This window comes from Mirounga angustirostris, unplaced genomic scaffold (genome assembly GCF_029215605.1).
Source record: "Mirounga angustirostris isolate CCGP_5_RB_7025 unplaced genomic scaffold, mMirAng1.0.hap1 SCAF_8, whole genome shotgun sequence".
Taxonomy (NCBI): Eukaryota; Metazoa; Chordata; class Mammalia; order Carnivora; family Phocidae; genus Mirounga; species Mirounga angustirostris.
This window is the reverse complement of record NW_026991716.1, coordinates 28488405-28556459: the sequence shown is the minus strand read 5'-3', so window position 1 is coordinate 28556459 and position 68055 is coordinate 28488405. Positions and strand designations below refer to the sequence as shown.

The window sequence follows — 68055 nt, the reverse complement described above, 5'->3', positions numbered from 1 at the left end:
TGGGGCTTGATCTCACTACCTGAGATCACTACCTGAAATCAAGAGTTGCTGGCTTACCTGATTGAGCCACCCATGCACCCCAGTAAATTTTTAAACCAGTTTTTTTTCCCACTATGATAAATATAGCCCACATTCACAAAATTATCCTTGGGATACTCAGTAATTTTTGAGACTGTATAAATAACCCTTCTAACAAAATGTTTGAGAATCACTGACTCACACAGCTCCTGGGCCACGACTCAGGGAGACAGTGTGACAAAGAGCGCGCCGTGCAGTAGGTGAGGGGTCGGGGCAAAGTCCCAGGTCCCTGCGCCTGCCTCTCAGGGTCTCAGGCCCCAGGACGGTGTCTGGGGAATGGAAGCCCAGTGCCGGGGAGTCCCCATCTCCCCTTGTTCTCCGTCTCACAAACTCTTTCAGGTCCTCCTGCCTGGATACTCATGAGGCAGCCCCGTTTCGCATTCCCATTGGGGGCGGGGGTCTGGAGAAGCCAATCAGCGGCACCTCGGTTCCGGGTTCTAAAGTTCTCACCTGACCTGTGGGAATGCAGCTACACCTCAGACCCTGAGGGTCTGGGCTATGGGGTCCCGAACCCTCGTCCTGCTGCTGTCGGCGGCCCTGGCCGTGACCGAGACCTGGGCGCGTGAGTGCGGCGGCGGGAGGAAAGGGCCTCTGCGGGGCGGGAGCGAGGGGACCGCGGGGCGGGGACGCGGGACCCCCGGGGAAGGCGCCTCTCCGCCGCCCCCGCCCCAGCCCCCCAGCCGCCCCCGGCCCCGCCACGGCCTGTGCTCCCCCGCCCCTCCCCGCCTCCGCCCTGCTCTCCCGCCCTCGGTGCCCCTCCCCTGCCCGCCCGGCCGCCTCCCCCTGGGCCCCGGCCCCGCGCCGGGACGAGGGTCGCGCGGGGTCTCAGCCCCTCCGCGCCCGCAGGCTCCCACTCCATGAGGTATTTCCACACCTCCGTGTCCCGGCCCGGCCGCGGGGAGCCCCGCTTCGTCATCGTCGGCTACGTGGACGACACGCAGTTCGTGCGGTTCGACAGCGACGCGGCGAGTCCGAGGATGGAGCCGCGGGCGCCGTGGATGGAGCAGGAGGGGCCGGAGTACTGGGACCTGGAGACGCGGATCGCCAAGAACAACGCACAGAGTTTCCGAGGGAGCCTGAACGTCCTGCGGGGCTACTACAACCAGAGCGAGGCCGGTGAGCGACGCGGGCCCGGGTCCCGGTCACGACCCCCATCCCCACGGACCTGCTGGGGTCGCTGGTTCCGAGCGCCATCCTGAGGCTGCGGGACCCACCGGTCCCCCGATCCAGGAAGAGCCAGCGGACGCTTGAGCAGTTCTACTTTCTGTTTGGATTTCATCTCTTTCTTGTCCGGGAAGGGACCATGGGGGGGCGGAGGGGACTGAAGGCGGCGGTGGGGCTGCGGGGCGTGGCTGACCGCGGGGCCGGGGCCAGGGTCTCACACCATCCAGGTGATGTACGGCTGTGACGTGGGGTCCGACGGGAACCTCCTCCGCGGGTACAGGCAGGACGCCTACGACGGCGCGGATTACATCGCCCTGAACGAGGACCTGCGCTCCTGGACCGCGGCGGACACGGCGGCGCAGATCACCCGGCGCAAGTGGGAGGCGGCCGGTGAGGCAGAGCGCTTGAGGAACTACCTGGAGGGCACCTGCGTGGAGTGGCTCGGCAGGTACCTGGAGAACGGGAAGGAGACACTGCAGCGCGCAGGTACCAGGGGCCGCGGGGCCTCCCCGATCTCCCCTCCGCTGGGGCTGGCTTCCCATCAGGAAGGGAAAATGGACTCGGTGTCAGAACACCGCCCTCCCACGGGTGAGGACACGGAGATCGCCCGGGTGTTCCTGTTCCTACTAGAGAGGGCCTCGCCCAGAGGGCCGCTTCTCGCTAAGGGGCAGTGGGGGAACCCAGTCTCTCCCGGGAGGCAGGTGGAAATTCCCTTTGACCGTGGCAGCCACCTTGGGAACCATGACTTTCCCTCTCAAGGTCTTTCCATTTGAGAACGTCTTTGGAGATCTGACTCCTGGATTTCTGAGGATTGACTATCCACTGCATTCACACCACTAGTGTGTTCCCTTTCTTAGACCTACACTCTACTAACCTGGGCACTCTCCCTGATACTAGAATTTCCAAGGATTAGGAGATCCCAAAGGCTAGATTGGTGACTGGGTATTGTACTCCCTCCATTTAAACCAATGGCCCAGTCCACCTCAGGATGGTCACGTAAGTGCTGTTTCAGTGGCCCATAAGGGTAAAGCAAAGTGTGGATTTTCTGATTCTTCCTCAGAACCCCCCAACACACAAGTGACCGCCACCCCATCTCTGAACATGATGTGCTGGGCCCTGGGCTTCTACCCTGCAGAGATCACCCTGACCTGGCACCACAATGGGGAGGACTTGACCCAGGACACAGAGCTTGTAGAGACCAGGCGTGCAGGGGATGGGACCTTCCAGAAGTGGGAGGCTGTGGTGGTGCCTTCTGGACAGGAGCAGAGATACATGTGCCATGTGCAGCATGGGGGGCTGCCCGAGCCCATTACACTGAGAAGGGGTAAGGAGGGGTTTGGGGTGGAGCCTCTTCTCAGGGAAAGCAGAAGGCCTTCTGGAGAATTTCAGCAGGGTCAGGACTCTTGCCAGAGCTTTGGGCCCCTCACCCTCCCTTCCCTTTCCAGAGCCGCCTCCTCAGCCCACCATCCCCAGCACCTGGATCATTGCTGGTGTGGTTCTCCTTGCGGTCACTGTGGCCATGACTGGAGCTGTGATCTGGAGAAAGAAGCGCTCAGGTAGGGAGTGGAGTGGGGAGATCTGAGTTTTCTTGTCCCTCTGGGGGGTTTCCTAGGTAAGAGATTGTCCTGTCTTGTTACTGGGAAGTACCATCCTCATGCATGGACTTGCCCACTCTGGAGCTGATTACTAACGCTCACTGTGTAGCAAACACTTGTGAAAATGAAGGACAGATTTTCATCTTGATAATTCTGGTGATGGTCACCTGATTCCCAGCAGTCACAGGACAGAGAGGAAGGTCCCTGCTAAGGACAGACCTCCAGCAAGTCAGGTGGTCCAGTGACCCCATACCTCGTTCATCATGTTTCCTGATCCTGTCCTGAGTCTTCAGTCACAATTCTGCAAACTTCATTTCAGACCAGGACTGCGAGCTTCCTCTAGGATCTCATGGCCCAGCTCTGTCCCGGCCTCTGACATGATATTTTTTCCCCACAGGAGGAAAAGAACCAGGCTACTCTCATGCTGCAGGTAAGTTTGGAGGGAGTGATCCCTGAGACCCTGAGATAGTGTAGACAGAACCCGACGGGGAGCTCACCCACCCCATAGCTCCTCCTCTAGTCTCCTCTCCTGTGGGCTCTGACCACGTCCTGTTTGTTTTCCCCTAGGCGATGACAGCGCCCAGGGCCCTGATGTGTCTCTCACGGCTCCTAAAGGTGAGACCCCAGAGACCCTGAACTGGTCAGGGGTTGGGGCATTAGGGACACTTTGAACATCTGGAGAGCAGTTGAGAATGTCAGCACTTATGTGACTGACCTCAATTTGTACATGATTTTTTTTTTCACAGTGTCAGACCAGTTGCCTCATGGGACTGAGCAATGCAAGATTTGTTCACACTCCCACTTGGTGACATCAACAACCCCTGACTTCTCTTTCTGCAAAAGGTGTCAGAATGTATTTGTGTTCCTATGAGCATAATATGAGGATGTGGGGAGACTGGCCCACCATGACCACCTGCCCACCATGACCTCTCCCCATACTGACCTGTGTTGTCTTCACTGATGTGCTTTCCTGTTCCAGCAGAGGCAGGGTTGGACCATCTTTATTTCATGTTGGGCTAAGTACTAATGAATTACTTCCCTATTGAATGAGAATCCAGATAGGAATTTGTGTTTCCTAATTTTTGGCATGTGGGGCTGATGAGGTAATAAAAAGGGAGATTTGTAAAGTTGACACAGCAAATAAATGGAAGCACTGAGAATCTTCCAGAATCAGCGTATTTGCTCTGCTGAGTGTGTTGCAGGTGGGGCAGAAGGCTGTGAGGAGCCGAGCGGGGACAGGACCTGTGGGCAGTTGGTGCTCAGTGCATCATGGGCATGGTGTGCTCACCCCTCAGCTGGGTCATCTCTCTGCTCCGTGTCCTTGCCTCTTCTGTGGAAACTTGTCTTACGAGGACCTGTGATCACAGGGATTTGGACATCACCTGTCACCAAGACCTTATGCAGGAAGAGCTTCCTGTGACTGGGTCAGTCTATGCTCAGGCCTCGGTTGGGGTATAGCCCCCATTTTTGGGTGTTTGTTTCATTGTTCCTCTAGAGCATCAGGCCTGTTCTTGCTCTTGTGTACGAGTTCTTATCCATTCTCCCTGGGTGACCCCGTCGGTTACAGCAGCGGGTGTCCTTTGGGCCGTGGTTCCCACAGGCCTAGGTTGTCCCCTGCACACACGAGTTCTGTGGTATGGAGGGATGAACTTTCAGATTCATCCATGTCTTCCCCTCTCTCTAGAGCTGCTTTCTAGATAATTCTTTAGATTCTGGAGGTAGAGAGAGGAGGAATCAGAGTTTCTCACCCTTATTAAACTTCAGTTAGTTTCTGTCTTCCCTGCTGCTCTGTCCTCTCTCCCCGCCCTTACTTCATTGATCTTAGTGCCGGCTCCGATCCAAGTTCTTGGATTTATAAAGCAGAGTCTAACGTAGATTTCTATGTGTTTGGAGAAAAGGCCCCAAAAAGCCTCAGTACAGTGTTTCTGAAGAGAGAACTCTGTGTGCTGTGTGTGCAGGAGACATGGTGTGGGGGAGGGGGGACTGAGCAGAGAGAGAGAGGGGAGGGCAGCCCTGTGAGAAGAGAGAGGCAGCCCGGTTGGCGAGGTGGGCGCATGGGGGGCGGGGGGGAGCTGCCATGGATCAGCTGAGCCTGAGGCGCATCTAGAAGAGGGAGGTCCTCTAGCTGCTCATTCATTCACCTGATAATTGTCATGTGCCACATACAGGACACGCTATGTTTACGTCTGGGACAGCTCAGTGAGACTAAGAAGAGGGAAAACATGCGGCTCTTGTGGAGATTAGTTGTAGTGTAAGGGGCAGCCTGCACTTGACCCTCGGGCAATGCGGGGATGGGGGCAGTGACCCCCGCGTGCAGTCAGAAATCCAAGTACGGCTTTTGACTCCCTCAAAACATAAGAACTAACAGCCTCCTGGTGACTGGAAGCCTTACTGATAACATGAACTGTCGCTTCACACATTTGTATGTTACATGTACTATATACTGTGTTCTTACAATGAATGAAGGTAGACAAAATAGTAGAAATCATAAGGAAGAGAAAGTGCGTGGACAGTACTTACTGTAGAAAAGTCCGCATCCAGGTGCACACGCCCCGTGCAAACCAGTGTCATGCAGAGGTGAACTGTGTACTGTGTAAGCGCAGTAATAAGGGAAGTGTTTACATGGAAGTTGGCAGGAGCTTTGAGGAAGGTGACCCAGAGCACCGTGCTGGGACGGGGACCATGGCTCCGTTACTCCAGGGATCAGGCAGCCTCACTGTGAAGGTGACCTCTGAGAGGTTTGAAGGTCATGAAGGAATTGTGTCAGAGGAGGTCTGGGGGGGGAGCTCTTTCCAGGCAGGGAACCCCCAGGGCACACGCACTAGGACAGGAGCACGTCCTGTGTTCACGGAAGGGTGAGGAGGCCACTGGGGCTGGAGCAGAGAGCCGGTGACGTGAGGTCGGATGTCAGCCTCGTCACGGAGGCCTGAGGGTATTAGAAGGGTTTTGAGTTTTCTCTGAGGGAGGCGTGGAGTTAAAGGAATGAACAGATCGATGCGATTGACTTTCTTGAGCAGCATCTGTTTGCCTCTGTGCAGAATCAGGAGGTGCAGGGAGAGCGACCAGTAGGGAACCTGTAGGAAACCCATGCCGTATCCCAGGAGGGGGATGTGGGCTGTACGTCTGGGGTGTGAGGAGGGAAGATAGTAGGAAGTGATTGGGTGCTGGAGATATTTAAAGATGGACTTTGCAGCATTTCCTAATGGATTCATTCTGGGTGGTGAGAAGGAGGAACCAAGGAGGGCATTCAATATTTCAGAGTGCAAGTAGAGATGTGGAAGTGCCTTCTGTGGAAATGGGGAAGACTCTGGAAGTAAGACATTTGGGGAAGCAGCATCACAGGCATCCAGTGTAAGAATGTGGAATCTGGGATGTCTATTAGAAACCTAAGTGAAGTTGGCAGTTGGATACAGAGTGCAGGGTAGGAGAAATATCTAGGTTGGAGAAATAGATTAGGGAGGTGACACCATATAAATGATGTTTAGAGCCTTCACCAGAGATGAGGTCACCAAGGGGGTGAGGGCCATAGAAGAGAAAGGAACAGGACCAAACCCTGCACTCCTCAGGGCTAAGCAAGCTGGTCAGAGTGCACACCCAGAGTGTACTGCACAGTCTGGTTCTGCGTCTAGAAGGCACATAGACCAGGGAGGCCCACCCTTCAGTGTGCACAGGAATTGCTTGGACTATGAAGATCTAGACAGTCTGGAGCAGAGCATGAGATTCTGGGTTGATAACAAGGTTGGTGCTGATGCTGCTGGTCTTCGGATCCCACACTGAGTAGCAAGCACATGAAGCAGGATCCCCACATGGCCGTGCATCATCCTCTCCTGTAGGGCTTATTAAGTAAGTGATTCCTGGGCCCACGCCCAACATTCTAAGCTGGTGGGTCTGGGAGAGGCCTGAGTATTTGGTAACAAACCCAAAGCAATCCTGGGGCTCATCCAGATAGGGAAGCACTGAAGTCATTGATGAGAGCACTCACTGTGGGAAGGGGGCTTACAGGCATATTTAAATGTTTTGGGGGGCATCTGGGTGGTTCAGTCAGTTGGGCATCTGACTCTTGGTTTTGGCTCAGTTCATGATCTCATTCATAGTCATGAGATCAAGCCCCAAGTCGGGCTCCGAACACAGCACAGAGTCTTGAAATGTTCTCCCTCTCCCTCTACCCTTCCCCCCCACTCTCTCTCTCAAATAAATAAATAAAATATTTTAATGGATTTTTTTGTAGGAAGAAAAATACAAGACATGCTGGGAGAAACATATTTTCTCTCCCATGGGGCACAGCCAGGTGGCAGATTGAGGAAGTTGCCAGCTCAACATAAAATCTGAGTTATTGAGAGTATAAATATTAAAGGTTCCCACCACACAAAAATAAATGGTAACTATGTGACATGATGCAGGTGTTAGTTAATGCTCTGATTTTAATGATTTTGCAGTATAGAAATGTATCAACCCGCCGGCTGTACACTAAATTCACACAATGATGTATGTCAGTTATATCTCTATAAACCTGGTAAAAAATGTCTGAATTCTTGCTCTTTGGAACTCTCCCCCTCTCAAATAAATAAATAAAATCTTTTAAAAATAAATTAATTAATAATTAAAATAAAATAAAATATTAAAAGAAAATGTGGGGCGCCTGGGTGGCTCAGTCATTAAGTGTCTGCCTTCAGCTCAGGTCATGATCTTGGGGTCCTGAGATCAAGCCCCACATTGGGCTCCCTGCTCCATGGGAAGCCTGCTTCTCCCTCTCCCACTCCCCCTACTTGTGTTCCCTCTTTAGCTATGTCTCTCTGTCAAATAAATAAAATCTTTAAAAAAAAAACCCGCCAGGGTGCATGGGTGGCTCAGTCGGTTGGGCATCTGCCTTCAGCTCAGGTCATGGTGCTGGGGTCCTGGGATCCAGCTCCCCATCGGGCTGCCTGCTCAGTGAGGAGCCTGCTTCTCCCTCTCCCTCTGCTGTTTCCCCTGCTTGTGCTCTCTCTCCCAAGTAAATAAATTAAATCTTTTAAAAAAAATAAGTAAGTAAAAATTAAAAAATTTAAAAAAGAAAATGTAGGAAAATGCACCTCTTAAAAATAACTATGAAATCTAGTGATAAATCATTAAATATTTAAAATATTACCATATAAAATATTCACTTAATAAAAAGTAATCAGTAAAGGAGGAGTGAGCAGAAGCATGGAAAACAAAAAACAAGAAGTATAATGGCATCATAAATCCACCTGCATCAATATTAACGTTACATGTAAATGGTTTAAATAAGTCATTCAAAGGCAGATTGTTGGCCTGAAAACCAAACAAGATCTAACTATGCTGTCTGCAGTAGACACATTTGAGATTCAACTACAAATAGATTAAAATTAAAGGGATGGGGTGTGCCTGGGTAGCTCAGTTGGTTAAGCATCTGCTTTCAGCTCAGGTCATGATCCCAGGGTCCTAGGATCAAGCCCTGCATCTGCTCCCTGCTCAGCAAGGAGCCTGCTTCTCCCTCTTCCTCTGTCCCTTCCCCCTCTGCTCCCCCACTTGTGCTCTCAGCCTCTCAAATAAGTAAATTAAATCTTTAAAGAAAAAATTAAAAGGATAGAAAAATTTATCTCAGGCAAACAACCATAAGAAAGCTGGAGTGAGGAGCGCCTGGATCGTGCAGTTGGTTAAGCACCTGACTCTTGGTTTCGGCTCAGGTTGTGATCTCAGGGTTGTGAGATCAAGCCCCACTTCAGGCTCCACGCTCAACACAGAGTCTGCTTAAGACTCTCTCTCCCTGGGCGCCTGGGTGGCTCAGTTGGTTAAACGACTGCCTTCAGCTCAGGTCATGATCCCAGAGTCCTGGGATCGAGTCCCACGTCGGGCTCCTGGATCAGCGGGGAGCCTGCTTCTCCCTCTGACCCTATCCCCTCTCATGCTGTTTCTCTCTCTCTCTCTCTCAAATAAATAAATAAATAAAATCTTAAAAAAAAAAAAAGACTCTCTCTCCCTCTCCCTCTGCCCCTCCCCACTCTCTCTCACAAATAAATAAATCTTAAAAAAAAAAAAAGAAGAAGAAAGCTGGGGTGGATACACTCATTAGACAAAAGGAGCTTTAGAAATGCTAGTAAAGGGGCGCCTGGGTGGCTCAGCTGTTAAGCGTCTGCCTTCGGCTCAGGTCATGATCCCAGGGTCCTGGGATCAAGCCCGGTATCAGGCTGTCTGCTCGGCAGGAAGCCTGCTTCTCCCTCTCCCACTCCCCCTGCTTGTGTTCCTGCTCTCGCTAACTCTCTCTGTCAAATAAATAAAATCTTAAAAAAAAGAAAAAAGAAAAAAGAAATGCTGGTAAAGATAAACAGTGTCATTTTATAATGAGGAAAGGATCAAATCATCAGAAAGATGAAACAGTTATAAACTTAAATTCACCTAATGACTCAGCACCAAATACATGAAAGCAAAATTGACAGAAATTGGGAGAGAAATAGACAATACGACAATAATAGTCAGGAACTGCAATATATCACTTTCAATAATGAATAGAACAACTATGCAGAGATCAATAAACATAAAGAAGACTTGAACCATACTATAAACCAACAGTAGAAATCTGACATTTATAGAACACTCCACCCATCAATAGAATATACATTCTTTTCAAATGCACATGGAGCTTTCTTGAGGATAAACCATATGCTAGGCCATAAAACAAACCTCCATGAATTTTAAAGGGTAAAAATAATACAAAATATGTTCTCTTATCATAGTGGCATGATACTAGAAATCAATAACTGGAAGAAATTTGGAAAACTCACAAATACACAGAATTTAACAACACACTTCTACATAATCAAAGGGTCAAAGAGATATCAAAATGGAAATCAGAAAATACTTTCAGATAAACAAAAATGAAGACAGAGCTCACCAAAACCTAGAGGGTGCTACTAAAGCAGTGTTGAGAGGCAAATATATAGCTGTAAATGCCTATATTAAAACAGAAACATCTCAGGGGCGCCTGGGCTCAGTCGATAAGTGTCTGACTCTTGATTTTGGCTCAGGTCATGATCTCAAGGTTGCAAGATCATGCGTTGGGCTCAGTGCCGATCACGGAGCCTGCTTAAGATTCTCCCTTTCCCTCTGCCCCTCCTCCCCCTGCTTGCATGCATCCACACGCATGTGTGTGCACTCTCCCTCACTCTCTCTAAAAAAAAGAAAAGAAATATCTCAAATTGGGGCACCTGGGTGGCTCAGATGGTTAAGCGTCTACCTTCTGCTCAGGTCATGATCTCAGGGTCCTGGGATCGAGCCCTGCGTCAGGCTCCCTGCTCAGCGGGAAGCCTGCTTCTCCCTCTCCCTCTACTGCTCCCCCTGCCTATACTCTCTCACTCTCTCTGTCGAATAAATAAAATCTTTAAACAAACAACAACAAAAAAGAAATATCTCAAACCAATTACCTTAACTTCTACATTAAGTCAAAGAAAAAAGAGGAGCAAACTAAACCAAAAGCAAACAAAAAGGAAAAAGTAAAGAGTGGAAATTAATGAAATAGAGAAAAGAATAAAATAACAATATATAAAGCTAAATCACATGCAATCCTTTGAAAGAGCAACAAAACTGACAAATCTTCAACTAGACTCACACACACACACAAAAAAAAACAGAAAGAGAGAAAAGATTCAAATTACTAGGATCAGCCATGAAAGAGGGGATATTATAACTGACCATATAGAAATAAAGAGAATTTATGAGATTATGATGAACAATTATATGCCAAAATATTAACTTACTTAGATAAAATAAACAAATTCATAGACACAAACTACTCAAGCTGACTCAGAAGAAAAAGACAATTTGAATATATCTATAGCAAGGTAGAAGATTGAGTCAATTGTCAAAAACTATTCAGCAAAAATACCCAGAAGTGGAATTACCAGGAGTTCTATTTTAATTTTTTGAGGAACCTCCATACTGTTTTCCATAGTGGCTGCACCAATTTACATTCCCACTAATAATGCATGAGGGTTCCCTCGTCTCCAAATCATCGCCAACCTTTGTTATCTCTTGTCCTTTTTTTTTTAAAGCAAACTCTACACCCAACATGGGGCTCAAAGTTACAACCCCAAGATCAAGGGTGGCATGCTCTACCCACTGAGCCAGCCGGGTGCTGCTCATCTCTTTTTGGTACTAACTATTCTGACTGGTATGAGGTGACATCTCAAAGTGGTTTTGATTTGCATTTTAATGGTAAGGAAATGTGAACACAAATAGTAAGTGTAACGTGCATGCATGCTTAGTGGACATATATGTAGACCATCAGCTCTGACCAAGAGTCCCAAAACCTCATAAAAGAGACAACGTGTGAGCTGCATTTGAGGTGTGAGTAGAAACCCAAAGGACACCCAGCACAAGTGAACATGGCTCAGAATCCAGGACATGAATCCTGGGCCAGGCCTGGATTCAGACTAAGCTGACTGAGGTGCCAGGTGCTTCCTGGTTAAGAAAGTGTCCTGGGGCGCCTGGGTGGCTCAGTTGGTTAAGCGACTGCCTTCGGCTCAGGTCATGATCCCGGAGTCCTGGGATTGAGTCCCACATCGGGGTCCCGGCTCAGCAGGGAGCCTGCTTCTCCCTCTGACCCTCTCCCCTCTCATACTGTTTCTCTCTCTCTCAAATAAAGAAATAAATAAAATCTTAAAAAAATAATAAATGAAAGAAAGAAAGTGTCCTGACTTCTGACTATTCAGAAGTCACAGCTACTATATGTTGGAACTTGAGAGAGGGAAGCCTGAATTTTTCTGAAAAGCAAAATCCTGCTGGAGGACTTGTTTAAAAGCGGAGCATTGGGCCCTCACCCCTGGAGTTTCTCATTCTGTAGGTCCTGGGTAGGGCCTGAAATTTGCATTTCTCACAGGTTCCCAGGTGTTGCCAGTGCAGCTTGTCCCAGGTCCACACTTTGAGAACCATTGCCCTAAGCCAGTCTGGTTTGGTTTCTAAGTATCAGAAGAGGTCTGGAAAAGGACTATGAGGCAGAGGTGTAGGATAAACTAAACCATACCTGGCACCTCCTTGAACCCTGCTCCCACCACAGTGATCCAGTGTCAATTGCCGTGGGTTCCAGGAATGGCAGACACCCAGGTAGGGACCGGATGTGGAGGTCTGAAGGTGATCCAGAAGCAGTGCTTTACACACAGCACTGGGGCTACCTGACTCCACAGACTGGCTCCTGCCCCCTCAGGCCTGTCCCACCCCTCACAACATTGACCTCCAGGCCTTGCTCTACTCTACCTCAGCTGTTGGGACCTAGGATGCGACCGGAGATACACTGAGCACACTTTCTGATCCAAAGATAGGGTAACATAGCCTGACAATTATTTTTTTTTTCTTTTTCATAGCCTGACAATTATAAGCCAACTAACAGGGATAACAGAATGGGCTAATAATGATGGTCCTGATACTTGGCAAATGGCTTCAATAAGATGTCCTAGACTAGAACCACCAAAGTGATTTATTTTTGAATCATTGGGACTTTGAACCCACATGGACACTAGAGGGCGTCCTGAGATTTATAAAGCTATAGGATTTTGTCTAACCACCAAGAAAGTCTTGTAGATTGGGTTTTCCCGCTTAAACCAAGATTTGGTCGATTTCCTTGGTCAAACAAATGGCTTTTATTAAGTAGTCATGCCCCTATTTTACCTTTTAATGAATGAAAGATAAATATATGAAGAAATATAAGGCATTTTTTTAGATAATGTCTAAATTTTAATTTATTTTTTTATTATTAACATATAATGTATTATTTGTTTCAGGGGCACAGGTCTGTGATTCATCAGTCTTACACAATACACAGCACTCCCCACAACACATATCTTCCCCAATGTTCATCACCCAGCCAGCCACCCCATCGTTCCCACCCCCCACCACTCCAGCAACTCTCAGTTTGTTTCCTGAGATTAAGAGTCTCTTATGGTTTGTCTCCCTCTCTGGTTTCATCTTGTTTCATTTTTTCCTCTTTTCCCCTATGGTCCTTTGCCTTGTTTCTCAAATTCCACATATCAGTGAGATCATATGATAATTGTCTTTCTCTGATTCTTATTTCACTTAGCATAATACCCTCCAGTTCCATCCACGTCGTTGCAAATGACAAGATTTCATTTTCTCATGCCTGCATAATATTCCATCGTATATATACCACATCTTCTTTATCCATTCATCTGTTGATGGACATTTAGGCTCTTTCCATAGTTTGGCTATTGTGGACATTGCTGTGATAAACATTGGGGTGCAGGTGCCCCTTCGGATCACTACGTTTGTATCTTTGGGGTAAATACCCAGTAGTGTAATTGTTGGGTCATATGGTAGCTCTATTTTCAACTTTTTGAGGAACCTCCATACTGTTTTCCAGAGTGGTTGCACCAGCTTGCAGTCCCATCAACAGTGTAAGTGGGTCCCCCTTTCTCTGCATTCTCACCAACATTTGTCATTTCTTGACTTGTTAATTTTAGCCATTCTGACTGGTGTGAGGTGGTATCTCATCGAGGTTTTGATTTGTATTTCCCTGATGACAAGTGATGTTGAGCATTTTTTTCATGTGTCTGTTGGCCATTTGGATGTCTTCTTTGCATAAATGTCTGTTCATGTCTTCTGCCCATTTCTTGATTGGGTTATTTGTTCCTTGGCTGTTGAGTTTGATAAGTTCTTTACAGATTTTGGTTACCAGCTCTTTATCTGATAGTCATTTGTAAAAATCTTCTACCATTCTGTCGGACTTTGAACTCACACTAGAGGGCATCCTGAGATTTAGAAAGCTACAAGGATCGTCTCTAACCACCAAACAAGTCTTGTAGATTGGGCTTTCCAGCTTAAACCAAGATTTGGTCGATTTCCTTGACCAAACAAATTGCATTTGTTGAGTAATTATGCCCTTATTTTACCTTTTAATGAATTAAAGACAAATATATAAAGAAAGATAAGGCATTTAAAAAGAAAATAACATGCTGAGTTAAAATAATAGTAAATATCCTTGTTCAAGGACTGATATAATTTTCAGACAATTTTTTGTCTTAATGAAGGTAAAGGAATTATTCCTGTCATATTTTTTTTCAGTTTTTTATTTTGGGTTTTTCAATTTCATTTGTTTTGTCTCCTTTGGAATTGTTATTTGTTTTATGTTTTTTGTTTTTATTTTTGTTTTATGTTTTGATTTAGTTCAAAATTGAAAAGCTTCAAAAAGAGAAGAAGTCTCTCTCTCAACCCTGTCCCATCCCTAACAGGCAACAACTGATATTAGTACCTTGCTTATTTTTCCAAAGACATGTTATGCCTATGCAAGCAAACACTAATAAATATAATAATGTCTAATATATATATTTTCCCTTTTACACAAATTTTGACCATATGCTTTCCTACACCTTGCTTTTTTACACTTAACCATGTACCATGGATACCCTCCCATAAGGATGTATTAAGAGCTTCCTGTGTTTTTTTATTTTTTATTTTAAAGATTTATTTATTTATTAGAGAGAGAGAGCAGAGGGGAGGGCAGAGGGGGAAGGAGAGAGAAACTCAAGCAGACTGCCTGCTGAGCACGCAGCCTTACCAGGGGCTGGATCTCAGGACCATCAGACCCGAGCCAAAACCAAGAGTTGGATGCCAAACTGAATCAACCACCCAGGTGCCTTGTGTCTTTTTATTTTTTAATGGTACTCCATTGTATAGATACATGATGCTTCTTTTTTTTTAAGATTTTACTTATTTATTTGACAGAGAGAAAGAGAGAGAGCACAAGCAGGGGGAGCAGCAGAAGGAGAAGCAGGCTCCCCGCTGAGCAGGGAGCCCAATGTGGGGCTAGATCCCAGGACCCTGGGATCATGACTTGAGCCCAAGGCAGACGCTTCACCAACTGAGCCACCAGGCTCCCCAATAAACAATGTTTCTTAACCAGTTCCTACAGATAGATTATGTTTTTTTGTTTTTAACATAGCTGCTGCAGTATATAATTTTGAATACAGTCTTCTTGCAGGTATGCAAGTATATTTTTGGCCACATTCCTAGAAGTGGGACTGCTGGATGTATACTTTTTTTTTTTAAGATTTATTTATTTATTTAAGAGAAAGAGCACTCTCGCGTAGGTGCGTTGGGGGAGGGGGAAGGGGCAGACGAAGAGAATCTTCAAGCAGACTCCCAGCTGAGGGTGGGATCCCTTGCCCCATGAAATTACAACCTGAGCGAAACCAAGAGTCCAACTGAGCCACTCAGGCTCCCCTATTTATTTATTTTTTTTAACGATTTTATTTATTTATTTGAAAGAGAGAGGAGCAAACTTACGACCCTGAGATCAAGAGGTGCCCGATCCACTGACAGCCAGCCAGGCACCCCTGGGTGTATACATTTTTTTTTTAAATAAAGTCTTTTAAATTTTTTTATTTTTTAAAAGATTTTATTTACTTATTTGACAGAGAGAGAGACACACAGAGAGAGAGACACACAGAGAGAGAGAGGGAGCACAAGCAGGGGGAGCGGCAGAAGGAGAAGCAGGCTTCTCCTGGGATCATGACCTGAGCCGAAGGCAGATGCTCAACGACTGAGCCACCCAGGTGCCCCTACATTTTTTAATTTGGACAGAAATTGCCATATTGCCCTTCAGAAAAACATGACCAGTTTGCAATTCCATCTGCAATATATCTGAGTCCCTGTTTGGGTATGCTATTTTTTAAACTATGAAAATATGTAGATACGTGTTTGAGGTTATTTGTGTGTAGATGATATTTGAAATCCTGGGACTAGATGAAACTAGAGTGATTAAGAAGGTAGTAAAAACAGAGCAAGCAGCCCAGATACAATTCTTAAACATGCCAGTATTTAGAGGAAAGCGAGTCAGCAAAGGGAGTCAAAGAAAACTAGAACTGTATAATGGCACATAGGCTTTAAGGTGGGGGTGGGGGTGGTGGGGGGTGGGGGCAGGACTCTAAAATCATAAAATCACTTCAGAGAACAATTTAGCATCATGTGGTGGAGATGTGCAGTAATTCCAATCCTACAAACATATCTTAGGGGAATTCACACAAGGAACCAAAGAGAGAAGCCCCAAAACATTCATTATAGAAAAAAACTAAAGGTCAGTGGAGGGGATAAGCTGTAGCATATTCATACCATGGATCCCTTCTCGCAATGAAAATAAATGAACTGGGGCGCCTGGGTGGCTCAGTTGGTTAAGCGACTGCCTTCGGCTCAGGTCATGATCCTGGAGTCCCTGGATCGAGTCCCGCATCGGGCTCCCTGCTCGGCAGGGAGTCTGCTTCTGCCTCTGACCCTCCCCCCTCTCATGTGCTCTCTGTCTCCCTCATTCTCTCTGTCTCAAATAAATAAATAAAATCTTTAAAAAAAAAAAAAAGAAAAGAAATGAACTATTTGTATAAACATGGATTCATCTCATATGTAATGTTAACTGAAAAAGCAAGCTACAGAATGATACATTCAGAGAGAAACAATTTATACAAAGTCTTAAAACATGCCAAATAAAGGGATTCTTTAAAAAGTCTTGGTAAAGAGGTGTCTGGCTGGCTCAGTGGGTAGAGCATGCAACTCTTGATTTCAGAGTCATAAGTTTGAGCACCAAAATGGGCATAGAGTTTATTTTATTTTTATTTATTTATTTATTTATTTATTTATTTTTAAGATTTTATTTATTTATTTATTTGAGAGAGCACATGAGAGGGGGAGGGCCAGAGGGAGAAGCAGACTACCCGCCAAGCAGGGAGCCCGATGCGGGACTCGATCCCAGGACTCCAGGATCATGACCTGAGCTGAAGGCAGTCGCTTAACCGACTGAGCCACACAGGCGCCCTTTATTTTTATTTTTTAAAGATTTTATTTATGGGGCTCCTGGGTGGCTCAGTTAGTTAAACGTCTGCCTTCGGCTCTGGTCATGATCCCGGGGTCCTGGGATGGAGCCCCACGTTGGGCTCCTTGCTCAGCAGGGAGCCTGCTTCTCCCTCTGCCTGCCACTCTCGCTCGCTCACTCTCTTTCTGACAAATAAATAAACAAATTAAATCTTTAAAAATAATAATAATAAACAAAATCTTTATTTTTTTATTTTATTTTATTATTTTTTAAAGATTTTATTCATTTGACAGAGAGAGACACAGCGAGAGAGGGAACACAAGCAGGGGGAGTGGGAGAGGGAGAAGCAGGCCCCCCGCCGAGCAGGGAGCCCCATGCGGCCCGATCCCAGAACCCTGAGATCATGACCTGAGCCGAAGGCAGATGCTTAATGACTGAGCCACCCAGGCGCCCTGGGCCATGATTTTTAATAATGTGTGGAAAAATCAGTAGTTTTTGCTTTCCCGAAGAATTTTTTTTTTTTAAGTTCTTTGTTAGAAGGTTTGCAATACATGTGTGACAAAGGATTTGGACGTGGAGTATATAAACAACTTCTATACTTTGACAATGAAAAAACAAAAGCAACAACAACAACAAACATGAGTAAAAGACTTAAACAGACACTTTACAAAGAAAGATACATGAATTGTCAATGGTCAGTATTAATATGAAAAACTTTTCAACATCAGTAGTCATTAGGGGAAAATGCAGAGTAAAACCACAATGAGAAACCAGTATGCATCCATTAGAATGGCTAAAAGTAAAAGGATTAATAAACTATAAAAGTTTGTAAAGATATGGAACGACCTGAACTCTCATCCATTGCCTATATATAGGAATATAAAACAATTGGGGCACCTGGCTGGCTCACTTAGTAGGACATGTGACGTTTGATCTCTGGGTCATGAGTTCAAGCCCCATGTTGGGTGTGGAGATTACTTTTTAAAAAACACAAAGGAATATAAAACAATTACTTTGGAAATCAAGTTTGTATCTTTTTTTTTTTAAGATTTTATTTATTTATTCGACAGAGAGACACAGCGAGAGAGAGAACACAAGCAAGGGGAGTGGGAGCGGGAGAAGCAGGCTTCCCGCTGAGCAGGGAGCCTGATGCGGGGCTCGACCCCAGGACCCTGGGACCATGACCTGAGCTGAAGGCAGACGCTTAACGACTGAGCCACCCAGGCGCCCCAAGTTTGTATCTTTTTAAAAAAGATTTTATTTATGGGGCGCCTGGGTGGCTCAGTCGGTTAAGCATCTACCTTCTGCTCGGGTCATGGTCCTGGAGTCCAGGATTGAGCCCCATATCAGGCTCCCTGCTCAGCGGAGAGCCTGCTTCTCCCTCTCCTTCTGCCCCTCTCCCTGCTTGTGCTCTCTATCTCTCTCTCACGCTTTCTCTCTCTCAAATAAATAAATCAAATCTTAAAAAAAAAGAAAGGCTATAAAAGATTTTATTTATTTAGTGACAGAGAGAGCGCGCAAGCGGGAGGAGGGGCAGAGGGAGAGGGAGAGAGAGAATCTTAAGCAGACTCCCCGCTGAGTGCTGAGGCCCTCTCCGGGCTCGAATCCCTGACCCTGAGATCCTGACCTGAGCCAGAATCAAGAGTCAGACGCTTAACCAGCTAAGCCACCCAGGTACCCCAGTGTTGTATCTTGTAATAAAGTCAAACAACAAGGACTCTATGACTAGCATTTATGTTCTTAAGTATTTACTCAAGAGAAATGAAGATACATGTCCATAAAAATGGTGTACAAGAATGTTCATAGTTCTTTATTTGTAATAGCCCCAAACTGGGAAAACTCCAAATGTCCAAGATTTGTTGTACAATCTGCAATGGAAACCTATCCAGCAAAAAAAAAAAAAAAAGAACTGCTGATATGTGCAACAACATGGATGGATCACATAGATACTATGTGAAATGCAAAAAGCCAGACACAAAGAAGGCTATGCTCTATGAGTGCATTTGTATGATGTTTTTATTTTTTTAATTTTAATTTTTTAAAGAAAATGCCGTGGTTTTTTAAAAAGATTTTATTTATTTATTAGACAGAGACAGAGATAGCGAGAGCAGGAACACAAGCAGGGGGAGTGGAAGAGGGAGAAGCAGGCTTCCCGCTGAGCAGGGAGCCCGATGTGGGGCTCGATCCCAGGACCCTGGGATCATGACCTGAGCTGAAGGCAGCCGCTTAATGACTGAGCCACCCAGGCGCCCTGTATGATGTTTTTAAACAGGCAAAACTACTCTATGCTGATAGTCGTCAGATCAGTGGGTGCTTGGTTGGAGAAGGGAAGCTGAATAAAAGGGGGCAAAGGGAACTTCGTAGGGTGAAGGAAACGTTTTATATTTTGATACAGGTGTGGGTGACATGGCTGTATGTATTTGTTCAACTTCATTGATAGATTCACTAAAAATCTGTTCATTTCACCATGAGTATAATACATCAATTTAAAAATTTATAATAATTTTTTAACGTTAATAATAAAAATGAGCTAATTGGAGACAAGATGTATGAAAACATCTATTGCAGCATTGTAAAGGCAAAAACTGGAAAACCCCAAACGTCCATCATTAAAGGGCCAGTTGAGTAATTAAGAATGCAATGGGATTCTCAATTTTTGTGGTTTTTTAATCTCTTTCAGAATGTAAACTTTTATTGTTGTGTACCTTTTAAAATATTTATCTCTTGGGCGCCTGGGTGGTTCAGTTGGTTGGGCGGCTGCCTTCGGTTCGGGTCATGATCCTGGAGTCTGGGGATCGAGTCTCGTGTCAGGCTCCCTGCTCGGCGGGGAGTCTGCTTCTCCCTCTGACCCTCCCCCCTCTCATGTGCTCTCTCTCTTTCTCGCTCTCTCAAATAAATGAATAAAAATCTTAAAAAAAATAAAATAAAATATTTATCTCTTTTCAACTGCAGATTCTTTGAAGGTAGGGACCACCCCATTTTTGCTAGTTTATTTATTTTTTTTTTTAAAGATTTTATTTATTTATTTGACAGAGACAGAGACAGCGAGAGTGGGAACACAAGAAGGGGGAGTGGGAGAGGGAGAAGCAGGCTTCCTGCTGAGCCAGGAGCCCGATGTGGGACTCGATCCCAGGACCCTGGGATCATGACCCGAGCCGAAGGCAGTCGCTTAACCAACTGAGCCACCCAGGCGCCCCCATTTTTGCTAGTTTAAAAATCAAATATTCTGCATTGTTATTCCTATAAACACGTAAATCATTTCTTTTTAAGCTTCAGGGCTCTCTTTGGACCCCACCCCACTCCCTTTCGATCTATCATATACCATCTATATGGGGCTGAAATCCCACAGAGAGTGAGGAGGCTGCACAAACAGCTTTTTCAGGGTGGACTCATAACTGGTAACATGAAACCCCTGCCAAATATCCAAATTAGGCCAGAAAAAAGAGAAGCAGAAAGAGCTCAGTATGATCTCTGGTATTTCCACATTTTAAGAGAAAAGAGAAAATGTACCAAACAACCACAGGATGACAATAAAAGATCAGATATATCTGCAAGTCAACATTTGGTGATTTGTAGGATTTCAGGAAAGAAAGAGATGAATGTGGCCAGAAGAGCCATTAAGAGTTTGGAGGAGCAGAGGAAGGAACTGATGTAGCTGGCTTCTTTGTAGCATATACTCTTGGTCAGGAACTTTATTTATTTATTTATTTTTAAGATTTTATTTATTTACTTGTCAAAGAGAGAGAGAGACAGCACAAACAAGGGGAGCAGCAGAGGGAGAGGGAGAAGCAGACTCCCCGCTGAGTAGGGAGCCCTGTACGGGGTTTGATCCCAGGACCTTGAGATCATGACCTGAGCCCAAGGCAGCCACTTAACCGACTGAGCCACCCAGGCATCCCAATGCCAGGACTTTATATTAATATCTCTTTGAATCTTCACAAGTTTCATGTGAAGAGGAACCTTCCATTTTAGAGATCTCTGAAAGTCAAAGGTTTAACCATTCTACAAAATCACCAGGAGCAAATCTGAATTGATACCCAGGACTCCTGCCTCCAAACCTGCCTTGTTTCCATTATCCCACCCCAGTACTCCTAAAAAGGGGAAACTTTTGAATAGGTCATGAGACTGGGGATAAAGCACAAGCTGATCTGCACTAAAACCACAGAGAAGTTTCCTCTCCGTATCCCCAAGCCCTCCTCAAAGGATTGAAATCATCTCCTCTGATCCACCCGGTACCCCTTCCTCTCCCTCTCCCTTCATAATGGCTGGAGGAATAGGGAAAGAAGGAAGAAGAAATTGCTTTTGCCTTCCTTGGACCCTCCCCCTCCTGGGATCTCCTTTCTACCATCTACCTTTCCCCACACCAGCCCATTCACGCCACAATCAAGTGCCCATTGTGTGCCAAGAATTGTGCTTGCCTCTAGGGATAATAAAATGAATAAGACAGTGCCTGCTCTTAAGGAGTTTGGCGTCTAAGAGAGGACCAAAGACACTAGACTAGATTGTAATAATCTCCTTCTGTGTTAACATTTGGTATCACCCCTACAATGGAGGGAGGGCAGAGGTAATGCAGGGAAGGGGACCTGGATAGAGCTGACACATCAGGTATAATAGGTCTGGAATGCTCTTTAAAAAAAAAAAAAAAAAAAGATTTTATTTAAGAGAGAGAAAAAGAGAGAACAAGTGGTGGGGAGGGGCAGAGGGAGAGAGAAGGAAGCAGACTCCCTGCTGAGCAGGAAGCCCGATGCGGAACTCGATCCCAGGACCCGGAGATCGTGACCTGAGCTGAAGGCAGGCCCTTAATTGACTGAGCCACCCACGCGCCCCGGTCTAGAACTCTCTTTACTGGAATTCAAGTCTAGACACAGGTAAATAATGCCCTTCTGACTAAATTCCTTTCAGTCTTCCTGAGAGATGGGTAAGCTCATTCCCAGAACAAGGAAGACAGGTGGAGTGAAGAGACTAGTCCCCAAGGACATAGGCTCAGGACACTTGGGTTCTACTGGTCACCACTGCCTACCCAGCTTTTACCTAGGTCCAGCCTTCTTCCAAACCTCTCATAGCCCTTGACTTCATTCCACGAGGCTCACCACAGAGATCATGGCCACAGCGAGCCTCAGAGCCAGACTGTTGAGAAATGAAGTAACACTCATCCTGGCTGAATTAATCTCCGTGAGGCAGAGATAAACTTGGCCTTTCAGTCCCCTTTACAGTTTTAATTACAAATCCCAAAGGCCTGCAGACCTATGAAAGTTCACTCAACTGATCAGCTGCAATATTTACAGCTGACAAAGATACAGGGAAAGGGGCATTCTTAAGAATGGAAACTGTGGAGACTGGAAACTGCTTCCATGGTTTGTGAATAGAATCTGAAAATATAAATGAAAACACCTACCCCCACCCCCCAACCCAGCAATCCACAGTGGGGAATATCACCTATATAAAGAATTTGAGGTTACAAATATGTAAGGATCTTTTTTATTGTTGTTCTTGTTTTTTGTTTGTTTTTTGTAAGGATGTTTTTAAATTGGGTTTTTTTTTTTTGAAGATTTTATTTATTTATTTATTTATTTATTTATTTATTTTTAAAGATTTTATTTATTTATTTGACAGAGAGACAGCAAGAGAGGGAACACAAGCAGGGGGAGTGGGAGAGGGAGAAGCAGGCTCCCTGCTGAGCAGGGAGCCCGATGCAGGGCTCAATCTCAGGACCCTGGGATCATGACCTGAGCCGAAGGCAGATAGATGCTTAATGACTGAGCCACCCAGGTGCCCCAAGATTTTATTTATTTTTTTTAAGATTATTTATTTATTTATTTGACAGAAAGAATCACAAGCAGGGGGAGCAGCAGGTGGAGGGAGAGGGAAAAGCAGTGGGGACACTGAAGGAGCCCAACAACACAGGGCTCAATCCCAGGATCCTGAGATCATGACCTGAGCCAAAGGCAGATGCTTAACCAACTGAGCCCCCCAGGCGCCTGTGAAGATTTTATTTTTAAGTAATCTCTATACCCAATGTAGGGCTCATACTCACAACCCTGAGATCAGGAGTGGCATGCTCTACCTAACCAGCCAGGTGCCCCTGTAAGGATGTTTATTGTAACATTATTTGTAGTGTTGAAATTGAAATGGAAATAAACCAAATGTCCATCAAGAGTGAAAACACTGGGGGCGCCTGGGTGGCTCAGTCATTAAGCATCTGCCTTCGGCTCAGGTCATGATCCCAGGGTCCTGGGATCGAGCCCCACATCGGGCTCCCTGCTCCGCGGGAAGCCTGCTTCTCCCTCTCCCACCCCCCTGCTTGTGTTCCCTCTCTCACTGTGTCTCCTTCTGTCAAATAAATAAATAAAATCTTAAAAAAAAAAAAAGAGTGAAAACACTGGATAAATGGTGACATGTCCATACTATGGACTATTATGCTGTTATTAAAAAGGTGATTAACCTATGTATACAAAGAGATGTCTGTAAGTTTATCAGTATTATGAGTTGTATTATCCTATCTTTGCAAGAGCACAAAGTAAAAGCCTCAGATATGTGGATATCTGCTTGTATCATCAGAGAAATATGTGGAGGGGTACACAGCTGTTAATGTGATTACCTCCTGGTAGTGGAAAACAGTGCATTTGTTAACTTTTCTTTCATTAAGTTTTGGATTGTTCCACTATAATGACAAGCATGCACTACTTTTGTAATTTGAATTTTATGCTCTATACATCAAAACCTTCTTGGTGATGGTTGCACAACAATGTGAATATACTCAATGCCACTTAAGTGTACTTCATGTATACTTAAGTGGTTAAAATGGGGGGCGCCTGGCTGACTCAGACCATGTGGCTCTTGATTCAGGCCCCACCTTGAGTGTGGAGATTAGGTAGATACATAAACTTTTAAAAATGGTTAAAATTGGAGGTGGTGGTGCCTGGATGCTTTGAAGCATCAGACTCAATCTCAGCTTAGGTCTTGATCTCAGAGTCATGGGTTCAGGGCCCACATTGGGCTCCATGCTGGGCGTGGAGCCTACTTTAAAAAAAATGGTTAAAAATGGTAAATTTTTATGTTTTGTGTATTTTACCACAATTTAAAAAACAAAACCAGAAACACTTCTGATGTATCTATCTCCAAATGATCCTGTGACTGAGAATGAAAGTTGGGGCTGGTCAGAGGCTAGGAAATCAGAAGTGAAAGTGAAATTTTTAAAAACATGATATTTAATTGGTGAGGAGGAATCCGAACAATAAAACCCTCATAACCCAACAGGGACCGAGGCGGTTAAATCCAGAATTGCAAAGGAGAGGTGGGCCAAAGCACGTCTCCCCACCTGCGGAGCACAGAATCCCGCCTCTGACAGGATTTTGTTCAATGGGATACAAGGGAAGGCGAAGGTCTCCCTCTCGGGCAGATACCACCCAATGGAAGCCTTCTGGGTGGTGCTCCTGTGGCCGCGTCCGGGCAGGTCTAAAGTGCTCGAGCCTCGAGCTCGGCCTCTGGGGCCCAGGGCGCCAAGGACTGGGGGGCTGCGGCACCCCTGGGCCCTGTGTTCCCTGCTTCAGCCTGCTACTGTGCTTGTTGGGGGCGGCTCGATGCGGAGGCCAGGCCAGTGAGCCGGGAGGCCCAGCGTGAGGGGCCCTGTTCAGCCTTCCAAGCCTGCTGACCGCCAGCCCCCCTAACGCCCAGCCCCGCAGCCGGAGGCTTAACCTCCTGGGAAACTGAGGCCGAGTGGTTCACTCCCACTGACAGTGCCTCACTTGGGCGCTGAGTTGTGAGGAGGCTCATTTTGTAGACCCCTCCCCTTCACCCCAACCACACCCTCCCCCAAACTGGGGCCTTTAAGAGGCCCTTTGGGACCACTTCCTGGAGCCCCCCCCAGAGAGGGCTGGGGAGATGAAGTTTGGCCAAGTCTGAGAGACAATAACGCCTGGCACAGGGGGTAGGGTTTCCTCTGAAACTAACTGCGGCGCATAAACAGATTACCCCGAATCCTCTCCCCCACATTTGAACCTTATACTTAACCCCTACACTTAGCCCTACGGCATGGCAGGAGATGAAGAGAAAAGATGAATTTTATATCAAATTGATTTTTGCAACCCCCACTTACTGATTACTTCCTGCTGGGCATGAGGGATGCAAAGAGGAATAAGGTCTGGTGTTAAAGGGTGTCAGTCTGGTGAAAACTAGCGAGCAGATTAGTGGAATATAGACATAGATGCTCTCACGGCCGAACGTGTAGGGTCTGGAGGCTTCCCGGAGGAGGAGTGAATTCCACCTGTGGAGGCGCAGAAAGGCTTGAGAGGAGGCGGCTGACATTGACTGTTGGAGATGAGCAGGGTCTCTAGTCAACAAACTAAGGGGAGCGGGGGTAGAGCACTGTAGGCAACTGGACAACCAGAGTGGGGTTCGGGGAACCACAGGTAGATGGAAAACCTGACTGGGGGTGGGAGGACACAGGGGGCACGAGCTGAATCAGATGGATTGTTAAAGCGCTCACTCTAGTCATTGCTGTCTGGGCACTTAATAAACTCTTGAATCTCAGCCATGTAGCTTTAGGTCTTATTTTCCTGGGTTACAGGTGAGAGACGCAAGCTTGGAAGTTAGGTTATTTCCTAAATGCACACTGTTGGTATGTTAGTGAGTGAGGAATATCAATCCAGGACTTTCTGACTACCAATCCTAGGCATTTCCCAGTTCCCCCCAGGAGTCAGGCCAAGAAATTGTGTTTTTGAAGGCAGTGGGGGAGGGTCTCAATGCAGGATCTCAGGCAAGGCAGTAAAATGAATAGACTTGTATTGACAAAACAGCTGCTAGAGGAGAGATGGTTGGAGCTTCAAGAGAAGTCCAGAGATGAATGGGTTTCTCCAGGCGGTACTTGTAAAATGCCCAAAGGGTAGGAGGGCTTGAGGAAGTGATTCAGAAAACCTGATGTCACTGCTGAAGCCAGTCAGGGAGACTTGAGGAGAGGAGTCAGCTCCCGAGCGGCAGAGTGACAAGAGAAAGAGAAATCCAGGGTCATAAGCTTAGATTAGGGCTGCAAGGAGTTGGTGGATTTAGCAATTAGGAAGTGACTGGTGACCTTAGCCATATCATGCTGAGGTGGAGGCAAAAGCAAGATTTGATGAGATATGTATTCACTAAGTGGAAAAAAAGTTTAGAGTAGAATCTTATTTTTTTTTGTTTAAAAAAGCGGGTTACTATATTCATGAACAGTAACCTGGAAGAACATTCACCAAACTGACAACAGTGGTTGTCTTTTTTTTTTTTTTTAAGATTTTTATTTATTTATTTGACAGAGAGAGAGAGACAGCGAGAGAGGGAACACAAGCAGGGGGAGTGGGAGAGGGAGAAGCAGGCTCCCTGCGGAGCAGGGAGCCCGATGCGGAGCTCGATTCCAGGACCCCGGGATCATGACCTGAGCCAAAGGCAGACGCTTAACGACTGAGCCACCCAGGCGCCCCAACAACAGTGGTTGTCTTGGGAGGAAGGGTGTTGGAGGGCCTATTACTTTCTTCATGATATTGAGATAGTTGATGTTACTTTTTTATCAGAAAAAAATCAATCAATTAAAATATTTTGTGAACTAAAAGCAAGTGGAGGCTAGGGAAGTAGAGAAGGACAATTTATTCTGGAAGCTTCTTGGGAAAAGAAAGAGTAAGTCAAAAGGCAGATATTTCTGAAAAAGGAGCCAATGATAGCAGCTACGTTTGATTAAAAATATTTTAAAATATTTTACTAGGTGCTTTTTGAGGGGGTGGGGAGTATTATCTCAAATCGTCTAAGGCATTCTTTCCTCATTTTTACACACGAGGAAAGTAAAGTTTGGTGAGTTAAAACCTTGTCCAAGGCAGTACATCTCCTAAGAATTATCAATGGGGTGCTTGTTAAAAATAGATTCTTGGTCTTCCTCCAAATCTCCTGAGTCAGGCTCTGGAGAGGAAAAGCCTGGAAAACAAATAACCTAGGTGATTCTTAGGCTCTGGCAAGCTTGGGGAGCACTGCACTGTACCCTTCCACCTCTCTCAAGAGTGGGCATCAGGGGGCGCCTGGGTGGCTCAGTCGTTAAGCGTCTGCCTTCGGCTCGGGTCATGATCCCAGAGTCCTGGGATTGAGCCCCACATCGGGCTCCCTGCTCTGCGGAGGCCTGCTTCTCCCTCTCCTACTCCCCCTGCTTGTGTTCCCTCTCTCACTGTGTCTCTCTCTGTCAAATAAATAAATAAAATCTTAAAAAAAAAAAAAAAAAAAGAGTGGGCATCAGGAGAGTCTTTCCCTGCTGGATGGAAGGGCATAACCAAGAGATCAAAGGGAGGTCAAGGAGTTAACTTTGAACAAGAAAAGGGATGGCCCCTTAAGGAAGTACAGCCACGGAGGAGTGTGGAGGGGTGTATATCATGGATTAGCTACTGACCTCTGAGTCAGAGAGCTCATCTCTGAAATAAAGGGCTGCTGCAGGGGCGCCTGGGTGGCTCAGTCGTTAAGCGTCTGCCTTCGGCTCAGGTCATGATCCCAGGGTCCTGGGATCGAGCCCCGCATCGGGCTCCCTGCTCCGCGGGGAGCCCGCTTCTCCCTCTCCCCCTCCCCCTGCTTGTGTTCCTGCTCTCGCTATCTCTCTGTCAAATAAATAAATAAAATCTTAAAAAATATATAAAATAAAATAAAGGGCTGCTGCAGCATAGTAGATGGTTTGAGGCCAGGGTAAGGTTTAATGTGGCTTGTGGAGGGAGCGGAAGGAGGAATGAACCTTCCCTTGACAGTGGACAGTCTCAGGAAGACTCTGGAACAGGGAACAGCAACAGGACTACTGAGATGCTCAAAAATTCCTGTTGCAAGATGGTCCAGTGAAGGCAGGGAGTAGTTGGTGATGAGGGTAGAGAAGTCAGCCTTTGAGGGGCCTTGTTGAGCCTGTTAAGGAGCTTGGAAGTCATCCTGAGGACAAAAGGGAATCCTTGAAGGAGCAGCAGAGTGGTATGCAGTAAGATATGTGTTTCCAGATAGATCACTGATTGTATCAGGAGGACATTTTAAATGGTTAAGACTGGAGACAGGGGGGGAGAAAAAAGACTGGAGAGAGGGAGACCAACTGGAAAGCCTCTGGTTACAATCCAAACAAGCCATGCTATGGGTTGGTTTGATGGGAATAGAGAAGAATGTCCAGATTCAAGAAATAGGAAGAGAAAAACAGGCAAGGCTTGGTAATTATTTGAAATTGGGAGGTGTTGAGGGAGGCAGCAATCTAGAATAAGTACCCATGTAAAGTACACTTGCTGATTGTTTGGGAACACCCAGTTCTGCTATAGGAGACAGGAAAACAAATGGGATGGATGGAATTTATCAGAAGTGATGCATGAGGATAAGTAAATTAGTAATCTGTGAGACACGTTAGAATATATTTGTGTTAAGTGAGATAGAAAGGGAGGGAAGGCCAGGGCCCCTGGGTGGCTCAGTTGGTTAAGCATCTGCCTTCGGCTCAGGTCATGATCTTGGGGTCCTGGGATCAAGCCCCTGCATCAGGCTCTGTGCTCAGTGGGGAACCTCTTTTCTCCTTCTCCCTCTCCTTCTGCCCCTTCCCCTGATCATGCTCTCTCTCTCAAATAAATAAATAAAATCTAAAAGAAAGAAAGAGAGAGTGAAAGAATGGGAGAGAAGGCCAAGCAGGTACTTATGATATTCATGATACCCGAAATATGTGAGACCTCTGAGGCATTTGATATTCAGGAGGCCTCAGTTTGACAGGACAGATGCACATCGAATAACCTAGAATTCAGGCTGTATAATCCTTCCCAGCCAACTTGTAGCCCATTTCTTTCCCCTTACTGCTCAGTGTGTGTTCTACGTTTATCCAATACACCATGTGAGTCAAGCATCTTGATGTGGTCTGTGAGCCTTTTTTTTTTTTTGAAGTTTATTTTATTTTTAGTAATCTCTACACCCAATGTGGGCCTCAAACTCATGACTTCATGCTCTACTGACAGCCCACCAGGTGCCCTGGTCTGTGAGCCTTTTTATTCTGTGACCTCTGGGATAGCCTCTTGGTACTGCACCAGCAGTGTCCCATGGCATCAAGGGAATTCCCCACACCACAACCCAGCTCTGACTCGAGTAAGTGGGTAGATTGGATGGTGATGCCACCTACCAGGATGTTCTTTGGTGAGGGCTAAGGATATACTCAGTTTAGATGTGTTGAGTTTGAGGCAATGTAGGACTTTAGGTCAAGATGGCCAACAGGTGGTTGGATATACTGATGTGAAGTGCAGGGACTTAGATATCGGTAGTCATTACTATTTAAAGCGATGAGCTTGGATGAGATCCCACGGAGAAACAAGTTTTTCCAGCATAACTCCTTGGGGCGCCTGGGTGGCTCAGTTGGTTAAGCATTTGCCTTCAGCTCAGGTCATGATCCTGAGGTCCTGGGATCGAGCCCCACATTGGGCTCCCCACTCAGCGGGAAGCCTGCTTTTCCCTCTGCCTTTGCCTGCCGCTCCCCGTGCTTGTGCTCTCTCTGTCAAATAAATAAATAAATACAATATTTTTTTTTTCTTTTTAAGGGTTTTCCTTCCCACTGTTCACTCCCCATTCCCTTTATCCCCTCTTTTGGTGCCCTAAAAATAGTCATAAAGCCTCACCTTTTCACGGGAACCTTGTGGGGCCATCTCCATGTCAATGCCTGTGAGAGATAAACCCTTCCCACCATTTCTTTTCAGTGATGTACTCTCTGCGATAGAACTTCATTGCTCCTTCCCAGCTCAGCCCTGGGCAAGCCTCTTAGGAATTCCCAAGCTACTTAGATGACCAGCCTTTCTTATGGTGCTGCAAGGAGAGCATGTGGGCAGAACCCCCGGCTTCTAGGTCTCAGGCCAGGGTCCTGGGGCTTGGGAGAAGTTGATTCTCAGACTGAAGGTCAGAGCCCAGCACCTTGTCATCATCCCAAGGAACACAATGAAGCAGAACAACTAGAACAAAGGTGACTGGGGGGCAAGGGTGGGGTGGTGGTGGTGGGGTGGGGAGGGGGCGGTTGTGGTGGAAGACTCAGTACAGTTCTAAAGATACGGAGCCATGCATTCATTATCGTTCAACTATTGAATCAGTTCAGGCACTGAAAAAAATATGCCAGGCACTCTAGATACAGTACCCTTCACTGAGATTTGATATTATCTCCTCCTTCCGTCTGAGGGATCATATCCCTGACTCCAAACCCTTAAATGCCCAGTGGTGCCAATAAGACTGGATATTAGGCGTTGAGTATTGGCAAATGTAGGACACAAGTGTAACCCCGGCCCTTACCCCAGCCAAGGAATAGCGCTAGAGAATCCCCCATTGCCTCTGGGCTCCCAACCCTTCTCTTCGGGTGAAAAAAAAAAAAAAATTCAACTTTTTCAAATCCAAAGTCTGGGAAATAACTGGCCTTTTTCTTTCTTTCTTTCTTTCTTTCTTTTTTTTTTTTTAAGATTTTTATTTATTCATTTGAGACACAGAGATACAGAGAGAGAGAGAGCATGAGCAGTGGGAGAGGCAGAGGGAGAGGAAGAAACAGACTCCCCGCTGAGCCAGGAGCCCGATGTGGGGTTCGATCCCAGGACCCTGGGATCATGACCTGAGCTGAAGGCAGACGCTTAACCATCTGAGCCACCCAGGCGCCCCTAACTGGCCTTTTTCTGACAGTCACCTCCCTACCCCCACCAGTAGTTTATAGGAACCCTGGAGACCGGTCAGGGTCCAAAGTGAAGTACACTTCTAACTTATATCTTCTTTTCTTTTTTTCATCTAGCAAACATCTGAGGGTCTACTAAGTGCTGTTCATTGTGCATCACCAATATAAAACATTACAGTAGCAGCTGCTAGTTCTTGAATTCTTATTGGCGGGTTTTACATGAACACTGGCATGCATCTCTCATTGGATCTTCACTTGTAAGGTAAGGACTATTATTATCTCCAATTCATGCATGAGGGAGAAGCTATGTCTTGGAGAATGAGCGAAGGTTAATCAGTTGGAGAAGGGAATTCCAGGCATTTTGGGAAGTGGTGGGAGTGGAGGTGGAGAAAAGCCACTGTTTTGCTCTCCTGTAACTTTGGAGTTCAGGAACTTTGGCATTTCAGAGTCACACATCCTCTAGACAATGGTCGTTTGTGAGTTGCTAGGGAACTAGAGCAGCTGAGAACACTGGCCAGGACTTCCTTCTCAGCGCGGTGGAGTTCTTCCACTCCAGCAAAAGCAAGCCGGGGAACAAGCAGAACTGCATGTGGGGAGAAGGGAAAAGAGCAACCCTTCCTGACCCAGAGCTGCATCTACTCTCTCCAGAAGTACCTGGAAGCTGGGGCGGGGCCCTGGCCTGGGATAGAAGTGATAGGTGTGGACTGATCAGTGTCAGGGGAAGAGGGGGAGGGGGAAGACGGGGAGAGCAGGCCTCTCAGCCAACCATGACTTCATTACTTCCATCAGATTACCTGTGCCCTTTGTGAGCATAGTTCTATTGCTGAGCGGCCTAGCCATTTTGCTTGCCTTCTCTCGTTTGTACTTGGTGAACCCTTTCTCCACTTGCTCTTCAAGTTCTGATGCAGCGCTTAGCACCTACAAGCACTCAGGATAGGGCATGACCTGGTATGGATGCATGACAGTTGGGCAAGACCAGGGACAGCAAGTTCCCTGGTCCAGGTCTTTTGGTCTCCTTTGCCACAGCTCCTCCCTGTCCCACTAGTGTGTGTGACTCTCCATAAAACCCCTGGAAGGTAGCCCATCCCAAAATGTGGGGCCCTTGGCTTCTGTCCTTCAGTAGTATTCCAGCTAACCTGGCTGAGGGACAGGCCGCCTCTGAACCCTGAATCCTGGGGACCTCAAGCCACCTGATCCCCAGGGGATGGGACTGCTTGCAGCCAGCAGTCCACTGAGATGCCCTTTGACAGGAGCAGAGGCCCCCCTGTCTTGGGGAGTACCAGGCCAATGCTGGGGGGTCTCGGCAGGACCTCAGATGAGCAGCCAGGGTGGCCCAGGGAAAGGTGGAAGAGGGGGGAGTCCAGCTGGTCTGTCAGGGGCCCACATGCCCTCACCTTTCAGAACCTCCTTGTTCTTTTTTTTTTAAAGATTTTATTTATTTATTTGACAGAGAGAGACAGTGAGAGCAGGAATACAAGCAGGGGGAGTGGGAGAGGGAGAAGCAGACCTCCCGCTGAGCAGGGAGCCCGACGTGGGGCTCGATCCCAGGACCCTGGGATCATGACCTGAGCCGAAGGCAGACGCTGAACGACTGAGACACCCAGGCGCCCCAGAACCTCCTTGTTCTAAGCACCCCTCCAACATACACACAGTCTGGATCTTCTGTGGGCTCCTGCCTTCCACGGTGATCATTGTGGGCGCTGCAGTACACGTTTCTCTGGAAGAAGGGCAGGACAGCAGGGACGCTCAGAATCGTAGAGCTGGGAGTGATCTTCTGGCATCCCTCTCTCTAGGATGCTGAGGCAGGGATTTAAAGAGAGCAACTGGGGTGCCTGGGTGGCTCAGTCATTAGGCGTCTGTCTTCGCCTCAGATCATGATCCCAGGGTCCTGGGATCAAGTCCCACATCCGGCCCCCTGCTCAGCGGGGAGTCTGCTTCTCCCTCTCCCACTCCCCCTGCTTGTGTTCCCTCTCTCGCTGTCTCTCTGTCTCTGTCAAATAAATAAATAAAATCTTTAAAAAAAAAAATAAAGAGAGCAACTGAAGGAATAGGAAAAGAGGAGGGAGTAGGTTCGGATTTGTGTTTCCTCTCTAGCTTTTGGCCTGGGTGTCTCCCTCCCAGTATACACACATGCACGTACACATACACCTCAGCTCTGTTTTCCATGATGAGTTTTAGCTCCTGAAGCGTGTTTCTTGTAACTTCCCAAGCCCTGAAAACAAAGTCCAAACTGGCCTCTCAAAATCCTCATACATAACTTGATGAGACTTGGTGGGAATACCTGGGATCTTCCAGGAGGGCTGCTGGGGGGGGGAGGGGGGTGGCAGAAAGGCATGTGCCAGCCTCTCACTGAGTTCCTCCCTCATCCCTCCAACCCCAGTTTCTCTTCACAAGTGTGCAGAGAGAAATCTATATTCCCATGGCAAGGACGTGACCCAGGTAGATAGAAGGATGTATGGGAGTGGGGCAGCAATTTTATGTTGGGGCTGGAAGGAAAGGTAGAGCTCTTTTAGTCCAATTCCTCCTTGTTAGGTGAGGAAACTGAGGCACAGATGGGGGAGGGGCCATTGGCTGGGGAGTCAGAGCAGGGCCAAGGATCCTGCTCTACAGACATTTAGTTTACTCCTGACTACTGCTCCCGGACCCTCCCACTTTCCCCGCAGACTACAACCAGAGAGCTGGCTCCTCTGAGTCAGAGTGTCTGGACTGGGCAAAGGAAGACTTCAGTTTGCAGATCTGGGGGGAGAGATGGGAGGCTTGATCGCTGTGAGAAGCGGAGTTGGTGGCTTACAGGGAGCAGTGGAACATGTGTATGTTGAGATTGAGAAAATCTCCCAGAGGAGGCAAAGCCTGAACCCTTCTCTCCTCAGCCCTCCTTGCTTTCTTCTGCCTACAGATCAATAGAACCCAGAAATCAAAATAAGTGGTGTAGAGCATCTCCCCTGGTCTCCATCTGAGCCCTTTCCGCTGGTTTTCCCAACCAAACGACACCCTGATGCCCCAGCGAGGGGATGGACGGCCTGACCCCTCTGCAGCCACGCCAGCCAGCCACACCTGGGGAGTGCCGGCCCTCACCTGCCCTCCCTCGGTCTCCTGGCAATGCCCGGCAACCAGATATTCCCATCTGTCTCTATGAGGGGCCTTGACATTGCACTACAGTAAACGTGTATGTGGAGAGTTTGTGAGCCCAGTTCTAAATTGGCTTTGGGACTTGAAGTTTTTTAGTGAGTCTATAAGACCCAGGAAAGTCGAGCCAGGTCTGGTGACTCAACCTCACTTCTAGTCTCCTCAAGGCCAACAACCTTGGGCTGCCCTGCAGACAGCCCCCTAGACTTCAGGCTCAACAGGAGGGTGGGGGTGAGGAGGGGAGCTTGTCTCAGCCTGGGTCAGCCCTGAGAACCCCAGGAGGGGCTGGCTTGGGCTCCAAACTTCACTTGTCATTAAGGTTCTGGGTCGGACTCCAGGTAAGCACGGGGCTGACCTAGCGCGGGGGTCCCACCACAAGCCAACCAGGGATCCTAGCACCCGCTCCTCTTCTGGTTCTCTCTGTGGAATGGGCCTCTTGCCCAGACCAGAAACACCACCTACAGCAACTGCAAATTGTAATCTAAAAAATAAGAGGGTGGTGTTAGTGGGGAAATGGGAAGGTGTTTGAGGAGTCGCTGGGAAGATGGGCAGCAGGGGCTCTCGGGACTGGCATGGGGAGAGAGGTTTCTGGGAACGTAGAGCGTGGCGAGCTGAGAAGCACTGGTGTGGGGGATTTCAGCCAAGTCCTGGGCCTGCCCCTCCCCCTCCCCCTCCTCCAGGAGGCTGTCTTCTTGGCAGACAGCAGATAGATGCATGACAAAGGTGCCGTGATGGCCCTGTCCTGGGGGTGGGGGAGATGGCGGGGGAGGGGCCCCCTCCTGTTCTAAAGCACATCTCTCCACCCCCACCAGGCCTCTTAATCTATCTGCCTTTTGGGCAGTTAGTGGCTTAGAGGTGAATGCAGTTCCCGCCCCACTGCCCCGTGGATCTTTCGGCAGTCCTCTGTGAAGTGTGGACATGCATGCGTACGGTTAGCTGTCCAAAAAGTTCATACAGATGGGCACATGAACGGGGCTGTGTTATACAGACTCAGGAGAAAGAAAAAAAACCAGGCTCAAAAAACTCACTGATACCAAGGTAAAGACAGCAGGCCACAGTCAGGAGGGCCCCCACCAGGACACCCAGCCCCTCAGAAGCCAGACACTGAGCCCCTGACCCCAGCAAACAAGCAGACAGGGCCGAGCTGAAGAGCTGCCTTCAAGTAGGCAGAGGTCAGTGTCCCTAGGCTCAGGATTCTGACCTTCCCAGCTGTGGAGAACTCTGATCCAGCCCCCAATTTGCCCTAGAGCCTCCATTTAGGATAAGTTTTGGGAGCAAACATCATCCTTCATAGACAGGATCTCTGAGGGCTATTCTCTTGCAAACAGAATCAAGTGCTAGGCCAACAGTGTGGACAGTCAGGGAAGCCTAGAAAAATAGACCCTGGTGGGGGAGAGCTTAGGACAGGCTTCCTGCACCCCCTCCCCAGATCGCTCTCCACCTCTACTGCATCTTTCCACCAGCCCCACTAAACAAAGTGCATCCCTTGGCCTGGGGGTCTGGGGGAGGGGTGGTTGACAAGGCTGGACGCCCCAGTCTTCCAGAGGAAGGGGAGCGGGATACCTAGGTCCCAGTGGGGGGCCCTGTCTGAGGCTCAGGCTTTGAGGGGATTGGGGGGGGATGGTGTTGCTGGAGTTCTTTTAGCTGCTCTGAGAGGGATTCTGTGTGGGGGTTTGGGGCTGGGGGTTGGGGGGCAGGAAGCAGTCCCCAGGGGAGCCATCCAGGCCCATTCAAGGGTTGAGCACTTGTTTAGGGTTAGAGCTGCCCCCTCTGGGGACTGGGATTGTCCAGCCAAGGCCATTGTCCTGCCCCCTTCCCCCAGTCCTTTCCCAGCTTCTTTGAACCTGAAGTCAGATAGGTTTTTCTGCCCATCTCTCTGCTTTGGCTTTCTCCACCCAGGGCCTAGGGCTGGAGGCCTGGGCTGGGGAGGAACAGCCAACGATGGGGCTAGATGTTCGGGTCGCTGATGGGGGACAAGGAAGCTGAGGTGGGGGTCTCCCAGTGGGGGGCCTGTGGGGTAGATGTGTCTGATCCCTCCGGCCAGACAAAGGTTAGAGAACGCAGGCCCAGTCAGTCCAGAGTCTGGCCCTTAGAAGGAGAAGGGGAGGTCAGACCCTGGGTCTGGTAGGTAAGGGGCTCTGGAGCAGAAGACTTGAGGCCTGGAAGAGAGGCCTTGTCTGGCAGTCAGCCCTTGGAGATGGGGTGGAAGTCGGCCGGCTGGGCTGATGGGCACAGGGCATCTGTGGCTTTGGGGTAACTGAACCTGCCAGTAATTGGGATGGGAATGCCAAAGTCCCAGTGGGGGAGTGGGGAAAGGGATTGGGAATGAGGGAGGACAGCAGAGGGTGGCTGTTAAGGAATTGAGGGGTGGCTACAGCAGTCTGGGAACATGCACACTCAGAAATGTTTCAGGGGCTGAGAGGATGGTGAGGCCCCAGTCAGGAGATGGGCCCAGGGTCTTTGGAAAGGGGTCAAGCACCTGGGCTCCTGAACATGGGGGAGGAGGTGTCCAAGCGGCCCCAGACAGTTCTAAGGTGTGCAGAGAGCCCCAGAGAAGGGTGGGCAGCCCATCGGGAGTTGGAAGTGAAGGTCCGAATGGCGGGCCTGCATCAAGAGTCCAGGGCCTGGAGAGGCACCCAGTTGGAGGTCCCCGGCTTTCCGCCCTGGCGACGGACCACCGCCACCATCAGGCAAACACCCTTCGCCTCAGTTTCTCCCACCCCGACCGCCCTCTCCTCCACCCATCCAGGGGGCGGGGCCAGAGGTCAAGGCTAGTGGGTGGGATTGGGGAGGGAGAGAGGTGTTGAGCAGTTCTTTGGAGAGCCCTCATTTTTCCAGGCCCCCGGCTTGGGGCGCCTCCGTTCCCCATGGCGGGACACCTGTCTTCCGACTTGGCCTTCTCGCCCCCGCCGGGCGGTGGAGGCGATGGGCCGGGAGGGCCGGAGCCCGGCTGGGTTGACCCTCGGACCTGGCTGAGCTTCCCAGGCCCTCCCGGCGGGTCGGGAATCGGGTCGGGGGTTGGGCCGGGCGCGGAGGTGTGGGGGATTCCCCCGTGCCCCCCGCCATACGACTTCTGCGGAGGGATGGCCTACTGTGGACCTCAGGTTGGAGTGGGGCTGGTGCCCCAAGGCGGCCTGGAGACCTCTCAGCCGGAGGGCGAGCGGGGAGCCGGGGTGGAGAGCAACTCCGAGGGGGCCTCCCCCGAGCCCTGCGGTGCCCCACCTGCGGCTGTGAAGCCGGACAAGGAGAAGCTGGAGCAAAACCCCGAGGAGGCGAGTGAGCTGAAACGGGGCTGGCGGGGGGAGGTGGCCGGGCTGGGCAGGGGGCGGCCACGGGAGGGGGAGGTGGTCGCCTACAGCTGCCTAGGCCTGACGCAAGAGGGGAGCAGGCTGGGGCGGCGCCCGGGGCAGAGAGGGCTGTGTGGCTTGAGAGCACGGGCAAGGTGGGAACCAGAAGCCAGAATTCAGAGAGAAGGGGCAGGTGAGGGCTGGGGTAGCCCTGGGGGAGTCGGAAGCTGCCCCAGACTGGCCTTCTTCCCGCCTGGCCCTTGTCAAGTAGCTGCTTTCCACTTTTAGGCCTGGCCTGAGCAGGGTCCGATCACTCACTTATTACCAGCCCAGCACTAGACCCAGCTTGGGGTTTGAGTCCCTTCTCCCACCCTTAGCTCTTCTTGAAAATTTGATCCTTACCACCAGGTTCAGGATCTTGGCCTTAGGGTTGAGTGTGGCCTGAGGGTAAAAACAGTGCTTATCCCAGGGTTATTGTTCCTGAAAGTCTAGGGTGGGACTGATTTCTGATAGAAGCTCCTGTTTGGGCTGTGTGTGCGGACATGTGGGGTTGGGTTTACCTCCCGTCAAGTTTAGGGCTTGTCTTCCCTTGACCTCTGCCTCGGGGCTAGTGAGTCACCAATATGCAAAGTGCACACCCTGGCCCCCACTTGTAGAGAACTTAACTGATTTCAGCCTTAATTCCGTAAGTTGTGGACAAGACAAAAACCAAGTGGTGGAAGAACTCCTCTCCAGGCCATTCCCCAAACATAGGGTCTGCTGAGGCACTGAAAGACTTATGCGTTCAGCCCTGCCAAAGGACTCTTAAGGATGTGTCTTCCTGTCCTCCAAAGACAAGTGTAAGCAATTAGAGATCAAGTACTAAGCCCTTAGACCTCACAGAAGGAGGTGCGAGCGCTTCAGCCGACCCAGTGGCCCTAGACTTTGTAGGAGGCGACTGAGCCTTGAATGATAATGGCTGCCAATTGTGGTCCATTTCCTAAGTGCCTGGCTGTGTGCTCAGTGCCTACATCATTATCTCATTAACCGGCACAAAATCTCCCAGGGAGGTATTACCAGCCTATTTCACGGGTCCTAACTACCAAATGATGAAGTTAGGATCTGAGCCGGGGTTACCTTATTTCAAATCCCGTAAGTAGGATTTGGACAAGCCATGATGGGGAGCGGAGGACATTTAGCGCTCTGAAGCCTTGACTGAGCTGAAGTTGGCCTATTGAATTTGGTGTGATCGACCATCCTTGGAATCCTTCCCTCAAAGCTTCCAGGACTGCACATAGGTTTAGCTGCTCTTCTGGTTCCTTTGGCCACCCGCCCTCATGGGAGTGCCCCAGGGCTAAGTCCATCACCCTCTGTTCTGTCTACCTTTCCTTCCTCCCTTCCTCTCATGTACCCTTGTAGACAGGACTACCACATTTTCTGTCTCCTGCTGGGATGGCTCATGAACTGCTCCACCCCGACCATCACCCAGTCCCTCAAGGCCCCAACCAGTCATCCTCATTGCTTTCACATTCTACATCCCATCTTTTGGAAACCCAGCTATCTTGGTCTTGGAAATACACCCTGAAGCAATCACTACCGCCCTGGTCCCAGCCGCCCCGTCTGTTGGGGGTGGGGTGGGCGCACTGCAGTTGCCTCCTTAGTCTGTTGTAAACACGTCAACTGGAGTGAACATTTTTTTTTTTAAAGATTTTATTTATTTGACAGAGACACAGTGAGAGAGGGAACACAAGCAGGGGGAGTGGGAGAGGGAGAAGCAGGCTTCCTGCTGAGCCGGGAGCCCGTTGCGGGGCTTGATCCCAGGACCCTGGGATCATGACCCGAGCCAAAGGCAGACACTTAACGACTGGGCCACCCAGGCGCCCCTGGAGTGAACATTTTAAAATCGGATCATTTTACTCCACACATCCATCCAGCAGCTTCCCGTCTCATGCACTGCAGCATCCACAAAATCTGCCCTGCGCCCCCTGACTTAGTGAGCTCCTCGCCTCATCCCTTGCCTCCTCAGTCTTTCACCTTGCTCCACCCACCGCGGGGCCTTTCCACTTGGCTCTTTCCCTTTGCTCAAGCATCACTTTCTCTATCTTACTTAAAACTCTCCCCATCCCCATCATCTCCTACACTGCTGTACTCTGTAGTCCTCCACCCTGCTTCGCTTTTGTCCATAGTGCTTCTAACCTAGTAATGTACTGGATAATTGTCTCTCCCTGTTAGAATGGAAGCCCCCTGAAGCCAGGGCTTTCTGTCCAGTTTGCATAGCCGCTGGCTTATAGAAAGGGCAATACATCTGTTAAATTAATCAAGGAGAATGCCTATATGTTGCAAAAAGATACAGTAAAAATAAGGAATAACCCAGTTTTAAAAATGAGCACCAAGTATACCCTTCACTTTTTGGACATGTATTTTGTAGTGTGTTTGCGTATACATGCCGTGTCATCCCCTGGAAGCAAACTGGGGGAGAGTATATGGAAATGAGAATTAGAGACATGGTGCCGTTTACTTTTCTAGTCTCAAAACTGCCTCAAATTGGGGTAATATTTGAGTCAGAAATCTTTTGTATTAATGAGCGAAGAGGCAGCAGCTCCCTTCATAAGCTGACAGGTGTTCATTCTCGTGGAGGCAGGGCCTGCCTTTCTGTCTGTGCATGCGTGGTGCTCTGCATCTGCTGGATGTGTTTTCTGGGGTGAATGACTGGTAGATAGGTTATTACTCCATGTTTAGTGGGCAGTCTGGGTGCAGATGCTCCCACAGACCATTCCTTGGGGCCCAGATGGGAAGGGGGGTTGACAGCTGATGCGTTTGTGTTCTTACATGTCCTCTGCCTTTTTGACTGCAGTCCCAAGACATCAAAGCTCTGCAGAAAGACCTGGAACAATTTGCCAAGCTCCTTAAGCAGAAGAGGATCACCCTGGGATATACTCAGGCCGATGTGGGGCTCACCCTGGGGGTTCTCTTTGGTGGGTCTCCCTCACCATGTCCTTCCCCACTGAACACAGGGACCACATCTCCCTTGGAAGAACATGCCTGGACTTGGGGCTTTTCTTCCCACCAGGGGAGCAAGGAAAGGGTGTTTCAGGGGCAGGCTTCACCCCCTCCCCCATATGAAAGAGGGTAGAGAGGGAGGGGGAAAACCTACTTGGACCTTGAGTTCCCTCTGGGAGGAAGTGGGATCCCGGTGTGGGATCTTGGAAAGGCAGGAAACAATGAGGAGGCCCTGGGTCTTGGGGTCATGAAGGTATTGCCTTCTGCCTCACCTTGCTTCTCTTGCACCTGGCCTCCGCAGGGAAGGTGTTCAGCCAAACGACCATCTGCCGTTTTGAGGCTCTGCAGCTCAGTTTCAAGAACATGTGTAAGCTGCGGCCCCTGCTGCAAAAGTGGGTGGAGGAAGCTGACAACAACGAAAATCTACAGGAGGTGAGGGTGGGGAGGGAGGCTCAGGGATCTGCCGAGTCTTAGCCCAGTTGTCGATGCTTCCTTCCCTGGTTTGCTGCTCTCCTTCATGGGGGCTGTAATCTTAACCTCAATGGGATGGAGTAGAATTCCTCAGGATTCTCCAGAACCGCCTGTCTAGACCCACCCTTCCAGGATTCCTTCTCACACCATCTGGTGCTGGCGACCCCTCCGGCAGTGCCCCCTTAGCAATTTGCTCTTGAGTCACTACCCTCGTGGTGCTCAGCACATTCAAAGCCTGCCATTCCATTTTCCTCCCTTGCCACTCCCTCCCTTCTTGCCTCGCCAGATATGCAAAGCAGAGACCCTCGTGCAGGCCCGAAAGAGAAAGCGAACGAGTATCGAGAACCGCGTGAGGGGCAACCTGGAGAACATGTTCCTGCAGTGCCCGAAGCCCACCCTGCAGCAGATCAGCCACATTGCCCAACAGCTCGGCCTTGAGAAGGACGTGAGTGCCCCGTCCCTGTGTGCCCCCCTCCTTCCCGGTCACCACCGCCCTTTTGCTGGCTCTGCCTCCGCTCTAGATCTGTCGGCTTTGGGCCAAATGACTAAGCAAAGCCAGCCCCGCTTCCCGGAGCTTAGGATCGAGTGTCACTCTACGTTGTGTCTTCCATCCCAGGTGGTCCGAGTGTGGTTCTGCAATCGTCGGCAGAAGGGCAAACGATCAAGCAGTGACTATTCACAACGAGAGGATTTTGAGGCTGCTGGGGCCCCTTTCTCAGGGGCACCAGTGTCCTTTCCTCTGGCACCAGGGCCCCATTTTGGTACCCCAGGCTATGGGGGCCCTCACTTCACCACGCTGTACTCCTCAGTCCCTTTCCCTGAGGGTGAAGGCTTTCCCTCTGTGTCTGTCACCACTCTGGGCTCTCCCATGCATTCAAACTGAGATGCCGGCCCTTCCCAGGAATGGGGGCCCGAGGAAGGGGGAGAGCAAGGGAAAGAGAACCTGGGGTTTGTACCAGGGCTTTGGGATTAAGTTCTTCATTCACTAAGAAAGGATTTGGGAACACAAAGGGTGTGGGGGCAGGGAGTTTGGGGGGACTGGTTGGAGGGAAGGTGAAGTTCAAGGATGCTCTTGTTTTTAATCCCCACATCACTTTCTTAAATAAAGAAGCCTGGGACACAGTAGGTAGATAACTTTTGTCTTTGGTTTGTCCTCCTTTGGTTACTGAAGAGGGGATGGGGATACCCAATAGTTAGATATTAATAGCTCTTAGAACCCAGTGACCCTGAAACCAAGGTGCCATTTAAACTGCCCAGTCATATGATGTCAGAGGGAGAGCCGGTATTGGAACCCATTGATTTGTAGAAGACCCCTATAGGTGTGAGCTAGTTCCTCGGAGCCTAGGACTTAGAATCCTGGGGAAATTTAAGTGGAATGCCTTATTTTTATTTTATTTTTTAAAGATTTTATTTAAGAGAGGGAATATGAGCGGGGGGGTAGGGTGGGCAGAGAAAGAGCAGCAGACTCCAGGCATGGCTCCCTCCCAGGACCCTGAGATCACAACCTGAGCCGAAATCAAGAGTCACTCAACTGAGTGAGCCACCCAGGCGCCCCTGGAATGCCTGATTTTTATAGCCCATTCCCTATTAGGAGCGGACTTTTTGCTTTCCCCACTCAACTCTGGAAGTGTCCTTAATGGCTTTATACTAAGGAATCATCTTTAGATGCTTTGCTTCTGCATATTGTCCCAACTTAGAAACTCCATCTTGTGCTTTGTTGATACCAAAGTCCATTTGGTTTCCACTTAAGGGTTTGGCCTACCTTGTCCATGAGTGACTCAACAAACACCCATGTTTTTGTCCTGGTTCTGCTATTACTTAATCGGGGCCCTTGTCCTTGATGGGGAGGGCACTTGGGTCGGTAAGTCAAGTAGGGATAGAAGGCAATGGACCTAAAGATTGCAATAGGTCAGGATAAGGCTTTCCTAATAAGAGCTACAGAAACACCGTTTTGACACTGTCGGCTTGGTGTAAGGCTCACAGAAGAGAATCCGTGTACTGTGCAAGGCTGGTCCACACTAGACCAGGTGAGCATCTGCTCTAGCTGGTGTACCAGGTTTTCTCTTTTCCCCTGGTATTACCTTTTCCAAGGTTCTGCCATCCTCATGAACTCAACCAAACTCCATCTACTTTATTTTAATGGCCGTGGATCTGTTTTTCCTTTAAACTAGGAACCTTATTTACTTTTTCTCCAGTCTCCCACCTCCAGCCCATTCTGTATCAAGTGAGCAGGTTCATACTCCTCTGTGCTTTGCTCGTCTCTTCCCCTAAGAGTCAATTAAGCTTTCCAGACCATAACCATTCTCAAGAACAGGAAAGCAAGGAGTACCAGGCCTGGAAAAAGAATAAATATCTAGGAGTGAATGGAGCTGCTTGTTCTTTATTTAGAAATAGAAGCAAAGCTCTAAAAAGCCAGGTCATGCTCACGGCCAGTGGCAATGGTTTAGCCACAATGTAAAAGTTTTGAGGCCATGCCTTAGGTTTTCCCAGAATGCCTTAGTGATGCCATCCAAGATCATTAAGCACTTGTTTGTTCCTAGACTGAGGCTTCTATCTGCCCAGGCATGGCCTCTGCAGTTGATGGGTGCTCTGACCACAGACATTCTAGTGCCTATGACAAGGAACTACAGCTTGTAATGGAATTTCCAGCTTGCTGGCAACTTCCTGGAGGCAGCATCTTTGGCAGGAAACCATCTCTTCTGTCACCTTGGCCATGAGGGCCTGCTTCAGGCCTTGAGCCAATATCCATAGCAGTGGACACTTCCCCTATAGTCATTTCCCCCCCCCAGGGAGGCAAGGGAAGAAGGAGGCATTTCTTAGGAGGTCCAGTGGTGCCCCACCATGTCCACCTGTGGCCTGGAGATGCCAGCTCTGTCTTCTGGTGCCCTGGTGGTGGGCCTTAGGTCTGGATGCCTACACGACACCCTGGGCACTGGAAGTCAGCCTCCCTGGCATCCTGGATACTATAGCCAACACAGGCCACATGGAACCAGACATCACAACCATCACACTGAACCCAGGCAACTGTTTCTTCTTCGGGTAGGTAGCAACAAGGGGCTGCACAGGGCTCCCCACTCCCAACTGCAGGGGGAGCCCTGGGAGTGCTCACTGGGTGCTTCCGAGGACGTCCACGTCGATTTCTGAAGAAAGTGACACAAAAACCAGGTCACCGGAAACCTGAAGAAGCCTAGAACTTTACCCTGGATAATCTTAAGAGTGAACCTCGATAGACTCACTAGACTAGTGGTGAAACACAAAAGTAGAACTAACCCAGGTTTTGCCAATCCAACATCTGTTCCAGCTCTGTCCACTTCCCAGTCCCATTCCCATTCCTATCCCCAGAGCAGAGGGCCACCTCCCAGCCTGGGGCTCTAAAAAGGAATCAAAAAGGAGTTAAAAATTGAGAAAGATCTCTCCACTTACCCACCAGGTGTCCGTGGGGTTGTCTCTACACGGAGTTTCTTCCTGGGCTCCATAAAGACTGGTGGGGGGCCCTCAGGAGTCTCGCCCTCATCATCCAGCTCTGCCAACACTCGGTGAGCCGATTTCCTCCGATTTCTTGGGGGTGGGGCAGAAGGGGTGGTCCCCACCTCCCTAGGAGGAGTGGGAACAGGCAGGCTCTGTGGCTCACCCCCACTCCTGGAGAAGGTGAGGGGCAGAGGTCTGAGCTTGCTGAGGCTACCGATGGAATTGAGGATCAATGTGGCTTTCGGGGCAGGGGAAAGGGTGCTGAGGGGGCGCTGTGGGGCCCCCTGGGGGGGGAGCATAGGCCGGAAGCCAGCCCTGGTTCCCTCTTCACCACTAGACCTCGGGATGGTAATGGCCGCAAAATCTTGAGGTTTGACTCGGACTTGCTGAAACATGAAGTAGAACTCCGAAGGGCTGGTTCCTGGGGGCCCTTCAGGGCCAAAAGTCACAAGGTCCCCATCACTCAACTCCAGCCTGTGACCCCTTGGGAGTCGGACATTATTGACCAGAGTCCCTGTTGATGGCAGGGCACCAGACAGATACAGAGAATGACAAAAACAGAAATGACCAGTCAGGAGTGAAGAAATCTGGCCTCCTCTGATTTTCTAGGGCACATGAGAACATGACACCTGTCATCAAATTCTCACTCTGAAGTCCCTGAGCAGGTGATATCAGATATTAAGCTCCTTGTGATTTGGGAACAAGTTTATTTTTTATGCCCTCCCACAGGGCACACGGAGGAATGGACTCCTTCCCTCACTGCTGAGGTCCCATTCTCAGACACACTCAGCTCCAGTGCAGAAACAGTTATTGGCATACCTTAGACTATCTGGGTTGAGATCTTGGCTCCACCCTTACCAGCTATGTTACCTGGACAAGTTAACCTTGTGCCTCATTTGCCTAGTCTATAAAATGGGAATGATATTAGTGCTCACCTACCTTCAAAGCACTTAAAACAGTACCTGGCTCATTCAGTAAGCACTAAACGAATGTTGGCTACTATAATTATCTAATCTCCACAACGTTCCCAAAACAAACTTTACAAAGCCTTACATTTTATCTATGAGGAAACTGAGACCCAGAGAGGTGAAGGGACAGGCCTGAGGTTTCACTTGGGGACAGTGGCAAACCCAGGCCTTCTGAGGTTGACTGCAAATGCCTGCAAGTCAGGGAGTAAGACATATGCCCTGATTATTAAAACATAATCCAAGGGGCACCTCGGTGGCTCAGTCAGTTAAGCGTCTGCCTTGGGCTTAGGTCATGATCCCAGAGTTCTGGAATCCAGCCCACATCAGGCTTCCTGCTCAGCGGGGAGTCTGCTTCTCCCTCTCCCTTCTCCTCCCCCTGCTCCTTCTCTCTCTCACTCACTCTCTTTCTCAAATAAAAAAAAAAAAACAACAACACCCATAATCCAACATATCATAACTGCCTTCAGACAAGAACAAGGTGCATCAGCAAATTTGGAAACTGAGTCATCTGAGCTTGGCCCCCAATGGCTCCAGAATATCCCCACTGTGATGCTTCCCTGATGATGGCCCAGGCCCTGGATCTACCTCCCAGCCCCTGTTTAGATGGTTCCAGCTAGGCAGGGACCATCAGGGGTCAACCCCACAGAGAGCTGACACTGCACACCTTTAGTGGGAAGATGCAGGTCTGGACTACAACTGTCCATCCAACCTGACAGGGAGTTTGGGAGGCAGGCAGGGTCCCTGTGGAGCCCCTTAATTCATTCCAGCCCAGAACTGCAACTGCCCAGGCGCAAGGCCTCCTTGCTCACTGCTCACCTTGGCTGCTATGGTCCTCCAGGCTGACCCTCCAGTCATCACCCCGGCGCTCAGCGTGCAGCTCCGCATGGACTCCAGAGATGAAGCCAGGCTCCCGCTGGGGCTGCAGAGCCACATCACATAGGTCGGCCCTACGGCCCAAGCGGTAGGTGCAGCCAGCCCCGCTAGGGGGGTGGAAGGTGTAGAGATCACCACCCCTGCCTCCCCCTATGCGCAGCAGCTGGAAGCAGGGCAGCATGGGTGGTGCCCCCTCTGCACCACCTCTTCCACTTCAGGAGTCCATCACCTTTCCCACACCTGAGCCATGCACGCTGGCCTGAGTTCACTTTCTGTCTGATGCAAATTTGAGCTGTGCTTTGTGCAATTTCAACTTTGAGCACAGGCCTGAGTTTTCACCAGGGTTCAGTGGCAAGGCTCAGATGAGAACCCAGGCCTTAGTAGTGCAAATTCAGAGTGCAAGGAGCCTAGGCATGCGCTGCAAACAAAACTGTCAAGCAGCTTTGCAACTGAAAAAATCAGGGAAGGTCCCAGTGAAGTGCAAAATCGAACGCGTCCTATGGCACTTGAGTTGAACCGGATCCTCAGGCCACAAAGTATTCAGGGAGACTCAATCTGTGCAAGGCAACAATATATTAGGCAGCTTCCAGGGAAATGCAAACTAGATGTGTGTAGAGGGATTCCTGCTTCTGTACAATACTAACTTGTCACCTCAGTGTAATTTGGAGAAAAGCTTCCTGTCAGACTCGCTTATCCAAATAGAGTAACCCTCCTGCTCGCTCACGCCTCCCCCTTTGGGCCAATCCCTCACTCATAACTAGTTATCTTTAACCCCAGTGGGAAGGGAATCCACTGTCATCCCCCAAAAGGCAGTGAAAATGGTCCCTACGTTCTCCGACAAAGCAGATCTAAACCCTGACTTTCCAGCTTCTCCGGGTGGGACAAAAACGGGGGAAAGAGCTCCCCAAGATCATACAAGGCAAACCCAGCCTTTCCCCTCCCCTGCGAGCCCCGTTTCCGATCTACCGCGGTGCAGTCTCCAAGTAGTCTCCTCTCCAGGCAGTGCTAGAGTGTGCGGTGGCCGCCGGACCCCTCCGGCCCGAGCTGGCGCTACCGCGGCTGTTTGACAGCGAGGAAGCGGGGATCGAGAGGGGCGCGGTCTCCGCGCGCGGGCAGCGCCCGCCCCGCCTTCGGAATTCCCGGGTCCGAACTCCGCGCAGAGCGAGCCCGCCCCCCGTGCCACTCCTGATTGGCCAGCTCATTTATTCCCCTCCGCTCTATTGGGCGGCGCTCTGGGAGTGTCTCCAACCTCCCGCCTTCCGCTTTTTCTGATTAGTTCACAAGTTTTCCCGGGTTCCCGGAGTTGGGAGGAGCCGCCAGGGCGCGGAGACGTCCCTCAACGCCGCAATTGGGCCCGGCTTTAGACACTACTGCGCCTGCGTGCACCTCTTTTCCCTCCTCCCCGGATGAAACAGGATTTTAGAGCGGCCCGCCAAGCTGCCCGCTTTGCGCAGGCGCGGTCAGGGGCGGAGGCCGCGCCTGGGAGCGAGGTGTAGGGGTTGTGGCTAGAGGTCAGAGGGCTTTCTCGCGCTGGGTAAGGGGCGTTCGGGAAGAGTCGGTTGGGGGCGGGAAGGGGCCGAGAGGGGGCACGGGGGTGGGTTCCGGGGTCCATAGGGGGAGAAGGGTACAGGGACCAGGTAAAGGAACAGATGAGGTGGTCCGAACAGCCTTAGAGCCCAGGGTCCAGCAGGGTGAAGACTCGGGTTTCTGGGGGAGAGGAGGTGAGGTGGAAAGAGAAGTGAGAGCCTGCTAGAGTGCAGGGAAGCTCGAGCAGGCAGTTGGGAGATGAGGGGGGAGTGAGGGACCAGAATAATTCCTTCAGGAAAAAAGCAGATGAGCTTGTGAAGGAGGGTTGATAGGAATCCCAGATAGGCGGGGGAAATAGGTGAATTCTGGTGGGAGGGTAGGGAGACCTTGAAGAGACCTCTCTTGTGCTCTAGGTAGGACTCTGGAGAGAGGAGGGGAGGCGACAGGAATGGCAGCTGAGGGCATAGTAGAGAGAAACTGAGGAAAGTTGCTGGAAGGGTTTGGATGAGATGTCAGGAAGCTGGCTTTTCTGCCAACGGGTCTAGGCTGCCTGGATTCCCAGGGGACCTGTGGAGGTGTCCTGCCCTTTATGTGGCCACATTCATCTGGGGCCAGGCCTTGGGCCAGTGCTTTAATAGGGAAGGAGCCAGGAGTCATGGCTTGGTGGTGTCTGGATGGGCTTCCGGAAGGCCTTGCTGAGCCATGGAGAGAACTCTGGAGACTGGGTGCACAGCCCCTGCACCGCACACCTCCTTTCTCACCTCCGACAAGGAACCGCAGAGACCATAGAAACTTAAGGAGGAGGGTAAAGGCTCTGCCCGGAATTCTAAAAGTATGAGTAAAGCCCAAGAGCTCCCTCTCAGCCTGTTTCAGTGAATTCCCTCCATCTCATGGCTATTGCCATAGTTCTTCTATCAGGAACCAGGTTGGGTCAAGCAAGAGATCTTTGGGTATTTCCTGCTTCTCTTGGGAAGTTACTAAAGGATTATGACTTTATTATTGTAGGGGCTTTCTCTTTGGAAGGTGGCCTGAAAATTGAACCGGTGTGTCCTTGTTTCTCCTATTGTCCAGGGAAACACAGATGGCTGGACACAGAATCTAGAGACTTCAAATAATGTGGAGATGTTTCGACCACCAGGTCAGTGGGACCTCGCAAGGGGACTGGTGATTGTCTCTCCTTAGGAAACTGACCATCTTTGTCCTTGTGATTCCTCAGGTTCCACTGGGCTGATTCCCCCATCCCACTTCCAAGCTCGTCCCCTTCCAACTGTACCAAGAATGGCTCCCACCTGGGTTTCAGACATTCCCCTGGTCCAACCCTCAACCCATCAAGATGTCTCAGAGAGGCGGCCAGACAACCAGAGACCTCAAGTGGTCATGTGGGAACAGGATGTTTCTGGCAATGGGCAGGAGCCAGGGCGGAGAGGCAGGTAGGGATTCATTGTTGCTCTTTTCTCAGGCTTGCTTACCAGTGACCCTTCTTCACTGAAATAGATTCCTTACCCCGTTTCAGCCTTTAGTTCCCTAATTTGTGCATTTTTGCGTAAGCAGTTACTGGAACTTATAATGTATAAGTAATAAGGCAGTGGGCTAGATGCTAGGAATGGGGGTAACAAAAATGAATGAGATCCTGATATCAGTGAATTAAAAATCCTAAGGAAAGAGGTAGATTGACCGACAGCTGACAGTAATAAGCATAATAGAAGGCAAGATAATGAAGTGCAAACTAGGAGTATAGACTGTACTGTGGTAGTGTTGGATTCATTCTGATGGAGTGCTTGCCATTAGAGCTGGCCATGCTATTTGTTGATGTTTTATCTGTAAAAGTTCTGATTCTTATTCTTGATGTTTCATTGTGTGTCTTTTCCCAAATGTACTGGAATGTCATCCTGCCATTTTGCTCTGGAGTGGGATTGCACATGGGTCTACCTTGAACCCTGTCCAAGAGGAAGGAGCATGATGACAAAAAGGGGAGCCCTGGAGTGGGTGTCAGGAGACAAAGACTCTGATGCTAGTTTGGCTACGAACTAGGGTCCTTGGGCCAGTCAACTAATACCTCTAGGCTGTAGATCCCCACCATTTTAAAAGAAAAAAGGAGTGGTTCTGGGCCTCAGTGAGGGAGTTATGTCAAGAGCCATGTTATCATAAGCTGGTTTAAACTTTACAAGACACCAGTAGACTATGTAATTTATTGATGTGCTGTCAACTTCTCATACAGAATATCTAACACTCAATAAATGCTTTTAACTAGCATCTGGTCTTGCTGTATTGATACTGGAAGCCATGACCTCTCTTTCTCTGAAACTGCCTCCCAACTTTTCCTTGCCCTTAAATCAGAATTCAGAAGTCTCTGGGTGTCTTCCAACCCCTCCATTTTAGAATGTGTGGCCTAATGATGTGCACATTTGATGTTTAATGCATCTGCCTGTATGTAGCTCAGCAGAGATCGTGTTCCATGATCTCAGCTAGCCGTTAAGTCCTGTGAGCCCAGATAGTGGACCTAATATGCTTAGTAGGGCCATGATACATGACAGTGGTGATACAGATGCAGAGACCCCCATGGCCCAACTTTATCCTCACCATCTCCACACACAATAGCAGAGGGATCCTCCTCTCCTTCTCCTGTGTCCCTTTGTGCCCTCCGCCACCCTCCCAGCACCAGAGACAGGTCTCACCTGTGCTAACCTGTCTTTGAAGGTCTGTGGAGCTAGAGGGGTCACATGCCCTGAGCCAGCAGGCTGAGCTGATCTCTCGGCAGCTGCAAGAGCTGCGGCGGCTTGAGGAGGAGGTCCGAGTCCTGCGGGAGACCTCGCTGCAGCAGAAGATGAGGCTGGAGGCCCAGGCCATGGAGCTGGAGGCTCTGGCACGGGCGGAGAAGGCCGGCCGAGCTGAGGCTGAGGGCCTGCGTGCTGCCTTGGCTGGGGCCGAGGTTGTCCGAAAGAACCTGGAAGAGGGGAGCCAGCGGGAATTGGAGGAGGTTAAGAGGCTGCACCAGGAGCAGGTGAATGTGGGGGTGAGAAGGGCTTAGCTTCACAGTGGATGAACTGGGCAGAAGTTTCCCAGCAACGAGCAGGTTCCACAGAAAAGGCCCCGTGAGCAGTGGAGTGATGAGATGTTTGGTGAAGGCGAGAGATCAGAGGACCTGGAAAGATGGATTTGGGTGTTTTGGTCTTTGAATAAAGGTCATACTTTTTCTCCCAGGACTCAGGTGACCTCCCACCACTTGAAGTCCTCCTTCCCCTTCCAGTAGGAAGTATTTTGTCTTCCTACTTTACTCTGGGTACTCACTTCATGTGGGAGCATTGTGGGGATGGTGAGGAGGATGGGAGAGGGTGGACTGGGGAAGGGAGATGACTCATTCAGGAAGCATTTATCAGTGCTTACTCTTTACCATCTCTGAGATAGGAGCCAGGACCCTGGGGTGGGCTAATCAGCCTGAGTCCTTGTGGGTGGAGCTGACAGCCTAGTGGGGGGCATACACATTCAACACCTAGTTTAATCCTAATTAATTAATTGCAATTGGGAGAAATGCCATGCAGGAGAAGGACAGGGAGCCCTAATATGGACAGGTGGGTTAGGGAATACCACCACCTTAGTCAGTTGACATGTTAAGAAATGAAACCATAAAGATATTGGAAGAAAACATGGGTGAATTCCTTTTTTTTTTTTAAGATTTTATTTATTTGACAGACACAGCGAGAGAGGGAACACAAGCAGGGGGAGTGGGAGAGGGAGAAGCAGGCTTCCCGCCGAGCAAGGAGCCCTATGTGGGGCTTGATCCCCGGACCCTGGGACCATGACCTGAGCCGAAGGCAGATGCTTAATGACTGAGCCACCCAGGTGCCCCTAAGATTTTATTTTTTTAAGTAATCTCCACACCCCACATGGGGCTTGAACTCATGACCCTGATGATCAGAAGTTGGATGCTCTACTGACCGAGCCAGCCGGGTGCCCCTGGGTGAATTCCTTTATAACCTCAGATTGGTGAAGGCTTTTCTGCCTATGAATCAAAATCCGGAGTCGTTAAAGGAAAGATTGATACACTGGCTTTATAATACTAAATTTAGAAATGACAAAATAAAAGTAAAATTAAGAACAGATGATAAAAAATATTTACAGTTCATATCACAGGAAAAGGCTGATGCCCCTAACATATACAGTGTGCCTAGAAGTTGATAAGGGAAGGATAGCTATCTAGGCAGAAAATGGACACAGGAGATAGTTCAAAGAAAAATATAAATGGTCTTTAGATTTATGAAAGATGCTTCATGATGAGAAATTGTCATTTGAGCTGAATAGGACTTGGCTGGTGAGCTGGCATGTGGGGAGGTGATGGGACCTGGCGACACTTGGCAGCATGTGGGGAGTGAGGAGATGAGAGGGGCCCTGGATGGTGTGTGCACGGGGAGGCCTCGGGGCCTGTTCAGAACTTTGTACTTCACCTTGAGAGCAATGAGCAGCTGTTGAAAAGTATTAAATAGGGAAATGACATGATCAGATTTGTATGTTATGTCTAAAAAGGACAGTTTTGTGGAGTGCCTGGCTGGCTCAGTCGGTGAGGTTAAGCCCCATGTTGGGTGTAGAGCTTACTTTAGATAGATGGATGGATGGATAGATGATAGATAGATAGATGGATAGATAGACCAGTTTTGTGATTTCATTCTAAAATGACCACTTCAGGGTATGAAGCTAGGGCTAGAGGGCAGCCTCTCTCCTTCTTCGGCCAGCCGTCCCTCCAGTCCTGCCGTGTCTCCCACATCCTCACCACTGTTGGAACTGCAGTGAGAAAAGGACAAGGTTCTAGAGCTTCCTTTGGAACAGAGTGTGGCAGACACTAAGCTGTGGAGATCATTCCCGATGACGATAAGAGCTGAAAGGACTTGGAACAGGTGGTAGGATGGAGCAGGTGGTAGGGGGCCCAGTGAGGCCTTCTGAGGAGGTGACGTCGCCCAAGGTCTGAGGAGTTGGGAGAAGCCAAGTGGTAGGAGCTGAACTCAGAGAAACGGCATGTCTGACTTTGCAGGCAGAGAGCAGAAGCTGGGCTTTGCTGTGAGTGCCGTGATAAGCCACTGAAGGGTTTATTTATTTATTTAAACTTTTTTCTTCTATTTATTAGAGAGAGAGAGAGAGAGCGCATAAATGGGAGGAGGGGCAGAGGGAAAGGCACAGGCAGACTCCCCGCTGCGCCCGGGGCCTGTCTCAGGCCCCAAGATCATGACCTGAGCCAAAGTCAGACGCTTAACCGACTGAGCCCCCCATGCACCCCCCTGCCTTGAAGACTTTTAAAGACTGGTCAGGAGTTTGTTGCTGTTGTGCAGAGATGAGGGTGGCTTGTAAGGGCCGGTGGTGGTGGAGACAGAAGTGAAGAGCTATTTAGTGGGGAGACCCGGCAGGAACTGCTGATGGACTGGCAGGTGGATGGAGGGCAGTGAGGCACCGAGGTCTGTCTCCATTTTGCCATGTGCAGTTGGGCCATTTCCTGGGTGGTTGTCTAAGGCTACAGACGATGGGAGTGCAGGGACAAGGCCCGAGCAGGAGCAGATTTGGAAAGTCCAGATGTGGGAGCGAGCTGGCCCCTGCTGTGCCCTCTCTTCTCTCCACAGCTCTCCTCCTTGACACAGGCTCACCAGGAGGCTCTTTTCAGTTTGACCAACAAAGCTGAGGGCCTGGAGAAATCTCTGAATAGTCTGGAAACCAGGAGGGCAGGGGAAGCCAAGGAGCTGGCTGTGGCCCAGAGGGAGGCTGAGGTGCTACAGAAGCAGCTCAGGTAAAGTGGGGGTGGGCAGCTAAAGGGGGACCTGGCAGGTGGTGGATGTGGCGGGTCTCCCAGGTGCCTCATGATGGCTGCCCTGTTCCCACCCCAACCCTAGCAAGACCCAAGAAGACTTAGAGGCACAGGTGACCTTGGTTGAGAATTTAAGGAGATATGTGGGGGAGCAAGTCCCTCCTGAGGTCCACAGACAGACCTGGGAATCGGAGCGACAGGAGCTTCTAGAAACCATGCAAGTGAGAGAGTATAGGGTGCATCTGGGTGGGGGCTGGAGGTGGGGTGGGGGGGGCTCAGGGATCAGATCCTGGGAGAGGGGTGGCCAGGAGAGAAGGCAGTGCTGACAAGGGGCAGTGTCCGGAGGCCGCTTGTGGGCCTGTGTGAAGGTCCCACGGAGGCCACTGCTGTCCCTTCCTCTCCCACCCGCAGCACTTGCAGGAGGACCGGGACGGCCTGCGCACCACAGTGGAGCTGCTGCAGGTGCGTGTGCAGAGCCTCACGCACATCCTCACCATGCAGGAGGAGGAGCTGACCAGGAAGGTAGGCCCCTCGCCCCCAGTGGCTCCTGTGGGTACCAGCGGTCGGCGTGCTGCCAGAACCTGCTGGGATCTTCTTTTCGGTGAACACCTCTTCTTGCTGTGGCTCTTGTTGCTTGGGCAGGACAGAAAAAAAGGCCCAAAACACGCCTCCTTGCTCTGCTGCCCCAGGAGCCCACACTGCCACCCCTCCTCCACCCTGCAGGTTCAGCCTTCAGATGCCCTGGAGCCCGAGTTCACCAGGAAGTGCCAGTCCCTGCTGAAGCGCTGGCGGGAGAAGGTGTTTGCCCTCCTGGTGCAGCTAAAGGCCCAGGAGCTGGAGCACAGAGGCTGCGTGGAGCAGCTGAAGGGACAGGTCACTTGACTCTCTTTCTCCCCGAATTCTCCCCCCGGCTCCTGGCTCCTTACCTAGGGATGGTACTTATCCAACAAAGATTTATTGAGTGGTTACCGTGTGCTGGGAACATAGCCCGGGACAGAGGCGAGCACTGCTGTTATGGAGCTTACATTCTGGAGCAAGCACTTAGATGATGTCAAGTAATTATGTGTGTTTTCAAGAAAAGTGTAAAAGTGTGACAGAAAGAGACCATGGGGTGGGCCGGCTTTAGGCAGGATGCTCAGGAACGGCTTCTCTGAGGAGGTGACAGTGGCCAAGCATGGGTGGCATGGGCAGAGGCGGTCAGCCTTTGTGGGTATGTCACAGCGAGCTTCCTCAAGGTGTGGGCACATGGAACATGCTTCTGGAAGGAAACCTGGACTCAGACTCCATTCTCAGGAACCCAAGCTTGTCTCCCTGCATGATGTTCTTTCAGAGACTTTGGCACCAGCGCCTCCATCCCCAGTGCCCCCCTGCAGCTTTCCGCTCTAGCTGTGCCCTGTCCTGTCCTCCCGCCCCCCCCCCAGGTGGCAGAGCTCCAGGAAAGAGCTGTGGCCCAGAGCCAGGAGCAGGCCATCCTGCAGCGCTCCCTACAGGACAAAGCTGCAGAGGTGGAGGTGGAGCGGATGGGCGCCAAGGTCTGTGGCTGAGCCAGGCAGAGGCTAAGGGGGCGGGTCAGGGGTCCCTCCCGCCACTCCCCCCAAAACACCGGCGAGGGGACCCCTCTCCTCACTGTATCCCTCCCAGGCCCTGCAGCTGGAGCTGAGCCGGGCTCAGGAGGTCCAGCGCCGGAAGCAGAAGCACACGGCCATGGCCGAGGAGCAGCTGAAGCTGGTGGCCGGCTCTGTTAGCAGGTATTGGGACCGAGGGGCGTGCAGTAGCATTTCTGCTTCCCTGGCGTCCTGGGCACCGTGGAGTTTAAGAGCCCAGGCAAGAGGGGCTGGGAAGCTGGCCTTTGGAGGGTGCAGGGTGAGAGGTGTCTGGCCCTATAAGAGTCCCTGTGCTTGTCTTTCCCTGGGGCAGCCTGCTCCATGTTCACACGAGGGTTGCTTGTTAGGCCTCGCATGCGTGTTTGGTCGGAGGTGAGGCCACGCTTCCTCCTATAGTTTGGTTCACCTGGGAGGATCGCCACCTTCAGAGTTGCTCGAGGATGGAGAGTGTGGCTACTCCCGTCTTTCTTGCTTTAATACATTGCAGGTACGCCCTGTTCCGTTGCAACCAAATTTAACCTATATTCTAAAGCTGTGCACCTATGGTTTACTAGATGGTCTATCTAAAATGTATGCTGGTTTCCTTCTTAATCGTTTGCCAGCCTGTGTCTCTCATACCCACTTCCGGGGTGTTTCCTTCTCGACGCCTGTTTTATAACCTTTAGAAAGACCTCTGAGGAGGAACACACACTTCTTTGTGCTGGTAACACCCCTCCTCAGCTTTGGACTTGGGGATACTGACGTGGTCCTCGTAGACCTCCAGCACAGTGCCTGGCATGTTATCTGACTCCAAATGTTTACTGTTACCGTGACGCTGTTCTGGACGGATCACGGAAGAATTATCGGTGTAGCAAAATTGTGGTGTCGGATAGGTCCTTGCCCACCATCACTTTTTTTTTTTAAGATTTTATTTATTTGAGAGAGAGAGGGAGAATGCAAGCACAAGTAGGGGGGAGGAGCAGAGGGCGAGGGTGAGGGAGAAGCAGACTGCCCACTGAGCGGGGAGCCTGATGCGGTGCTCGATCCCAGGACCCTCAGATCATGACCTGAGCTGAAGGCAGACACTTAACCAACTGAGCCACCCAGGCGCCCCTCCACCATCACTTTCTATTGGGTTAGTACCTTGAGGACTAATTTCACTTAAAAAATTATGAAAAATTTCCACTTTGTACAGAATTAGACTAGCTATAATGAACCATCCAGATTCTACTCATTGTGCATGCCCCCTGTTTCCAGGAGAACGGGAAGGTACACTGTGCATGGGTTTTTTTTTTTTTTTTTTTTTAACGATTTTATTTATTTGACAGAGAGAAAGACAGCCAGAGAGAGGGAACACAAGCAGGGGGAGTGGGAGAGGGAGAAGCAGGCTTCCCGCGGAGCAGGGAGCCTGATGTGGGGCTCGATCCCAGGACCCCAGGACCATGACCTGAGCCGAAGGCAGATGCTTAACGACTGAGCCACCCAGGTGCCCCTGTGCACAGGGTTTTACTTTGGCACTAGGACATCACTGAAATGGTTCTTGCTAACGATTGATGGCCAAAGTCCACGAGGCTTGAAACAACCCACACTCAGATTGTTGTCAGGTTTGTGTGTGTCTAGATGGCCTGGAGGTTTTACCAGAAAATGGGTTTGTAAGAGCCACAGGAGGTGTTGGAAACACCTGCTCAGACAATTTTTAGATAAAGGGTCTCTGCTGTGCTGACAGGGATACAGCTGTCAGCCTTTGTCGTCTGCTTGTTTTTCAGTTGATACAGACTTGGACTCTCCTGGAGAGTTCCGTCCTTGCCCCGGGATGCTGCCTTGGCCCTCCTCCCAGGGCCTGTGTAAGCTTTTCAGCTTTGACGAGCCATGCTGGTCCCGCTTTGGGCACAGCCAGCTGATAAAGCACATGGATCTGGCCTTCACTGGTCATCGGGAAATTGTTAGGATAGCTTTGATCTCTAATGCATATTTATGAGAAATAAACTTTGCAGGTTGCTTGAAAAGATACACCGCCATGTAATGCCTTCTTTGGGGTAAGGGCTCCTTAGAAAACCGATGGAAGCTATGCCCTTTGTTCTTGAGGAAAATGTACCTAAGTTCATACACCCAAACGTGGCATATAGCACCAGGAGACTTCCAGAGCCAGGAGACATGTCCAGGGGCCTGCAGGCAGAAAAGTCCAAATCAGCTAGAGATGAGCCAGCTTTATGGCACTCATTTTAGCCCCGGCAGAATCGTTTGTACTGAACTCTGCTGTGTTATGGGCTCTGGGTCCAGATCAGGTGTGACCCCTTGAAGTTTGTTCTTGTTTTTACTGCTCTTATTAAAGACACTGATTGCTAGGACCCAGATGAGAAGCTTACCCTAGGTTTTGGGACCAAGCATAGCTGTGCTGTCGTTATGAGTAACGGGATTATTTTTAACAAACACTAAAGGGCTTCAGCTCTCAGGTTTTCTTCTTCATCGGCTGAGAAAGCTCAGACATGACTGGCCCCAGCCCTTGGCTTCAGCTTCTCTTTTCCCTGCTAGGATTTTCCCTTCCCTGCTCTCCACATACTTAGCAATATAGGATAGAAGGAGTTGTCCCGACAAGTCACATCAAGTCCTTTAGGGAATGAGGTGGGGTTGAAGGGTCAGTGACCTTGTGCCTCCTCCAGCTTTCAGACCTGGCTCCAGAGCACCGTGGCTGAAGTGGAACGTGCCATAGCCCAGCTGCCCTGCCTCAGCAGCCGAGTCAGTTATGCCATCCGCAGGGTCCACACCATTCGGGGTGGGTAGGGCGACTGACGGCCACGCTGTACTCCCGCCCCTCCGGCTCTCGCCCCCCACATCCATCCTCATGCCTACTTGTCACCAGTCTGGGCTTCCTTCCCCCTACTCCCCCCCTTCCCTTTTCTCCTCCTCGAACTCCTCTCTGTTGCTTTCTGCCTTTTCTCACCCAGGCCTGATGGCTCGAAAACTGGCCCTTGCTCGCCTGCGCCAGGAGAGGTGAAGTTTGGGGCGCTGTGAGGTGGATGGGAGGGGGTTAGGTGTTGTTTGCTGGGACCCCACACAGTGAGGACCGAAGAGGGAAGGGGGCTTCAGGATCAGGCTGGGTGATTTCCCGACTTTCTCTTCCCCGCCCCAGCTGTCCCCCACCCCTGCCGGCCACAGATGTGAGCCTTGAGTTGGAGCAGCTGCGGGAAGAACGGAACCGCCTGGATGCAGAACTGCAGCTGAGTGCCCACATCATCCAGCAGGAGGTGGGCCGGGCCCGCGAGCAGGGTACGCCTGGTCCTGGAGTCACTGAGCTGGAGCAGGGGCCAGAGTTGGGTGTGCTGGGGCTGGAGAGGAGGGGAGAGCTGGTGCCTGGGGCACCGAGAGGCCTGTGAGCGCCACCTTTTCACAGGGGAAGCGGAGCGGCAGCAATTGAGCGAGGTCGCCCAGCAACTGGAGCAGGAACTGCGGCGGACCCAGGAGTCCCTGGCTGGTGTGGGGCTGCAGCTGGAAGCCGCTCGCCAGGGCCAGCAGGAGAGCACAGAGGAGGCTGCCAGTCTCCGGCAGGAACTGACCCAGCAGCAGGAGATGTATGGGCAAGGTGTGCAGCAGGGGCAATGGGTGTACCGTGGAGGGCTGGTGGGGGGGGGAGCCGAGAAGCGACGCTCCCCGCAACACCCCATCTGCACCTTCCCCCCAGCTCTGCAGGAGAAGGTGGCTGAAGTGGAAACTAGGCTGCGGGAACAGCTCTTAGAAACAGAGAGGAGACTGAACGAGGCTCGGAGGGAGCATGGCAAGGCAGGTGAGATTTGTTGGGACGGGCGTGGGCATCCAGGGAGAAGGAAATGGTGGACACAAGGTTTTTTTAAAGCTCTTTTAAAGCTGCAAATAATGAAGTTATCAAGAAATGGTACAGATCAAAACTCAGGCAGTGAACACACTCCTCTAGCCAGCACCCATACCCAGCACCAGCACGTGACCGGCCCTGGAGCCCCCTGGGTCCCGCGCAGCCACTCCCTTCCACAAAGGCAAGGGCCATCCCAACCTCACACCAACCATTACCCCCAGATTTTTTCTTTCTTTCTTTCTTTTTTTTCCCCCCCTAAAACAATAGAAATTTATTCTCTCACAGTACTGGAAGCTGGAAGCTAGAAGTCTGAACTCAAGAGGCCGACAGGGTTGGTTGCCTGCTAGAGGTTCTGAGAGACAGTCTATATTTGATGATTCTCTCCTCCCTTCCAGTGGTTGCTGGCAATATGTTGCATCCCTTGGTTTGTAGGCACATCACTCCCTTCCGTCTCCATCTTTACACGGTGTTCTCTGCTGTGCGTGTCTACCCCCAACTTTTTTTTTTTTTTATGATTTTATTTTTAAGTAATCTTCACACCCAACACGGGGCTCAAACTCACAAACCTAAGATCGAATCATATGCTCTACTGACTGAGCCAGCCAGGTGCTCCTCCCCGTTTTATTAGGAAAAAGTTCAAATACTTGGACAGATTACAAGAGCCACATAATGCCCACTTGTGTACCTCCTCTGACTAGATGGAACAGTTATTAACCAATTTTTTTTAAAGATTTTATTTATTTATTTGATAGAGAGAGACACAGTGAGAGAGGGAACACAAGCAGGGGGAGTGGGAGGGGGAGAAGCAGGCTTTCTGCCGAGCAGGGAGCCCGATGCAGGGCTCGATCCCAGGACCGCGGGATCATGACCTGAGCCAAAGGCAGATGCTTAACGACTGAGCCACCCAGGCGCCCCTATTAACCAATTTTTTAAAAGATTTTATTTCTTTAAGTAACCTCTACACCCACCATGGGGCTGGAATGCACAACCCCGACATCAAGAGTCATGTGCTCCCCCAACTGAGCCAGCCGAGCACCCAGCAGTTATTAATATTTTGTCATATGTGCTCTATCCATATATACATATACACTGATACATGCATTTTTTGGGGAATCATTTAAAGTAAGTTACAAACGTCACGATCACCGAGCTGCATCTCCTACAAAGAGGATATAACTTGAATGTAGAGGAAATTTTCTTATATAACCTCAGTGTCATTGTCACCCATTAAGGAAACATTAATTGCACAAAATCGAATATCCAGTTCATATTCAGATTTCCCCTAAGCAGCTCCAGGAAGGCTCAGGGATGGGGAAGGTACTTTGGGTTCACGGAGTCAGAGGGTCATAGAGCATCAGCCACCGCTCCCACTGTGCAGAGGAGACCGCCCTGGAGCATAAACGGTTTCCCTGAGCTGTAGAGCTCAGGGCCCAGTGTTCCTGCCCAAGATTCCAGTCCTGTTCTCACGGTGCCTCAGTGCCACTGGGCTGCCCCACAGCTGTGCCCTCTGTGCCCTGGCTTCCACATAGTGGTCTCCCTGCGCCAGATGCAGCGCAAAGCCACCCGGGAGAAGGAGCGGAACCAGGAGCTCAGGCGCCTGCAAGATGAGGCCCGGAAGGAGGAGGGGCTGCGGCTGACCCAGCGCCTGCAGGAGCTAGAGAGGGACAAGAACTTTATGCTGGTAGGGGAGAGCAGAGGCCAGGGCCCTTGAGCTGGCTGGGGAGTGGAGGGGAGAAGGAGGAGGGGCGGCTCTGCCTGGGCTAGGTGGCGTTTAACCCTCTCCTTCCCAGGCCACCTTGCAGCAGGAGGGTCTCCTCTCCCGTTACAAGCAGCAGCGACTGTTGGCAGTTTTTCCTTCCCTGCTGGATAAGGGGAAGTCTGTGGAGTCCAGCCCTCGGGCCCCAGGGTCTTCAGCGCCTGTACCTCCAGCAGCAGCGCCCCCCACCAGGGAGTCCATAAAAGGTATGGTCCATGTAGGAAGGGACAAATGTGTGGGGCTTTAGGAATCTCTCCTCTAGGCACTCTTAATGCATGAGCATCGTTCTCCATGACCTTCGAGGCCCACAGCCTCTCTCATCCATGCCTGCCTTGGGCCAGAGAACCCTCCCCCTCATAACCCTCCCATCTGATGGCAGCCCTGTTCTCTGCACTGGAGCTGCCAACAGCCTTCTCCGGTCCGGCTGCTATCCCTTGGGGTGTTCTTTCCCAGGATCCCTCTCTGTCCTGCTCGATGATCTGCAGGGCCTGAGTGAGGCCATTTCCAAAGAGGAAGCTATCTCTCAAGGAGACAACCAGAACTGTCCTGCACCAGTCTGCCGCTGAGCAGCCGGGCACTCTGCGCAGCTAGGGGCTAAGGGGGGTGGGGGCGGGGAGGTCAGCCAGCTGCCCTCATGGACACCAGCCACCGAGATGCCTGTGAATCCTGTGGCTTAATAAAGATGACTACAGTAGGTGCCATGTTCTCTCTGGGAATGGGAGGGAATTCGCCCTGCGGCCATCTCTGTCTGGAAAATGCGAGAAGTGGTCCCACGCAGCTATTTCTCTAGGTGGTGGTACCTTTTTTAAAACCCCTTTCCCAGGCTGCTTGGGAAGTTTTTTGAGAAGCTCCAGTTTTCTTTATTCTCAGCTTTTGTTTGAAAACTCTTTACCCCTGGAAGATGATCAGTGCCAGGAGGGAGGAATATAAAACATCACTCATGCGCTGGGAATCTCAGAGCCAGCCAGTGACCTTGCTCAGGGGCCACAGTGGTGGGCTTGACCAGGCAAGCGTTGCCATGGAGAGAAGAGCTACAGTGACGTGATAGAACCTGACGGCGGGGGTGGGGGTGGGGGCGCTAGGTGAGGGGACAGGAAAGGCCTCCCTGAGGAGGGGATATGTGGAGACCTGCCTGCCGTGAGGAGCCAGTGGTGCAGGCAGAGGCCCGGGGTGGGGGGGGCTGGTAGCGCAGGGGGTTTATTCTAAGTCAATAGAAAGCCCTTGGAGTACCTATCAAACAGAAGCGGCCACGCAATTAGGCTGACATGTTTAAGAGCTAGGTTGGCTGGCTATGGAGGATGGGGTGTGGGTGGGGGAGGGATGAAAGGGGGGGACCAATTAGGAGGGTGCTGGGGAGGCTGGGGAGAGATGGGCTCCAGAATGGGGACATGGACTGGGCTTGCCTTGTGGGGGGTGGGGTGGGGGAAAGGAGCAGAATGAAGGCTTCGAAGTGAGCCACAGAGGGAGCCGACCAGGTGGAGAACAGCCTGGGGAGGAAAGGAGTTCTGTTTGGGAGGCATTACTTCTGAGAGGCGCACTAGACCTCCAGACCAGAGGAGGCCTTCCTGAGGAAGACGTTCCGGGGCTCCCTGAGAGACTTAGCCAAGACTGGGACTGAGGTCTGAAGGACAGGGGTGGGGAGGGCACAGAGAGCTGGCACCGAGGACCAGGGCAGTAGCCAGCGTGGAGCAGGATTCCAGAGGGAGGAGGAAGAGGCGGAGATGGACAGGAAGCAGAGGCAGCTTCCTCCTGAGCCGCTGGGCTGTGACTGTTGGAACGTGCTCTGGGGTGGGGATTAGGAATCAGGATGTCCTCATACTTCCTCACCTGCCATCACCCCAGGTGGCTCCTGGATGAAATTCTTTGGATATCACCGCTTGGGAGGCCCCCTGGGTGCCTGAGGGAGGCACATGCTAGAAAGCAGCACCACGTTGGGCCCAGTCCTGAGGGGAGGGAAGTTGCAAGGACAAAACTGAGTCCCAAGGGGGAGGCTCAGGGTACTGGCTGAGACCATCCTAGCTGCATCCTGTGTGTTTAGGAGGAGCACCTGTCCCTGCCCCTGCCCCGGCGTCCTGCCTCCCGGCCCCTGTGATTACACTGCTTCCCCACGCATGGTTTGCTCCCATTCCTCGGCTTCCAGTGGCTTCAAGGGATGAAATGTAAAGTCCTTGTGATTATAGAGATGACAGGTGGGTATTGATTCCTGCAGGGTGTGTGTGGAGGAGGATGTGAACACAGGGGTGGGGTGACCAAGGTCCAGGTCATTGATAGAGCTGGGGTGGCTGGGTCCCAAAATGAGGGACGCCGCAGTCAGAGGTTATGCGCTAGCCACGGCCTTCCAAACAGGTTTGACCAGCAGGTTCTAATGGGATTCCTTGTGTCACTGGGCTGGCCCCTCCCCAGAGGTTTGACACCTCCTCTCGCTCCTCCCCTATAAAGCCTCTTGGGGTTCCCAGGCACCTAGACTCAGCCCACCCCCAACTTTGGGGGCCAGGAGACAGCCATGATGCTCAACTGGAGGCTGCTGGGGATCCTGGTCCTTTACCTGTATGCCGGAGGTAAGCTGGGAACAGGCCAGGGCTGCAATGTCAAGTGAGGCAAGGGTGAATTGGATGCATAGATATGGAGGAGATTCCAGAAGATTCTGGGTTTTCGCATGAGGGGAAGAGTTAAGAGGTTGAAGGTGATGCAGAAAAGTGCATTTTAGCTCAATGTTTTTGCTGGTTCAAGTGTAGGTACATGTGGCAATTTAGGTCAGAATCCAGGTGTGTGGGTGAGTATTCATCACAGCTGAGGACTGTGTGGAGGGTGGATGTGTTTGCAGAGGGTGGGGTCTGGCTGCCACATGGGCCCAAGGTGTGGATGGCTTTGGAGGTGTAGACCAGCACAGAGGCCACGCCAGTGGGAGTCCCAACCAGGGTTGGATGGAGCTTATGTCAGCTCCTGTCGGTTTAAAGTTGGTCAAGTTAATGATTCTGGTCAAGGTTCTTATGTCATTTTAAGATCACTTGGTATTTTGTAAATGTGTGGAGAGCTCTTTGAGAGTTACCTTTCAGGTTTGTGTGTCAGCTCAGGCTGTGGTTCACCCCAGAGAGGCTCTGCTTCCAGAGTCTATAGCTGGGGGAGGAGGGATCTGGCCCTCACCACCTTTTCCCTTTCTCCTACTTCCTCCACAGGCATCTCAGGCAGCGGAGAGCACCCCCCACCCCCACCCACAGAGGCTGGAGAGGAGGAGGGCTCCCCAACATTGCCTCAGGGACCCCCAATCCCTGGTGATCCCTGGCCAGGGCCACCCCCTCTCTTTGAGGACCCTCCACCTCCAGGCCCCAGTCGTCCCTGGAGAGACCTGCCGGAATCTGGAGTCTGGCCTCCTGAGCCCCCAAGAACCGATCCCCCTCAACCTCCCCGACCTGATGACCCCTGGCCAGCAGGACCCCAGCCTCCAGAAAACCCCTGGCCACCTGCCCCTGAAGTGGACCATGGATCTCAAGAGGACCCAGACCTTGACCCACCCCGGGAAGAGTACAGATAAAGGGATTCCCCCAGAGACATCTTGGGCCTCCAGGCGGAGTGCCCCTCAAACCCATCTGTACCCTTCTGATTCCTCTTCAATTCTCCCATCAGCCTCAATTTCCTTCCTCATTCTTTCAGTTTTATTCTGAACTCTGAAAGTGTCATTCTCAATATTTTCTGTCCACTCTTGAGATCCGCCCCATATTTCCTCTCCTTTTTTCTCTGACAGCTAAAGCATACACCCCTACCTCATGTCCAGTCCTCTCCCTTCTACCTGCTTCCCATCTCCTCCCTCTTCCCCACCCCTGGGGCTCCTGGGGCCAGGCTGGTGGTGCCGTGTTCTCTGCTGCCATCTGGTGGCCTACAGCTGGGAACTATCAGGAGACCATGATGGTACTTCCATAAAATGGAAAAATAAAATCTGTGTTTTCTTAATTTTGAATCTCGTCTGCTTCTTTGCCAATGATTAGGTCTTTGAATATTGAGATGCCCTCCTCAGAGCACAAACCTACAGAGATCTGGAAGTAGTCTGAGTTCCTGTCTTGTCCATATGCATAAGGATGTGGAGCTCAGCAGGAGGAAGTTGGAAATATAACTATCGAGTAACAAGGACATTCGGACCCACATTTCTCCCATTCTGGAACTCCTATTTTGGACAATGAGAAACCAAATTAAGTCTCTTTTTAATAGCTTATGGTTTGCACACTCCTGGCTGAACATGAAAACTTTCTTAAAGGCATGTGGGCAGGACTAAGTTCTAAGAGGATCAATTTCCAGAAGTGTATGTATCCCTTCCTAAAATGAACCTGCCTGAGGACTGTACTGTGTTTTCCTTTTCCACCTGCCTCCACTAACAAACCGCACTTCTCCCTCTAGATGGAGAAAGGCCTGGCTCTCTTGCTCACCCTGAACGGGACCAGAGTGCTCTTCCTGGAGTCACCAAATAAAAGTGGGGAACAGATCAGCCCTTTCCATCTCACTTAAGAGATGCATCTTAAATAAGAACTTACTTTTTTGTTTAATCATTACCGTCAATATTTATAGTTTTGACAAATCGTGTCTTGTAATAATTGTAGTAATAAACCTGCTGCAGAGTAATTGTTTTTAGCACTTAGGGTCTTATAGTCACAGGAAATACATTTCAATTTATATACATATTTTTGTTACGGAGATATACAAAAGGACTTCCCCCAAATACAACAAAATACCAAAAAAAGTGATACAATGGAAATGTATTTCATTAGGATAAAACTGTAGGGAGAGTGGAATGAAAAAAACTAAACAGAAATATAAGTTAAATTTGCTGATTGTTTAAAGGGTTTGCTCACTTATTTATTTTTATTTTTTTAAGATTTTATTTATTTATTTGAGACAGAGAGAATGAGAGACAGAGAGCATGAGAAGGAGGAGGGCCAGATGGAGAAGCAGACTCCCCGCTGAGCAGGGAGCCCGATGGGGGACTCGATCCCGGGATTCCAGGATCCTGACCTGAGCCGAAGGCAGTCACCTAACCAACTGAGCCACCCAGGCGCCCGGGTTTGCTCACTTATTAAAAAGGCATTGTGGATACAAAAATGTTATGGCATATTAAATTCTATCTGCTACATTTGAAAGAGTGATGTGACTTTTAACAGGTGAGTATGTACAATTCCCTGGAAAGTATACTCTTTGCACTATTTATTTATTTATTTATTTATTTTTAAAGATTTTATTTATTTGAGAGAGAGAGAATGAGAGAGAGCACATGAGAGGGGGGAGGGTCAGAGGGAGAAGCAGACTCCCTGCCGAGCAGGGAGCCCGATGCGGGACTCGATCCAGGGACTCCAGGATCATGACCTGAGCCGAAGGCAGTCGCTTAACCAACTGAGCCACCCAGGTGCCCTCTTTGCACTATTTAAACTTATGATTAAAAATGTTAGCTGTTGACTTAAAAATGTGTAAGGCATACATAATTTAAACAAATTCTTTACGGGAATATTAGAGCAGGGAAGTTCAAAAGTCAGGAGCCCAGAGATCTCAGTGGCCTAAGGTCAATCAAGTGGCTTACCGGGATGGGGGCTGAAGAGGGGTTAAAAGAAATTGAGTGTTCACCACTTAGGACCCAATTTGTTTATGTGGCAATCCCATCCAAATCTGTATGTGATCAGTTTGAAAACCAAACCAAACCAAACCTAATTTTAGAGTTTAGAAATAATCCTAGAACATATAAGAATTGTAGGGGTGGGCCTAGTAGAATTTAATAGGCCCCGAAGTGGACTAAGTTCACGAAATTTATTCCCTTAATAATTAATTATTTATTAATTATTTATTAATTATTTTTAATAAATTAATATTATTAATTATTATTAATAATTAATTCCATCAATGCCAGGTGCCACGGGGGAATATAGAAAATAAAAAAACATACAGTTCCCGCTCTCAGGAAGCTTAACATTCAGCTGGGGAAGAAAGGATTTGCATGAAAAGTTAAATTACAGTGTCACACACAGTAAGGATGCATGTGACTAAATAATTCTATGAGTAAGCACCAAATAGCCTTGGCAATAAACGCCGTAAGTTCAGAAGGAGTCGCGGGGAGCTGCAGTAGTCAGGGGAGGCTTCCAGGAGGAAGGGCCGGAGCCCCGCGGCTGGGGGTCCGGCCGGGAGGGGGCGGACGGGGTGAGGGGGCTGTGGGGCTCCGGGGAAGGCGCACGCGCGAAGCTGCCCGCCGCCCACTCCGGGCCGGACCTGCCCCTGCGCCCGCGAGCCGGAGGTTGGGGAGGGGGGTCGCCGGCTCCTGCCGCTCGCGCTGTCGGGGAAGGCCTTCCGCTCCGCAGCCGCCCGTCCTCCCCTTCAGTGACGCAGCCCCCCCCACCTGCACGCCCTGCCCTGCGCCCCCGCGGTGTGCGGGCGCGGCGGTGCCTGGAACGAACGCGGGCCGGGAATGATTTATTCCGTCTGTTCTCCCCTCCTAGGCCTCGAGCATCTTGCGGGCAGAGGCGGCCCGAACGTTTCTTCTGGGACCTCGTCACCATTTCGGGGCCTTCTCCCGCTCTCCCAGCAGCCCCGCCGGTGCCTCGCGTCTGGGACTCTGCAGTGCTGGAAGCACCTGCAAATGTTTCTCCCTCACATCCTCGCCCCCGCACCGCGCCCGCAGCCCTTCAAGGATGACCCACAAATATGGGGGTAGCAACACTCTAGTCTTCTGAGCCCCAGTTGCCCTCCATGAGACTTTGCTTGGCCTCCTTCCATTTCCCGACTCCCTGCGTCCCCCCCCCTTTTTAAAAATATATCCCCTTTCCTTGAATCTTTGTCTCGGGATCTACTTCCGGGCAACCCTGCCTAAGACGCAAAGTAGGGTTTACTACCAACCACCGCAGCTACTTAGGACTGCGCATGTGCTGTAGGGCGCGCTTGTCAAATGCTCTCCAGATTAAGGTCTCGCCTAATGCGCACACTAACCCTATCCTCCTCGCCGTTTTGGATCCGGAGAGGTAGTGACACGCATACAAGGAGACACAAATGGCAAGGCTGGGATTTCAACTCCCGTCTATCCTATGCCAATGTCTCTGATTTTAACCACTTTAGTTTCCCACCCCTTTATTCATCGGTGTAACCCTGACACTGAATACAGTGTCTTAATAGGTTATATTAGGGTTCTCCAGAGACACAGAACCAATAGAACATATATGGAGGTTTATTATAGGAACTGGCCCTTGAGATTGTGGAGGCTGAGAATTCCCAGTCTGCCATCTACAAGCTGGACACCCAGGACAGCCTGTGGAGTAGTTCCAAAGGCCTGAGAACCAGGGGAGCAGATGGTGTAGGTCCCAGTCCTGGTCAAAAGGCCTGAGAACCAGGAGTGCCGATGATGTCCGAGGCCAGGAGAACATGGATGTCCCAGCTCAAACAGAGCAAATTCACCCTCTTCCTGTTTGTTCAGTTCAGCCCTCACAGGTTGGATGATGTCCACCCACAATGGTGACAGCGAGCTTCTTCCCTCAGTTCACCATTCAAATGCTAATCTCTTCCAAGAAACAACCTCACAGATGCACCCAGAAACAATGCTTTACCAGCTATCTGGGCATCCCTTAGCCCAGTCAAGTTGACACATAAAATTAACCATTGCAGGGGCGCCTGGGTGGCTCAGTTGTTAAGTGTCTGCCTTCATGATCCCGGGGTCCTGGGATCGAGCCCCGCATCGGACTCCCTGCTCGGCGGGAAGCATGCTTCTCCCTCTCCCACTCCCCCTGCTTGTGTTCCCTCTCTCGCTGTCTCTCTCTCTCTGTCAAATAAATAAATAAAATCTTGAAAAAAATTAACCATTGCATACATGTTTTATAAATGGCTGAATTCACTAGTAAATGGCAAGTTTGTGGGGCGCCTGGGTGGCTCAGTCGGTTAAGCGTCTGCCTTCGGCTCAGGTCATGATCCTGGGGTCCTGGGATGCAGCCCTGCATGGGGCTCCCTGCTCAGTGGGGGGAGTCTGCTTCTCCCTCTCCCTAACCCCCCACCCCCGGTTCGTGTGTGCTCGCTCGTTCTTTCTCTTTCTCTCTTTCACTCTCCCTCTCAAATAAAATCTTAAAAAAAAACAAATGGCAAGTTTGGGCAACAGAGAGTAGACTGCGATGGTTAGA

At 50.1% G+C, this 68055-nt stretch overlaps 5 protein-coding genes across 20 annotated transcripts; 4 read left to right on the top strand and 1 right to left on the bottom strand.

Moving 5' to 3' along the window:
* The first annotated feature begins 531 nt into the window (after positions 1-531).
* On the top strand, positions 532-4012 carry LOC123842943 (patr class I histocompatibility antigen, A-126 alpha chain-like). Of its 2 annotated transcripts, XM_064597349.1 has the most exons (8): positions 532-640; positions 925-1194; positions 1453-1728; positions 2303-2566; positions 2688-2798; positions 3235-3267; positions 3405-3452; positions 3584-4012. In XM_064597349.1, exons 1-8 carry the CDS (start codon positions 577-579, stop codon positions 3706-3708), a joined length of 1191 nt encoding a protein of 396 aa, XP_064453419.1. In that variant the 5' UTR covers positions 532-576; the 3' UTR covers positions 3709-4012. The 2 variants fall into 2 exon arrangements, with proteins under 2 accessions (XP_064453419.1, XP_064453420.1); XM_064597350.1 differs by lacking the exon at positions 2303-2566 and having other exon boundaries at positions 3584-4009.
* Positions 4013-36270: 32258 nt separating this feature from the next.
* POU5F1 (POU class 5 homeobox 1) lies at positions 36271-41113 on the top strand. The gene is made up of 5 exons (XM_045865965.3): positions 36271-36675; positions 39524-39644; positions 39971-40101; positions 40427-40585; positions 40757-41113. Exons 1-5 carry the CDS (start codon positions 36271-36273, stop codon positions 41021-41023), a joined length of 1083 nt encoding a protein of 360 aa, XP_045721921.1. The 3' UTR covers positions 41024-41113.
* A 1391-nt stretch (positions 41114-42504) lies between these two features.
* Positions 42505-46574, bottom strand: TCF19 (transcription factor 19). Its single transcript, XM_045866531.3, has 4 exons — positions 46416-46574; positions 45393-46004; positions 43564-44122; positions 42505-43280 (listed from the first exon to the last, which is right to left on the bottom strand). Exons 2-4 carry the CDS (start codon positions 45628-45630, stop codon positions 43040-43042), a joined length of 1038 nt encoding a protein of 345 aa, XP_045722487.1. The 5' UTR covers positions 45631-46004; positions 46416-46574; the 3' UTR covers positions 42505-43039.
* Positions 46575-46830: 256 nt separating this feature from the next.
* On the top strand, positions 46831-62100 carry CCHCR1 (coiled-coil alpha-helical rod protein 1). 15 transcript variants are annotated; one of them, XM_064597344.1, is made up of 18 exons: positions 46831-46983; positions 48048-48114; positions 48193-48406; positions 49674-49977; positions 52580-52743; positions 52847-52982; positions 53173-53283; positions 53485-53634; positions 54183-54293; positions 54403-54509; positions 57005-57117; positions 57290-57335; positions 57475-57611; positions 57736-57924; positions 58024-58125; positions 59700-59851; positions 60003-60132; positions 61965-62100. In XM_064597344.1, exons 2-18 carry the CDS (start codon positions 48099-48101, stop codon positions 62087-62089), a joined length of 2307 nt encoding a protein of 768 aa, XP_064453414.1. In that variant the 5' UTR covers positions 46831-46983; positions 48048-48098; the 3' UTR covers positions 62090-62100. The 15 variants fall into 15 exon arrangements, 9 of the variants coding, with proteins under 9 accessions (XP_064453414.1, XP_064453408.1, XP_064453409.1 ...); XM_064597338.1 differs by having other exon boundaries at positions 46832-46983; positions 59961-60132; XM_064597339.1 differs by having other exon boundaries at positions 46832-46983; positions 47982-48114; positions 59961-60132.
* Positions 62081-63874, top strand: PSORS1C2 (psoriasis susceptibility 1 candidate 2). The gene is made up of 3 exons (XM_064597346.1): positions 62081-62115; positions 62383-62484; positions 63103-63874. The coding sequence occupies exons 2-3, from the start codon at positions 62430-62432 to the stop codon at positions 63456-63458; spliced, it is 411 nt and encodes a 136-aa protein (XP_064453416.1). The 5' UTR covers positions 62081-62115; positions 62383-62429; the 3' UTR covers positions 63459-63874.
* Positions 63875-68055: the final 4181 nt, after the last annotated feature.

Coding starts and splice junctions, on each gene's coding strand:
- LOC123842943 (XM_064597349.1), top strand. CDS start 577: ATGGGGTCCCGAACCCTCGTCCTGCTGCTGTCGGCGGCCCTGGCCGTG. Junction 641..924: donor CGTGACCGAGACCTGGGCGC/GTGAGTGCGGCG, acceptor CCGCGCCCGCAG/GCTCCCACTCCATGAGGTAT. Junction 3,453..3,583: donor GTCTCTCACGGCTCCTAAAG/GTGAGACCCCAG, acceptor TTTTTTTCACAG/TGTCAGACCAGTTGCCTCAT.
- POU5F1 (XM_045865965.3), top strand. CDS start 36,271: ATGGCGGGACACCTGTCTTCCGACTTGGCCTTCTCGCCCCCGCCGGGC. Junction 39,645..39,970: donor CACCCTGGGGGTTCTCTTTG/GTGGGTCTCCCT, acceptor TGGCCTCCGCAG/GGAAGGTGTTCAGCCAAACG. Junction 40,586..40,756: donor AGCTCGGCCTTGAGAAGGAC/GTGAGTGCCCCG, acceptor CTTCCATCCCAG/GTGGTCCGAGTGTGGTTCTG.
- TCF19 (XM_045866531.3), bottom strand. CDS start 45,630: ATGCTGCCCTGCTTCCAGCTGCTGCGCATAGGGGGAGGCAGGGGTGGT. Junction 44,123..45,392: donor GGAGGACCATAGCAGCCAAG/GTGAGCAGTGAG, acceptor TGCCATCAACAG/GGACTCTGGTCAATAATGTC. Junction 43,281..43,563: donor ACCCCACGGACACCTGGTGG/GTAAGTGGAGAG, acceptor CACTTTCTTCAG/AAATCGACGTGGACGTCCTC.
- CCHCR1 (XM_054505776.2), top strand. CDS start 47,566: ATGTGGCCACATTCATCTGGGGCCAGGCCTTGGGCCAGTGCTTTAATA. Junction 53,635..54,182: donor TGGAGCAGCTGAAGGGACAG/GTCACTTGACTC, acceptor CCCCCCCCCCAG/GTGGCAGAGCTCCAGGAAAG. Junction 59,852..59,960: donor GGGACAAGAACTTTATGCTG/GTAGGGGAGAGC, acceptor TCTCCTTCCCAG/GCCACCTTGCAGCAGGAGGG.
- PSORS1C2 (XM_064597346.1), top strand. CDS start 62,430: ATGATGCTCAACTGGAGGCTGCTGGGGATCCTGGTCCTTTACCTGTAT. Junction 62,485..63,102: donor CCTTTACCTGTATGCCGGAG/GTAAGCTGGGAA, acceptor CTTCCTCCACAG/GCATCTCAGGCAGCGGAGAG.